This window comes from Triticum aestivum, chromosome 2D (genome assembly GCF_018294505.1).
Source record: "Triticum aestivum cultivar Chinese Spring chromosome 2D, IWGSC CS RefSeq v2.1, whole genome shotgun sequence".
Lineage (NCBI taxonomy): Eukaryota > Viridiplantae > Streptophyta > Magnoliopsida > Poales > Poaceae > Triticum > Triticum aestivum.
In genome coordinates, this window is record NC_057799.1 from 425592593 (window position 1) to 425664681 (window position 72089).

At 46.9% G+C, this 72089-nt stretch overlaps 1 protein-coding gene across 1 annotated transcript; it reads right to left on the reverse strand.

Annotated features, from left to right (window-relative positions):
- Window positions 1-38941: 38941 nt before the first annotated feature.
- On the reverse strand, window positions 38942-42047 carry LOC123053589 (pentatricopeptide repeat-containing protein At3g63370, chloroplastic). Its single transcript, XM_044477063.1, has one exon. It carries the CDS (start codon window positions 41998-42000, stop codon window positions 39130-39132), a length of 2871 nt encoding a protein of 956 aa, XP_044332998.1. The 5' UTR covers window positions 42001-42047; the 3' UTR covers window positions 38942-39129.
- Window positions 42048-72089: the final 30042 nt, after the last annotated feature.

Consider the following 72089-nt stretch of genomic DNA (forward strand, 5'->3'; position numbering starts at 1 on the left):
GCACATCCGACTCGGATCGATTTGGCCGCTCATCTAACAGATCAGGTGATGGCGGCTTTGAAGCGGAAGCACCCGGCGCGCGACGAAGGCGGCCAGCAAGTCGGACCCAGTCAGGCCTTCCGACTGGATCATCACCCGAAGTCGGGCGACGGCCGCGGCTCCAGCCTGCGACAGTGTCACGGCCCAATAGGACCACTGGGGCCGCCTCCCAGCCGGCGGGCCGGCTACGTAAGCCGGCAAGTTGACGTAGTCGCCCTGCGGGGCGACGTTCTTCACGTAGAAATAAGACTTCTGCCAGAGCTTCACTGACTGGATCAGCATGATGACGGGGAAGGGGTTGTCGGCCGCCGGCCTCCGCATCGCAATGAAGGCGCCGCTCTGAGCCGGCACGCCCTGCATGCGGGTGCCCAGCTTAGATTGGAAGAACTCCCCCCAGAGCTCGAGGGTGGGGAGAACGCCAAGAAAGCCTTCGCACAGGGTGACGAAGGCGGACAGCAGCACCACCGTATTCGGAGTGAGGTGGTGCGGCTGGAGTTGATAGAAGTCGAGGAAGGAGTGGAAGAAAGCGCTCGCCGGCAAGCCGAGGCCGCGCAGGAAGTGCGAGAGGAAGACTACCCGCTCGCCTTCCTCCGGCGCCGGCGTGATCTCCTTCTCCGGCGCGAGATGGACCCGCACCTGGTCCTTGCCGGGCAACCGCCGCGTCTTGCGGAGAAACTCGATGTGGTCCATATGGACGAGGGAGCCGTCCCAATCCCCGCCGTACTGCATCGTGGCGAGAGGCTAGCAAGGAAGAGTGCGGCGGCGGAGAAAGCACGACCCTGCGGCGGCAAAGCTGCGGGGCGGAGTAGAGATCGGTGGGACGGCGCGGCGGCGAGGCGCTGTTGCGAGGGAAAGCAGGAGGAAGAAGATGACGGAGAGGAGAGGAGCGTGCGAGCGTATGCCGCTTCCCCTCCTCCCCCTACTTATAGCCTCGTGCGGCGAGGCCGAGGAGGCGAGACGTGGGGAGGACCGTGGGATTAACTGCGCCCACTCCCCCACGTCCCGCGATTATTACGCCCTAACGGTGTGCGGAAACCGCCGCCGGAAGACGTGCGGACAGCTCTGGGCCACAGAGGATCCGTGCCTGGGCCTAGGCGTAGGAATGGTGGGCCCCCGGCCTGCGGCGACGTCCTGTCGCGCGCGTGGGTTGGCAGGCTTTTTTCAGCCAAAAGATGCCACGTGGTTCGCAGGCGGTGAGCGGCCGGCCCGCGGCCCGGCGCACGCGCCAACATATTCCCGCCTTCCGACTTTTTAATTTCGCCAAGATGGCGCGCCCAACCGGAGCCGGCTCCTAGCTGCTGGCTCGTCAAGATAAGAAGCTAACCGAACTTCTCGACCTCCTCTCAGCCTTGAAGCCCAACCAGCTTCGGGGACTACTGTCGGAGTAAATGGCCACAGGTAGCCTAACCGACTCCCCCTGGCTCTTCGAAAAATTATCGGGCCATTCGAGCCTTCAAGCATACAAAGCATAGGGCCGCCTTCCCCCGGCCGGCTATCCCCAGGGCCGACTCCCAGAAGGCGACCCGGCCTCCGAAACCTTCCCAAGAAAGATACGAGATGGCCGACTCCCAGAAGCCGGCCATGAAGAAAGCCGACTCCCAGAAGCCGGCCAGGAAGAAAGCCGGCTCCCAGAAGCCGGCCAAGACTGCACCCACTAAGACTGTATCCACATAACGGCGATAGGATGGGGCGTGGCCGCAGTACAGCCCACTACCCCCGAATCCCGGAACAACCATGGCCACAGGGCGCCGTACGGGCCAGCCATCCCCCGTCCGGCGCGGCACTGTAGCCATGTTGGCCTCGATGTCACCCACGACAGGCGCCAGTACGGCCCGCGGGCGGCGGGCCCCTTTAGCCAGAGAGACACCCGAAGGCGGCCCGGCCTTCCCAAGTCGGCCCGGGGAGTGGCCGGCTCCCAATAGCCGGCTACCTCCCTCCCTCGAAACATGTGCCTCATTAAGGAGACAAGACGAGGTAAGGCTACAGTGAGAGCCCCCAAGGCGGCGGCACTGTAGCTACGCTTACCTCGACGAAGCCCTCGTCATCAGAGGCGAAGCAACAATAACTAGCCGCCGACAAAGCCCCCAAGCGGTGGGGCCGGCCTATCGGCCAAGAGGCCGGCAGCCAGCGGGACCCACCAGTCGGCGGGCCCCAATGACCGGCGGAGAAGCCGGCGAGCATAGACACTGACGGCTGGGACCCGTGCCCAGCCGGATTACCATTGTACCCCTGGGGGTAGGCCTATATAAACCCCCTGGGACACCCATGCAAAGGGTTAATCTCATAGAGTTTCACACACCACATAGAGAGAAAAGGAGAGCTGGCCTTGCCCTTCTTCTTCCTCTAGCCAAACAGCTCAAGGAGCACTTGTAGCTACTTGTATTGATCTAGTGATCATGCGGAGACCCCGCAGAGCAGGACTAGGGGTGTTATCTCCATGGAGAGCCCCGAACCTGGGTAAGATCCACCAGCGTGCATGTCTTCGCCTCATCCCGTTTCCAGGCACCGGCGATGTCTTACTGGCTCCCACAATGATAAGCCACCCGTTGGCATATGCCGCACCTACCACCCGACACTTTCCTTACAACTTCGAGTGAGTGTTACTGTCGTGTGCATATTCGGTTTTCCTTATTACTCGAGCGAGGTTATAGTAATGTAATTGATGAGTTATGCATGCGTGCGCAGCTTTCACTATATTCTCCTGGAGATTAAGCTTGAGCAGAGACTAGTAACCGTCTTAGACTCGAGACGAAAAGATTCCGAGACCTATGCGGACATGACTAAAATTCTCAACAAGTAAGTTCAATCGATCATTATCGCACCATATCGGCAACTTTTTGTTCATTTCCTGATATCTCAAGTAATAATTATTTTCTTTGTCTTGCAGGGTTTGGAAAATGTTCACCGCAGAAGCTTCGGGATGCCGAAGGAGCTGCGATATATATACCCGAAAGTAAGTACTACTAGCTAGCTAGTTGCGCGCATCTTTGGTTGATTCTAGCTATTTTCATCAATGCCATTTATAATGCTTCATTATCAGTTTGATTGACCTCTATTTCTCGTAAAGTGCTTGTGGCAGGAACAAGGGAATGATTACTGTGGATACTACGTGTGCGAGTTCATCTACAACGCGACTTGCGAAGATAAGCGGGGCTACTCTAAAAGACAATATGAAGTGCGTAAGCAATAATATCACAATTTCATTTTATTACACCATCATTTCTGTTGAGTTTCATTCATATATATGTATTAACCCCCTTCTTCAAATTAGACGTGGCAGATGCGGAATGAACTCCTACCACAAGATCGCATGAAAGCAATTCAAGAGGAATTGACGGGATTCTTTCTTGACCACGTCATCAATAAAGCCGGAGAATACCATGTGGAACTTGAGTTCAAATGCTAGGGGATTGTAAGAGATCTTACATATTGTATATGTATGTAGCCAGTAGCGTCGGATAGATAATACGAAAACTTGTTATTCGACCAATCTCTCGGAGAAGGAGAGGTCGATCACTTCTCTCGGTATGCATGATGAACTTATGTACTTAGTGGTTTCCTTCATTTTCTTACTAGCTAGCGTGTCGAGGGCCTCTCTATACGTATAGTATGTAGCATCGACCAAGCACGAAGATAAGAGAGGACACTTCTCTCTATTAATTAATTAGCTACCTAACAAAGTATATGAAACACCTTAATTAACCATACAAAACCCCCAAATCCACCCCCCTTTCAGAAAAAAAAACAAAAACCCTAGCCCCTGAACAGCTGACGCGTGGATGCCTATTGGTCCCAGTTGGTGCCACCAACCGGGACTAAAGGGCCTCCTGCCTGGGCTCGCAGCACCGGCCATCTGGAGGCTCATCTATCCCGGTTCGTGTAAGAACCAGGACTAAAGGCCTAGGCATTAGTAACGACCCTTTAGTCCCGGTTCCTCAACCGGGATAGATGGGCCTTATGAACCGAGACAAATTATCCTTTTTCTACTAGTGGACACTTGTATCCTAGGCACTGGCGGAGCTATGTGGTGTGCTGCAGGTGCCATGGCCTCCCCAGCTCATGAATATTTTGTGAAGAAATACTGTTTAGAATGACACAAATTAAGATAAGTACAGTATTTGGCCCCTCCACATAATTATATTTGGCTATTTGCCCCCTTAGTAATATCTTGCTAGCTCCGTCACTGATCCTAGGCGTCTGATATATAGTGGGGATAGACACACGATGTAACCTATGCCAATAGCACAGGCACGCGGGGGAGCCGGCAGCATGTGCCGGCGCCCGGGCGGCCGATGTGCGGTATTGTGACGGTGTCATGGAGAGGAGAGCTCGTAGTCATGCCCCAGGGATGTAGCCATATCGATAAACCTCGTTAACAAATCTCGGTGTCGTGCTGGTATGATTGCTTGGTCCTCGGTAGATCGACGGAGTATATCGGATTTATTTTAACAAGTGGTATGAAGGTTTGATTTGAGGCCGTGGTGTTGATCTAGAGAAAGGCGACGTAGCCAGGGCACCTGTAACTGGCCGTGGTTCCGCGTACGTGATCGCGAGTGGTCGGAAGAGTTTTCGACAAGCAGATGGTGGAAATCGTCGCGTGAAAAGCAATCGAAGGAGGCGAGGTAGCAGCCAGATAGAGGCAGCAGGCAGCCACGGACGTGCGGCGCGGCAGAGGCCGGGATCGATCGGCATGCTTGGTGGCAGATCAGATCGGCAGCGAGGCGGCGGCGCAGACGGGATTGGCTGAACGAGTCGGCACGCGTGGCTCGGCTAGCGCACCAGACAACGCCACAGGCCAGGCAGGGCGTGCGGCCCAGCAGAGGGCTACGGAGGCCCAGACTGCTGTGCGTGGAGGGGCTGGAGGCTTAGGCCATGGGCTGGATCGGCTAACGCTGGTAGAAGCTCGGACGTGTGGGACAAGGCACGTGAACGTGCGTGCTGATGTGTACTGCGGAAGTCTCAGGTGCGCTGCACGGAAACATGTGTTTGGTAAAAAAAAAGAGACCGGCACAAGGACCGAACCAGAGAGATAAGCCAGATCGTGATGCTATATAAGTGAGAGAAAGAAAATAAGAAAGGATGAGTCCAGAGACTAGTACTACGTGTGTTGGATTGGAGTTTGGCTGGATAGCTTTTCTCCTATTGCACATGCACGCAGGAAGGTTACACGGGTATTTATTCTTTGGTTTTCTTTGCTGGTACATATTTATGTATGGATGGCGATGGTCACGGTGTAGGCTTGAGGAGTCTGGAGCGTGTTGTGCAGGGTCATGCATACACAGGGCGTTAAGCAAGGCATGGAGATGTGCAGGGCAGACACGACGCATGGTGGAGTATGGTTGCAGTCGAATAACTTCGGCTGGGTCGGACTGGACTGTCTGACGGATCGACGAGCATGTGGGTCAAAGCAGAAGACGGTGGTGATTTCAGCAACGATGACATAGGAGCGTGATGCTGATGGTGGCCGACTTCTCGGGCGTGAAAACACGTGGTGCAGGCCTGAGGGCTTGTGCGGCTTCGACAAGACTATGGCGCAGGGTTGATTCAAGGCAGTGCACACATGAGAGAGCTTGAAGTCGACAGGGCGCAAGGTAGCACGGCCAGCTACATGGAGTCATGTTGAAGGTGGAGCTGGAGTCTAATGGAAGTTTTCACTCTGTGCCGATGAAGGGGCTACGGTGTAAGATGTCGGAGAATCGAAGCCTATTTCAGCGGAATAGCTAGAGACACGTGGATCGGAATGGGGCCCAATGGTCTGATGGAGACATGATACTCGGCATCGGTCGGTGATGATCGGTGGTTCTCTGCAGTGGGGGTTGAGACAGTGTGGGCAAGCTACCCGGGAGACTCGACCAGGACAACAGAGGCTCGACGCGGTGATAGCGGCGAGGCGTGCGGTAAGCACGGGACACAGTGACAGGCCAAAGCACTGGTGGTCAAACATGTGGTCAGATAAAGTGTGCAGGGGTGCTGAAGCAGTGTTGACAAGTACCAGATTCAAGTTGGTGACTGTGTCTATCGGTGCTAGTTGATGGACAGGAGTTGACCGTGGAGAATCTGAGAAAGTGACGAAAAGTATAAAATTGTCAAAATCTGGAAGAGTACATGGCCGTATATTCTGTGGTGTTCAGTGCACATGGCAAAGTGCGGATGACAAGACAGAAGGAGGCGGTGTGCTATAGCTGTGGGACATGCCAGAGACTATCCGGGAAAATGGTGAGACAACTGTGAATTTGACTCAAGGTGACACATGGCGACAGTGAAATTCCTTCAGGTTTCAGACATACAGTCAAGGAGAGCGATGACGTTGAGTTCGGGTAACTCTTATATGTGGCGTCCAAGATGTGAGTTGTTCATTTTCATACAGACAGTGAACGATGTGTGATGACGTTGAACGGATTCTCCGAAAGTTGGGAGCACAAAGTAGAGTAATGAGGAACTTAATTTTGCTCGAGTGTTGACTGTAAAGATGACGAGAAGGGACTACAATTGCAGGTGGAGTCACATGGAGTCTGGGAGTAGCAGCGGTGCTCATGGCGTATCTCAAGTCCAATGTACATGGAAGTTTGACGTATTGACGAATTCAAGATGGTGGAGAGTACTCGCCAAGGTGGAGTTTGTTGGAGTTGTGTCGAATATAGTGTACAAGGTAGGTTACAGTTGGACTTATAGTTGTATTGTGTTTAGATAGGATATGGAGTCGTGTCCAAGTAGGACACTTGTATCCTAGGCCTCTCATATATAGTGGGGGTAGACACACGATGTAACCTATGCCAACATAATAGCACATGCATGCGGGGGAGCCGGCGGCGTATGCCGGCGCCCGGGCGGCCGGTGTGCGGTATTGTGATGGTGTCATGGGAAGGAGTGCCCGTAGTCATGCCCCGGGGATGTAGCCATATTGGTGAACCTCGTTAACAAATCTCGGTGTCGTGCTGGTGTGATTGCTTGGTCCTCGGTAGATCGACGGAGTGCCTCGGATTTATTTTAATAATTACTACGTCTTTTATCTCCCTCCTGTAACATCTCCCTCTCGGTTATGAGTCCTACTAAAAGCATCTTGTAACTTTCGCGACCATATCAATATAAACTAATGCGGGCTCCCCTGTTGGGAGTTGAGGCGCTTTATCCATTTTAACATGGTATACAAAGCCTCCTTCTTCCATCACATCTAGCAAACCCCTCACCACAGCAGCGTTCACCTTCCACCTTGAGCCACCATGTCCTCCTCCACCCAACTCTCTTCCCTTGTGAAAGAGCAATCATGCCCTTACATCATATTTTGATGTTGATGACAATATACATGTAGGGGAATAACAATGGTTGTCAAGTTAATTTCAGGTGTTAGTTCTCGGATCATCGAAGTGTGTGGATCAAGAGCATACAAGTGATTTTACTCAACGATGAAGCATAAAAATTGATTCCATATTTGTTTTCTTGAGTATAGGATCCCGCACTATTAAGAGGGGATCTGTTGAGGATATAGACCTTAGAGTCACCCGCCAGGAGGGGCCGGGTTACTCATAATGGTCATTGCCAGAAGCCCGGCGCCAAGTTTGAAGACGGTGGGCCAAAGATGGGTTTAAGACCCGGATATGGCTTAAGGCCCGTAGTTACAATCATTGTTATGGTAGAACTTATAGTGTAAGGCAAGAATAGTTGAGAGTCCGAGCCGGACACTCTTATGAGCCGGCCGGGACTCTGAGAGCTGCTGGGCGTCAGCCTCCCTATATAAAGGGACGACCCGGCGGCGGTTTAGGGACAAGAAAGATTTCATCGAAAGCCAGGCATAGCAGTTAAGCTCCCTGGTCATCGAAACCCTAAACAATACCACCTCAACTGGACGTAGGCTTTTACCTTCACCGTAAGGGGCCGAACCAGTATAAACCCTCGTGTTCCTTGTCCCGTTAACCCCTTCAAGCTTCCTAGCGGCGATGGCTCCACGACTAAGTCCTAGCTTGAGGACATCTGTCGTGACAATTCCACGACAGTTGGCGCCCACCGTGGGGCCAGCGCACGGTGGATTTGAGTTCTTGAAGGGCAGCTTCGAAGGGCTCAAGGGATACGCTGTGGGCCGGATGACCAAGAGTCGTCGCGGCAAGCTCTACATCGACGATGCAAACTGGGGCCCCGACGCCGGCTCAATTGAGTACGGGTACCGGGTCCCCTTCGGCGGAATTCATGTTTTCATTGGCAAGATTGGTGAGCCGGGCCCTGAGCCGGATCTCTGCGCCGATCTCATCGAGACGGCTCAGCGTGCACGACCCGCCCGGGCCCGGCCTGCCTTAAAGCATGCTTTTGTGGGATGTATCCATGGAGGGCTCTCTGATCGATCTGGATCTGGTGATGAGACGGCCGCCGGCTCTGACGGCGAGTCGTCCACCGATGAGTCAAACTCGTTGTATCAACTTCAAGATGGCAGGCTCATGGGTTGTTCCGATGGTGACAGCATTCCGGACCCGTTTGAGCCGCCAAGCCGGGTTGGAATCTTCATGGCCGGTGCGCAGCCTGTTCAGAACCCTGCTGCTGGAGCGGGAAACCCGGTGCCCTCGCCGGCTCAGGTGCTGATGGATCTCACGGACAAGATGACGGCCCTGCTAACCGCCACGGTTGACCCGGCGGATTAAGCTCAGCATGATGCGGAGGTGGCACTGTTAAAGTTAGATCTAGTGAAAGCTAAGGAGGATCTGGCAGCAGAAGGGATCAGGATGGCTGCGGAGAGGGCGGCTCTCGACGCCCAAACCCAGTTGATTCAGGCGCAGTCCTTCCGGCTCACGATGGATCAAAACGCGTCCAATGAGGTCCTGAGAAGGAGGCATCAAAAGGCCCAATCTCGACTCCCTCCGCTTTACGATCCACGAAACCTCTTCAACACGCCAGGCGCAGGGTCTAGTAACCCGCCAGGGGTCATAGTGCCCGGGTCTGGGACCCCTATTCAGCCACAAGTGATGGGGCCTCCCCAGGTGCCCCCTGCCCCGCCTCAGTACGTGCCAATACCACCGGGTCATTATGCCAACCCGCTGGAGAACATGGTCGCCGCGGCAGCACGGCTGGCGGCTCTCCCAATTGACGGCGACTCTCCGACGGCTATTGAAACCCGCCGGGTCAGGGAACTCCTTCAGACAGCACTGGCGCAGCAAGAGGCGTACTCCTACAGCCGGGACAGGATCCACTCGACCCCTCGTCCAGGCCGGAGCCCGAGTTACAGCAGACACATGGTCTCAGCGACCGGCTCAAGTAACGTCCGACGCCATGACCCGCCCCCTGGCCATGGCCCGGCTCATAACGGAGCCTTTCACGCAGCAGACCAAGACAGAGCGCGGCAAGAGGCGGAGCAGGTGCCTCAGTTGACGGCTTACCAGACTCCCCCGGCTTATCCGACGACTTCCGTCGACGTGGGTATCCCTACCAGGACTGGGGGTGTCCCTTGTTTAGTGCCAGCTATCCGCAATGAACGTCTACCCAAGGACTTCAAAGGCCCTAGGAAGGTGCCTAATTACACGGCAGACTTACAACCCGCAGCCTGGATCGAGAGTTATGAGATGGCCATGGAACTGCTGGAGGTCAGTGAAGCGGCCATGGCTAAGTACTTCACCATGATGTTAGATGGGACTGCCCGCACTTGGTTGAAAGGGCTACCACCGAATTCCATTGGGTCTTGGGCTGAGCTGAAGGCCCGGTTCATCCAAAACTTCAAGGATACCTGTAGGCAGTCTATGTCAATTGTGGATTTGACTAACTGCAAGCAGCAGGAGGGTGAGTCTACGACACATTGGGTTCGCCGGGTTAAGGAGATAATACATTCCTCGGATAAGATGGATGCCGGCTCTGCAGTCTTAATGTTGGAGCAGAATTGTCGTTTTGTGCCCCTGAAGATGAAACTCGGGCGGCTTAAGCGCGACTGCAATGATATGGGTACACTGATGGCGGCTCTTGTCAAGTACGCCGATTCTGATGGTACCAAGGACCCCGCTTCAGATGATGAAAGGACAGGGAAGGGAAAGAAGAACGGCAATGGCAAGGGTCCTCAGCATAACCCGGGAAACCAAGGAGGAGGCAAGCGCAAGGCCGATGGCAGCCTAGAGTTTGTAGCCAACGCCAGCTCACAAGGTAATAACCAGCGACGCAAGGGGAGGCCCCCTCCCCGAGCCGGCGGGTCAGGCCCGACGCTGGAGCAGCTGTTGAATGAGCCTTGTCCAAGGCATGGCTCTAGAGAGAAGCCAGCTACCCATCTATGGAAGGATTGTGCAATCATGAAGGCCTTTAAGAATTACAATGGCCCGGGCGGCGGCTCAGGCGCCGGCGGCTTTCATGGCCCGGGCGGCGGCTCAAATTCTAATCCTCAGAACGGTCAAGGGGGCTTTAATCAGCAGTCTGGCCAGGGTCATCAACAGCAGCAGGGGGTTATCAGACCAATCCAAAGCAGCTTAGCGGTGGACAGTATCATGTGTTTACCACCAGTCTGTGTAAGCGAGATCAGAAGCTTCATAAGAGGGCTGTGAATGCTGTTGAGCCGGCGGTTCCACGCTACTTGCGGTGGTCTGAGCAGCCTATAGTGTGGAGTAGGGAGGATCACCCTCCCCGGGTGGATAATCCGGGTCACTTGGCCTTGGTGGTGGCTCCTCAGGTGGGAGGATATAAGTTCACTAAGGTGCTCATGGATGGAGGCAGCAGCATCAACATCCTCTATTATGAGACGTTCCGTCGTATGGGGTTGATTGATAAGAACCTCAGCCAGTCAAACACTATTTTCCACGGTGTGGTACCTGGTAAGTCGGCTTATCCAGTCGGCAAGATCGAGTTGGAAGTGGCCTTTGGAGATGAGCACAACTACAGGGTGGAAAAATTGACCTTTGAGGTGGTCAAGATAAGAAGTCCGTACCATGCCATATTTGGGCGGCCGGCTTACGCCAAGTTCATGGCACGGCCGTGTTACGTGTATTTACAGCTCAAGATGCCGGGTCATAATGGGACCATTACGGTTCACGGCAGCCGGAAGGTGGCCCTGGAGTGTGAGGAAGGCGATGCAGCTTATGCAGAATCTGTTTGTGCAACAGAGGAGTTAAAGTTTTATAAAGACAACGTTGACCCAACAGATATGACCTCTCTGAAAAAGCCGACTACAGAGCATGAGCCGGCAATGAAATTTAAGTCGGCCGATGAGACTAAACTTGTTGATTTTGTTCCAGGAGATTCATCTCAGCAGTTTAGCATCAGTGCCAATCTGGATCCAAAATAGGAAAGCGCGCTCATCGAGTTCATCCGTGAGAATAGGGACATTTTTGCATGGAAGCCGTCTGACATGCCAGGTGTACCTAGAGAACTCGCTGAGCACACTCTCAATGTTGATCCGAAATTTAAGCCGGTCAGGCAGTTCCTTCGGCGGTTTAATGAAGAGAGGCGGAAAGCTATTGGTGAAGAGGTGGCCCGGCTCTTGGCGGCCGGGTTTATTGTTGAAGTTTTTCACCCAGAATGGTTAGCTAACCCGGTGCTCGTACTCAAGAAGAACGGCACTTGGCGGATGTGTGTGGACTACACGGACTTAAACAAGGCGTGTCCGGCTGATCCTTTTGCCCTTCCCCGTATTGATCAAATTATTGATGCTACGGCAGGTTGTGCGCGCTTAAGTTTCTTGGATGCTTATTCCGGATATCATCAGATTAAAATGGCAGTTAAGGACCAGGAGAAGACGGCATTCATCACTCCCTTTGGAGCCTTCTGCTATGTGTCTATGCCCTTTGGACTCAAGTGTGCACAGGCGACTTATCAGCGTCGCGTGCAGAACTGTCTTCATAACCAGATTGGGCGCAATGTTCATGCTTATGTGGACGATATTGTGGTTAAGTCCATAAAGGAGGAAACCCTGATAGATGATTTAAGGGAAACCTTTGATAATCTCCGGGTTTACAAGATGATGCTTAACCCGGCCAAGTGTGTTTTTGGTGTTCCTGCAGGCAAACTCTTGGGTTTCTTGGTTTCTGACAGAGGCATTGAAGCTAACCCGGAGAAGATCAAGGCCATCACCTCCCTGGCTAAGCCGGCGTGTATAAATGACGTTCAGCGCTTGGCGGGTCGCATCGCTGCTTTAAGCCGGTTTATAAGCCGTTTGGGTGAGAAGGCCATGCCATTATATCAGTTGATGAAGAAAACTGATAACTTTGTCTGGAATGATGCAGCTAATACTGCTTTTGAGGATTTGAAGAAGCAGCTGGCAGAGCCCCCAGTCCTTGCTGCTCCGGTTGACAAGGAGCCCTTATTACTGTATGTGGCTGCTAACACACGAGCCGTCAGTGTGGCCGTGGTGGTGGAGCGCAAGGAAGAGGGTAAGGAGCATCCGGTTCAGCGGCCGGTTTATTATGTCAGCGAAGTGCTCATCGAGTCCACACAGTGGTATCCACATTGGCAGAAGCTTGTTTATGGTGTGTTCATGGCGAGCCGGAAGCTTAAGCATTATTTCCAGGGTCATCCCATCACTGTGGTCAGTTCTGCCCCTCTTGGTGATATCATTCAAAACAGAGAGGCCACAGGGAGAGTGGCTAAGTGGGCTATAGAGCTTGGACCTCATGGTCTGAAATACGTGCCACACACTGCTGTTAAATCTCAGGCCTTGGTGGATTTCATCAATGATTGGACAGAGTCACAAGTGCCCGAGCAAAAGCCGGATAACACATACTGGACTATTCACTTTAATGGGTCCAGGCAGTTGGAGGGCTCGGGGGCTGGAGTCGTGTTGGCTTCCCCTAAAGGTGACAAGTTCCATTATGTGCTACAGTTGATGTTTCCTTGCACTAACAATGCGGTTGAGTACGAGGCCTTGCTCCACGGTCTTCGGATGGCTAAGGAGATGAGCTTGAGCCGGGTAAGGTGTTCGGCGACTCAGACTTGGTGGCTCAACAAGTATCAGGAAAGTGGGACTCCAAGGACCCTCTCATGGCGGCTTATCGCCGCGAAGTTGATGCCATTGCTGGGCACTTTCAGGGTTACCAAGTAGAGCACATCGATCGCAGGAAGAACGAGGCGGCTGATGCTTTAAGCCGGCTGGGCTCTCAGCGAAAGCCGGTGCCGCCTAATACTTTCCTGGACGTCCTGTATAACCCTTCTGTTAAGTTGCCTACAGAGGAAGACTTGGCTGTCCCTGACCCGGAGGCACGACTGGTGGCGGCTCTCCATATCATACCGGACTGGACAGTGCCCTATTTGGCTTACATGACCCGGGGAGAGTTGCCTGAGGATGAAACGTTGGCCAGACAAATAACCCGGCGGTCTAAGTCAATGGTGGTCATCAATGGTGAGTTGCATCGCCGCAGTGTTACGGGAGCGTTCCAGCGTTGTGTCTCCCCTGAGGAGGGTCAAGAGATCTTGCGCGAGATTCATGAAGGGGATTGTGGCCATCACGCCGGCTCAAAGTCTCTTGTGGCCAAGGCTTTTCGTCATGGTTTTTATTGGCTGACGGCTCATGCTGATGCGGAGGACTTGGTCAGTAAATGTGATGGTTGCCAAAGGTTCTCGCGACGGGCTCATGTGCCGGCTCAGGAGCTGAGGATGATCCCAATTACTTGGCCCTTTGCGGTCTGGGGGCTTGATATGGTTGGGCCTTTTAAAAGGTCCAAGGATAAGAAGACCCACCTCTTGGTGGCAGTTGACAAATTTACCAAGTGGGTTGAGGCGGAGCCAGTTAGCAAGTGTGATGCAGCCACGGCGGTTAAATTTATGAAAAAGGTGATTTTTCGCTTTGGCTTTCCGCCCAGCATTATAACTGACAATGGCACCAATCTATCCAAAGGCGCCATGGAAGAGTTTTGTCAACGAGAGCATATCCGACTTGATGTTTCCTCAGTGGCTCATCCTCAATCCAATGGTCAAGCTGAGAGAGCTAATCAGGAGATTCTGAAGGGCATCAAACCCCGGCTTTTGGTCCCTTTGCAACGGACGCCGGGTTGTTGGGTGGAGGAGTTGCCCTCCGTGTTATGGAGCATCAACACTACTCCTAACAGGTCTACAGGTTTCACGCCTTTCTTCATGGTTTATGGGGCAGAAGCAGTCCTCCCCAGTGACATCCGTCATGACTCGCCTCGAGTGGCGGCTTATGTTGAGGCGGATAATGAACAGGCGCGCCAAGATGCTCTTGACTTGTTGGACGAACAGCGTGATGTGGCAGCAGCTCGCTCAGCGATTTACCAACAAGACCTGCGCCGTTATCATAGTCGCCGGGTTAAATCCCGGGTCTTCCAGGAAGGCGATCTGGTGCTCCGGCTCATCCAAGATCAAACAGATGCGCACAAGCTATCCCCGCCTTGGGAAGGGCCCTTTGTGGTCAGCAAGAATTTGCACAACGGGTCATATTACCTCATTGACATTCGGGAGCACAAAGATTCACGTAAGTCGGAGGAAGAGACCCGTCGGCCGTGGAACATAGCTCAGCTTCGGCCTTACTACACTTGAGCCACCGGCTCTCATAATGTACATATTTCTCTAAGCCATGTATATATTATGATAAGCAATAAAGCAGGACCTCTGTCCTTTTTTCTCCTCCAAATGTGCACGTGTTGTTTTCATTGCAAGATTACATGATAACTTGAAGGAGGATCCGGCTTATGATCGTATTCGAATCTAGCCGTAGGCAATAAGGTCACTTGGGGGCTTCCTGTTCAAACATAGGTCGTATTCGAACCAAAGAGAACATAGCTGTCGATACCCATTTGATTGGCAAAGTGCCGAGCTCATTGGGGAGTTTTTCGTTGATCATATTTGAATCTTAGTTTAAACCCTTTGGGAACCGACGTGGATCGTATTCGAATCAGCGTCGTTAAACAATTCTTAAAGTCATTTGGGGGCTTCCTGTTCAAACATGGGTCGTATTCGAACCAAAGAGAACATAGCTGTCGGTACCCTCTTGATTGGCATCGCCACACCCACTGGGGGCTATATGATCGTATTCGAATCCTAGCATAACCCCTTTGGGCCGGGTCTCTGGTCGTATTCGAACCGGAAGCCCCTAAGTTCTTCTGCTTTATAGCAAGTTTCTTCTGATTATTTCAAAGTGTGTACGGCCGGGTCTCACTTTGCCGGCTTAACTTTGATTTACAGTGTTAGTTGAACACAATGGGCGTTATTAAGACAGGTAAACCGGAATTGAGGTACCAACCTTATTACCCGGGTTATTTAAACCGGAAGTATGCTTGCAGGCCGCTAAGTGTGTTATTACGGCTGTATTAAGGACATAATTGAGGACCAGTCTTTTTTGATTCATATTCCGGGTTATATATCTAAAACCTATGATTCTCAGTGCGGTAAGCCGCCTAGAGACTTGTGATTTGTCTTTCTATGCAGGATAGTCGAAGGCAATTATTTTGAGCTTAAGGAAAATAAATGATTGATTACGACCCGGAGAAATATAAAGGAGACAACTTCAATAGACTTCAGCATTCAATGCGTGCACGACGGCACGTCAAAGATAAAGTGTTGGTCCTACTCTATTACAAGACTCATTGAGTCCAAAAGGGTGAGGCATTGTTTGATAAGCCGCCAGCAGAGTTACGATGCTTGCTGGGTTGAAGTCTCCGGCTCATCCCTCTCTTCTCCTCCGGCTGTTCCCAAGACCTGGAAAGTTGACGACTTCCAGTCGATGCCGCTCAGAGCTTCAAATTGAGCTTCCTCGTCAATCAACCCCGCCGGGTCAATCTCCGGGGCGAAGGTGTGCTTGCGAGTCGGCGGGATTAAGCTGAGGGCTTCATAGCGCGGAGTGGGGATCCTCTGATTCTCTGCATCGTAACCCGGCTGATACTTAGTCAGATCTGTATCATTGCCAATCAGAGTGGCCACCGGGCGTACGATCTTCACGCAAGCTGCGAAGTCCTTCTGGTCGAAGGCGGTGCCGTCTTCCTTCAAACTGGGGTAGCCCAGAGCGATGTCCCCGGGTCTAGCTCTGGAAGGAACGCCTTAGCCCGGCTTAGAGCCGCTATGGCTCCGGCTCTTGCAGAGGCCCGTCGCAGCTCTTGGATGCGTTGAGGAAGAACGGCGAGCCGGCGAAGAACTTCCGCCAGGTGAGTCGGCACCTCGTTGGATAGGGCCACCACAGCCAGAGCACGCTGTGACCCGGTGTAGAGTTGCTCCACCAGGGTGTACACGGCCTTCAGCTTGGTTACCACACTTTGGTTGAGGTTGGCGCTTCTGGGACCTGTTTAACAGAATACGATAAGCCGCCAACAAGGATGAGTTATGAGATATACAGATTCTAAACTTGATGAAAGCCGGTGAGATGACTTACCGAAGATTGCGGCAACCATCTGGGACACTTGGCGCTTTAAGCCGGAGAGTTCAGCGGTCTTCTCTGAGAGAGCCTTCTCCGCCTGTTCGGCCCGGTTCACCAGAGTGGCCTTCTCTTCGGCCCAGGCTCTCCGTTCAGCATCAAAGTCTGTCTTCAGCTTTTCTTGCGCAGCAATACTGGACACAAATTTAGCATTTGCTTTCCGGGTCTCAGTTTCTTGCGTCTTCAGCCGGGTCTTGAGATCAGAGATGTCAGCTTCAAACTTCTTGCCAGCGGCCTGCATAATTTCCGGGTTATAGCATGAACAGTTACTATGCAAATTTAAAAGTCCCAAGCGTTTTCCAAGCAAAGACACTTGGCACTTGGGGGCTAATGCATATCGAACGTTCCTATCTACAAATCACCGATTCATGGAAGTAAGCCGGAACTTAAGTCTACAACATATTCAATTATAAGTCGTCGACTTGGGGGCTAGCATGGTAAAGGTAACTATGCAGTAAGTAAGAAGACAGAAGAGTGATACCTCTGACTTCTGCTGAATCTGGTTCACCATGTCGATCTCTGCATCCCGGCTCTTGTGCACTTGGCTGACGTAGCCGGAGACGAGCTCTCCGATGTTTAGGTCGGCGTAGTCGGTGAGGTCCAGATTAACCCGGCGGGGCTGTAGCAACTCCCCCTTGGCAGAACACTTGGCCAACGCAGCAGGTCTCCCCGGCTCAACAAATTCCGTCCGGGTGATTACCACATCCGGGTCATCCGCTGGTTGGGCCGAGCTGGAGGCCTCCGGGTTAACAGAAGCTTCTGCTATGGGCTTGTTGGTTGGAGCAGCGGCCTCAGGAGCAGAGGCAGCTGGCGGTTCTTGAGCGGCTACCTCTGGCTCAGGCAAGTCCGGCTCATCGACCGGCTTGTTCTTCTTCGCCCTTTTGCTGAGTTTTGCTTGGGCACTGAAAAGACAGAAAGGTTAAGCACAATAGTGTAAGTAAAGACAAAGTACAACATGAGATGATTATCATTACCCGGGCACGGTCTTGAAAGCCGGCAGATTTGACTGCATAGAGTCGCCAGAAGAGGGGGAAGTTTCCTGATAATTTGAGTCAGAAGAGTTGAGCGGTTGACGTATAACACCTGCCAAAGGATGAAAAGGGTACAACTTTGAGATCACCTCGGTCCGGCGTTTCCTCGATGCGTCAGGTAACCCGGAGGAGAGGTCAGTGTCTTTGTTGGTCCGGGTGTGCCGCCGGCTTTCATGAACCTGTCGCTTCAAAATAAATTGAGGATCTTGATAAGCTAAAGGATGTGAAAAGCTTACTTTCCGGGTTACCCTTCGGACTTTCAGCCTTGGCAAGGGCTCCGAGTCGGAGGAAAGTGACATTACCTCTTCAACCACCGGGTTACTTGCTCCGGTGTCATCCTGTTGATAAATAGAATTGATAAGGTGGACAGAAATAAATAACAGATATAGCAAGAGCTTACAGGTTCAGGGGTTACCTCTGACTCGAAGCTGTCGCTTAATTGCATCAGCTCTGAAGCAGTAGGCCTACTTCCCTTCTTACGGGGAGCGGCTTTCTTGGCGGCTTTCTTCGCTTTCCTGGCCTTCTTGGCCGCCTCATGGTCATATTTGACCTTCCAGAACTTGTCATCAGCCTGAAAAATACAAGGATGATTTCTTAAAGATTCAGATGACGGTTATCTACAGAAGATAAAATGTTCAGATCAGCGGCTTACCGCTGGGGCTGGGTTGGTCTTGCAAAAGGGGGCTAACCCGGTCCTCCCGCAGTCTGCCAGGCTCTCGTTCAAAAGAGCCTTGGTCATATCCTCAGCAACATCTTCAGGGAGATCATTGCGGCTGTGTCTCTGGGGGTCATCCTTTCGGCCCGTGTACTCGCACATTAAGCCGGGGCGGCGGCTCAATGGGATCACCCGCCACGAGATCCACACCCGGACCAGATCGATTCCGTTGAGACCATTGCCCAGGAGAGCCTTGATCTTGTTGATGGTGGGGAGCAGAGGTTGGCGTTCCGCCTGAGTTAACTTGTCAGACAGCGGGTGAGTTGGCTCCAGACGTGAAGGGCGAAAGCCGGGCAGCGGGCTCTCGTCAGCCGGTGACGTGTCTTGGCAATAGAACCATGTCTGGTTCCAGTCCTTTGGGTGACTCGGCGGCTCGGCGTAAGGGAAGAGGCAGTCTCTCCGTCGCTGAATGGAGATTCCGCCGAGTTCCAAACTTGGCCCATTGGCGCACTCGTTCTGGCGGTTCAGGTAGAAGAGCTCTCTGAAGAGCAGCTGGTTGGGCTCTTCTCCAAGATAAACCTCGCAGAACACTTGGAAATTGCATATGTTGGACACCGAGTTGGGTCCTATATCTTGTGGTCGCAGGTCAAAGAAGTTCAGCACGTCTCTGAAAAACTTTGAGCCGGGCGGTGCGAAGCCCCGGCTCATATGATCCGCAAAAATCACTACCTCCCAATCCTTTGGCTGTGGTCTCTCTTCTGACGGGTCAGGGGCACGGTAAGACATGACGTCTTTCTTAGGCAGGTAGCCTGACTTGACAAAATCTGCTAAAGTCTCGTTGGTGACATTGGACTTCATCCAATTGCAAGTGATGGAGGCTTTAGGAGCTTTGGGAGGCATGGTGAAAGTCGGCAGCCTGTGATAAAAGGAAACATCCGGTTTAATTATAAGCCGGAGGAAATTTATAGTTCAATGTTAAAGTGGCGGCTTATGGAGGGGACTAATGACATATATCTAGGTGCATCAGGTTATTTAAGCCGCCCAAGGTATTGAGAGTAATTCGATTGTCTACGGCCTTATCACAGATGAGCCAGAAAATTCTATGGCGCATGGTCTCCTTTGAGCCGGAAGGTCCTACGGCGCGTGGTTTCTTTAAACCGGAATTGTAAACCGCCATGACTCAACAAGTGTAGTTTTTTACTAAGTGTGGTGAAAACAGGTTTCACACATGGCAGTAAATAATTTGGATCAAAATGGTCGGTCAAAAGGAAAGTTTCTAGACCTAAAAACAGACGCAGGAGAAGTTCTTGGGCTCGAACGAGGCCTTTATGCAGTAAAAAGAGGTCTACTTGCATTTGAAATGAGTGCTAAACAGCCGCCGCAGTGGTTCTATACAAGGCTAAGATCAAAAAAGGGCAGTAAAAATGAAAACTACCGGAGCTTGCGGGCGACGGCGAAGAACACGGAAGAACAGGATGAACCCTACTGCAGATCTGTTCTACGGGTGGCCAGGACTTACAGGTGCTGGTGAGTCGCGGAGGTCGCCGCCGTTTTCTCTGGACACAACAGGTTGATGCAGCGGCCGGAGTTGCTGAGGAGGAGGAGACCCGCGGCGGCGACAGCAACGGAGCTCGAGCGGAGGAACAGTGGCGCGAGGAGGAAGACGAGTGGCTGAAGGCTCGTCGGGCCGGGCTATTTATAAGGGCGAGCTCATAAGTGGGCGCGAGAAACGAGGAGACCACGACGTGGTTATCTCCTCATGAAACGCCTCGATTTTTGGGATGGCGGTAAAGATAAGATCCGTTGCGGATCTGGTGGAGTAAAAAACGGACTTAATGGAAGATGACGTCACGGCGGATTACCCGGAGTCCAGAGGATGACGTCACGCCGGGTTATGGCCTTCACATAATTGTAAGCCGGAGATTTTTCTGTCAAAAGGATTGAAGATTGACATGAGCCGGCTCAAATCAATCTAGGGCCAAATGTTGAGGATATAGACCTTAGAGTCACCCGCCAGGAGGGGCCGGGTTACTCATAATGGTCATTGCCAGAAGCCCGGCGCCAAGTTTGAAGACGGTGGGCCAAAGACGGGTTTAAGACCCGGATATGGCTTAAGGCCCGTAGTTACAATCATTTTTATGGTAGAACTTATAGTGTAAGGCAAGAATAGTTGAGAGTCCGAGCCGGACACTCTTATGAGCCGGCCGGGACTCTGAGAGCTGCTGGGCGTCAGCCTCCCTATATAAAGGGACGACCCGGCGGCGGTTTAGGGACAAGAAAGATTTCATCGAAAGCCAGGCATAGCAGTTAAGCTCCCTGGTCATCGAGACCCTAATCAATACCACCTCAACTGGACGTAGGCTTTTACCTTCACCGTAAGGGGCTGAACTAGTATAAACCCTCGTCTTCCTTGTCCCGTTAACCCCTTCAAGCTTCCTAGCGGCGATGGCTCCACGACTAAGTCCTAGCTTGAGGACATCTGCCGTGACAATTCCACGACAGGATCGATAGGGTTAGTTAAAGGCGTGCTCTTGCCACAAACCTCCTTGCCACATACACATGCTTAAACCTTATTGTTTCTGTCTCCAGGCTGCCGGATGTCCGGGCTTTACCCCGGATGTCCGGGCCTTCCTATCATGCCGGATGTCCGGGCCCTATCCCGGATGTCCGGCCTATACTACCAGTGGAACTACTATGTTTCTGTATTCTGGTTGTGATAGCGCCGGATGTCCGGGATTTCCCCGGATGTCCGGGCCTTCCTGTTACGCCGGATGTCCGGGCCCCATTCCGGATATCCAGGCATAGATATCCAGAGAACGTTTTTATGATGGGCTGTGCGCCGGATGTCCGGCCACCTGCCGGATGTCCGGGCCTTCCTGTTTTGCCGGATGTCCGGGCTTGGCCCTGGATGTCCGGCCCCTCTGTTCTCAGCTCTGGTTCTGTTTTCTGTTCCTCATATCTTGCCAGGCCGGATGTCCGGCCCCTTGCCCGGATGTCCGGCCTGCTCGTTCTCTTACACTACAACAGCCATATTCATGCTCACGCTATATATACCCCTTCTTCTCCACGGGAGAGGGTTGACCATTCACTTTGAACAAACCCTAGAACACTTCTCACTCTCTCTCTCATTCCTCCACACCAAATCTTAGATCCCCAAGGGATTTGAGAGCTTTGGAAGAGAAGTTGTCCGATCAAGTGATAGATCCACCTCTTCCCCTTCTTTGCACCCAAGGAATTCGTGATTTGAGCAAGTCTTGAGCTTTTCCCCATCGATCTTGTTACTCTTGGAGGTTGGAGACTCCTAGGCGGTAGGAGTCTTTCGGAGAGGAATCGACCTTTGTGATTACCCCCGGAAAAGTTTGTGAGGGTTTGGAGACCACCCCAAGGTCTACCACTAGTGGTTGAGAAATGCCTTCGTGGTGTTGTCTCAAAGGGAGAATAGGGTGAGCCTTCGTGGCATTGGTGTGCCTTCGTGGTAACATCCACCTCTCTAACGGTGACGTAGCTTCCCTCCAAGGAAGTGAACATCGGCATACATCCTCGTCTCCCGGAGTTGCGGTTATTCCTAACCCTAACTCTCTACTTGTGGTTACTTGTCTCTTAGCACTTACTTATATCATATTGTGCTTGTTTACTTACATACTTGTGTTACTTGTTTATCTTGCTTAGCACTTAGTACTACACTTGCAATTGTTAGGCTCACTCTCATATTCCGCATTAGTGCCTAAAATTGCTAAGTAACAATTAAAATTTGTAATTGTACCTATTCACCCCCCCTCTAGGTCCATCTCGATCCTTTTCAATTGGTATCAGAGCCTCGTGCTCTATTCTTGTGGCTTAACCGCCCTAGAGCGAGATGAACCCCGATGGGACTCCCCGTGTTGCAGATCCGAAGGATAAAGGCGAGGCTTCTTCTGAAGTCAAGTCCTTTACTTCTGAGGATCTGGAACGGGCCCTTGCTAAGCAAAAAGAGGAGCATGATGCTTCTGTCGAGGCCTTGGTCCAAATGAGGATAGCCACATTGTCCACGGTGCTTGCACCACTTTCGGGTGGTGCGGCTTCGAGGCCAACTATGCCTACTCCGTCACTTGGTCAACAACCTCCTAGCAATGAACACTCTAGTGTTCCTTGGCTTTATGCAAGACCCCAAGTTGAGAAACCAAAATATAACCCTCAAGGCAAACCTCCTAAACTTGATGCCACTTCCGATTTTGCCTTGTGGAGAGTTGCTATGCAGGATCATCTTCGATATGGAAACGATGAGATGCTAGAGATCTTGGAGTATGGTTACCATGTGGTTGATCCAAAGAATCCTACACCAAGAGAAATTTATGACAAGAATCTCAATGACACTGCAATCATGTGTATAAGGAGAGGTATGGTTGAAAAGCAAAGGAGACCTTTCATACACATCACAAGTGCCAAGGAACTATGGGAAAGTATTATAAGATCCAAGACCGGTACCTCCACCCTCCGGAGTGCTCAATATGAAATTGCCAAGGGGCAATTGCAAAACTTTTGTATGGAGAAAGGTGAAACTCCAAATCAACTCCTTGAGCGTCTCATGACTCTCACCGCTGATATTGAGTCGTGTGAGTGTGACAAGACACAAGATGGATTCAACATGACTAAGCGATTCCTTGTGGACAAGTTGCTCCATGCTCTTGCTCCATATCACCATCAGATGGTATGGGACATAAGACAACACCATGCCTTCAAGGAAATGACTACAGATGACATCATATCCACTTTCCAACTATTTGAAGAGTCAAAGGCAAATGCTACAAAACATCTTGCCATGCATGGTACTCCATCGTCGAAGATCAATCTTGCATTGAAGGCCAAGCATGTATGTGAAGACGAGCAAAGTGAAGAAGAAGAAGATGATGATGATGATGAAGATGGTGATGAGGTTGAATCCGATGAGGGCCCTTCATATGAAGACATGGCTCTCTTTGTCAAGAAGTTTAGCGCGGGAAAATTCAAGGGAAGGTTTCAAAAGAAGAAAGTAAGAAAATGCTACAACTGTGAAGAAACCAACCACTTCTCCAACGAGTGCCCTTATGAGAAGAGAAAAGATAAACCTAGGTTTCCCAAGACCTTTCCCAAGAAGAAGTTGCCAAATCCTTTGAACTCCAAGATCAAGAAGAGAGATGGGAAAGCAATGGTTTCTCAAGAAGAATCCGATCCGGATGATGTTAGTGGCGTTGCCGGAGTTGCTCAAGATTCTCAAAACACATTGAGGCTAGTCAACAAGAGTGGTGAAGTTGTCACCTACAACTACATGAAGGATTACAAGGGCAACGCTCACAAGTGTCTCATGGCGAAGGCCGTGGTAGAAGATGGAGAGGACCAACACTCTCCTGACAAGGTCAAGGTAACCCCGCGATCAAACCCTCCTCTTTTCACTCCTCCTACTCCTAGTGATGAGTATCTTGATGCGGAGGATAGTTGTGAGGATGATGATATAAATGATCCTATGCTTGCTAAACTAAATAAGTTCATGTGCTCCCTTAAAGGAAAGAAGCTCACTATGTTTCGTATGCTTATGGAGATGGTGAGTAAGCACACCATTTCCATTAAGGAACTCGAAACCCTCGTCACCGAGGAAAAGGAAAAATATGAAATCCTTGAGCGGAAAGTCCAATATGAGGAAGCACGCAATGATGAACTATGCTTAAAAATTGGTGCAAACATTGATGTTCATACTAGAGATCTTGCCTCCTTGAAAAAGGCTATTGACTCTTGCGAAGAGTTGATGAATGATAGAAGTAAGCTTGTAAAGTCTAATGCTTCTCTCTCTAAGGATTGTGAGCTCCTATCCGTGTCCCTCAAGACCAAGGAAGAAGAGCTCACCCTTCTTACAAAGAGTTTTGAGACACTCAAGCTTACTTATCTTGAAACTCTAGCCAAGGCTTACTCTTCTCCTATTATCAATGTTGATGCTTGTACTACTAACTCTAGTAGTGATCTAGCATCTATTCTTGAGGAGAATCGCTTTCTCAAAGCTCAAATCGAGAAAGGGCTCATGACATGTGCTCAAGGGCAAAAGAACCTTAATGAGGTGTTGAGCCAACACAATGAGGTGTTTGCCAAAGAGGGACTCGGGTTTGACCCGAGCACAAGCAAGAAGAAGACATCCTCTCAAAAGTGCACCACCCCTCTAAAAGAAACTTTTGTACGAGAAGGGCACAAGGAGAAAGGTAAGGTTGTTAGTGGGAAGGCCACAAGGGGCATGCCCACTCTCAACAAGCCAAAAGAGTTCATGCCTCCATCCTATGTACTTCGTAAGACTAAGGATGGAGAAGTTTATGCAAAGTTTGTTGGTCCTCGAAATGCATTTCGGTTTTATGCTATTTGGGTCCCTAAGACCCTTGTGACTAACTTGAGAGGTCCCATTGCAAAATGGGTGCCTCTAACCAAGTAATAATTGTGTGTAGGTTGCCTTCTCCGGTGGAGTAAAATGGGTGATTGATAGTGGATGTACCAATCATATGACCGGAGATAGCAAATTGCTCTACGATTTCATGGAAGCTATTCAACCATTTATGAGCATTATGTTTGGTGGAGGATCAAAAGGACAGGTACTCGGTTTGGGTAAGGTGGCTATCACAAATGACATGTCTCTTGCAAATGTCATGCTTGTCCAATCCCTTAAATATCATTTGCTTTCTGTTCGCCAATTGGCTTCTGTTGGTTATGATACACTATTTGGACTAACGGATGTGAAAGTCTTTAAGAGAGATACTCTCGAAGTGGCCTTTGTTGGAGAGTTGGATGGCAACCTTTACACGGTTGATTTCTCGAAAGAGAGCACATTCCATGCAACTTGTCTAATGGCCAAGGCCGACAAGGGGTGGCTATGGCATCGCCGGCTAGCCCATGTCGGCATGAGAAATCTTCAAGATCTCTTAAAGGGAAATCACATCCTTGGACTAACAAATGTCTCTTTTGAGAAAGATCGTGTGTGTAGTGCATGCATAGCCGGGAAGCAACATCAATCAAAGCACCCACCCAAGAATATTGTGTCTACTTCAAGGCCTTTGGAGCTCCTTCATGTGGATCTTTTTGGGCCTCCTTCATGGGATAGTCTTGGTGGGAAAAAGTATGGGCTTGTCATTGTGGATGATTACTCAAGGTATACATGGGTCTTCTTCCTCAAATCCAAGGACGAGACGAAGATCACCTTCATTGATTTTGCCAAGCAAGCACAACGCAAGTTTGACAAAGAAATTCTGGCAATAAGAAGTGATAATGGATCTGAGTTCAAGAACTACACCTTGGAAGAGTTCCTTAGTGATGAAGGGATTGAGCATCAATATTCAGCTCCATACACTCCCCAGCAAAATGGTGTAGCAGAAAGGAAGAACCGCACACTTGTGGAGATGGCAAGGTCCATGTTGGATGAATACAAGTCGCCACATAGTTTTTGGGCCGAGGCCGTCAACACTGCATGTCATGCATCAAACCGGCTCTTCCTCCGCACGATGTTGGAAAAGACTCCATATGAGCTCCTAACCGGGAACAAGCCAAATGTCAAGTACTTTCGTGTATTTGGGTGCAAATGCTTCATCCTCAACAAAAGAGAACGGTTAGGAAAATTTCAATCTAAAACAACTGAGGGTATATTTGTTGGCTATGGATCAAACTCTCACGCCTATAGAGTCTACAACAAATCCAATGGATGTGTTGTAGAAACTTGTGACGTGGTGTTTGATGAATTTAATGGCTCCCATGGGGAGCAAGTTAATCCAAGTGATGTAGGTGAAGACGATTCTTCTCAAGATATCTTGACCATGGGTGTTGGCGCACTTCTCCCAATGGAACAAGAACCTCATGATGATGAAGAAGAAGATGGAAGCTTCGCACATCATCAAACTACGTCAACACCCATACCACCACAAGCTCCTATTGTTCAACCAATGCCCGTAGACCAAATACAAGATGATGATCAAGCTCCTCTTCATAGTGATCATCAAGAGCAAGATCATCCTCAAGGGCAAGAACAAGAAAGTGCAATCATTGACAATGAACCTCAACAAATGCAAGATGAAGAAGAAGATCTTCCACCACACATTAATGATCCATATGTTGAGGACGTGGATGATGGACATGAAGTTGAACCTCGTGAAACACTTACCTCCATCATGCCTCGAGTGGCCGGTCGTGTTGATATTGATAAAATCCTCACCGGCATATCGGAAGGTAGAGTCACTCGTAAACAATTGACAAACTTTTGTGCTCACTTCTCGTTTGTGTCTAGTGTTGAACCTCTTAAGGTACAAGAAGCTTTGATGGACAATGATTGGCTCATTGCTATGCAAGAAGAGTTGAATAGTTTTGAGCGCAATCAAGTGTGGTCATTAGTCAAAGGCCAACTACGGAACACAATGTCATTGGAACAAATGGGTTTTCAAGAACAAGCAAGATGAGAATGGGTTAATCATCCGCAACAAGGCAAGGTTAGTGGCACAAGGGTACTCACAAGTTGAAGGTTTGGACTTTGGTGAGACCTTTGCCCCCGTTGCCCGTCTTGAATCCATTCGCATCTTACTTGCTTATGCTGCTTTCAATGGCTTTACATTACATCAAATGGATGTGAAGAGTGCTTTCCTTAACGGTCCTCTGCAAGAAGAAGTATATGTATCACAACCACCTGGGTTCGTTGATCCCGATCACAAAGACTATGTGTATAAACTTCATAAGGCTTTGTATGGCCTCAAACAAGCACCTCGTGCTTGGTATGATCATCTTAAGAAGTTTTTACTCGATGATGGTTTTGTGAGAGGGGTGATCGATCCCACTCTTTTTACTAAGAGGGACAAAGGTGATTTGATCTTATGCCAAATCTATGTAGATGATATCATTTTTGGTTCTCCTAACATTCATTTGTGCAAGAAGTTTGCGGCTTCAATGACCAAGAATTTTGAAATGTCACTCAATACGGATTTGAAGTTCTTCCTCGGATTTCAAATTCAACAATTTCAAGAAGGAATTTTCTTGTCTCAAGCAAAATACCTCAAGGATATCCTAGCGAAATTTGGCATGACTAATGCTAGCCCATGTAAGACACCCATGCCAACCAAAATTGTACTCACTGAAGACTCAAACGGTACCCCCTTCGACCCATCTAAATACCGCTCTATGATTGGTTCGTTGCTTTATCTTTGTGCATCTAGACCAGACATCATGTTTAGTGTATGCATGTGTGCTAGATTTCAAGCTTTCCCTATGGAAAGCCATCATAAGGCGGTTAAGCATATTCTTAGATACCTTGTTCACACCCCAAAGTTAGGACTATGGTACCCCAAGGATGCTAAGTTTGATCTCATTGGGTACACGGATGCGGATTGGGCCGGAGACAAGGTGGATCGTAAGTCCACCTCCGGTGCATGTCAATTTCTTGGACGCTCCTTGGTAAGTTGGTCCTCGAAGAAACAAAATTGTGTTGCCCTCTCCACCGCAGAAGCTGAATACATTGCGACCGCCAGTTGTGCAACTCAATTACTATGGATGAGGCAAACTTTGAAGGATTACGGTATCACCTATAGACATGTGCCTCTTCTATGTGATAATGAAAGTGCCATCAATATTGCTGAGAACCCCAAAGATCATACCCGCACCAAGCATATTGATATCAGGTATCACTTCTTGAGAGATCATGTGGAGAAGGGTGATATTGACATTGCTCATGTTGGCACAGATAAGCAACTTGCAGATATTTTCACCAAGCCATTGGACGAAGCAAGGTTTTGTCAACTTAGGCGTGAACTTGGTATCTTGGAGCTTGACAACATTATGTGAAATCTAGTACCCATTCATGCATGAACTTAATGTCTTGTCTTGATGTAGGCATATATTTAGGGGGAGACATTCAATTCATGAATATTCTCACTCTACATAATGCATAAATAGAACAAACACTCTCAAAGTATCATGGTTCTCGAACTATGGGCTTTAATATGATGGAGTCATGACCATGTGCCCAAAGTCTACATCTTTGCGGTCCTATGGTCCATATGCTCAAACATGGTGACCTCGGTCACCGCTTGTACCTTGCTTGTGTGGACCTTTCATTACTTATTTAGGTTGGGTGGTTATTTTATCTTAGTATGACCATAGATGACTCAGATTTCTACCCATATAAATCTCTAAAAACTCCTTGGCGGAGTCTATATTCAATTCTATGTGTTGACCCCTTGAAAATCCTTCCCCATCCTGTTTCTCTGTCCAGTGGCCGGACATCCGGCTCCGCTGCCGGACATCCGGGCCCTGAAGAAAAAAAAAACCCTTCTGCTGCGCAAGTCACCATCGTGCACCTCCAGTGGCCGGATTTCCGGGCTGGTCCCCGGATGTCCGACCCATTGGCCCTGTTTCTTCTGCTCCCTGACCTCCAAGCGCCGAATATCCGGGCCATGCCCCGGATGTCCGGCCTGTCACCGCACCATATAACAGAGGAGGGGCTCGGGCTTTAGGGGGAGTTACTCATTCGCTCCCGTTTCCTCTCCCCATCTCACCACACAGCCGCCGCCGCCGGGGTGTGCTCCGGCGCTGCCCCGGCCAGTCTCCGTCGATCTCCGGCCCCGATCTCCTGCCCACGGACTCTCCTCCTCCCGATCTACGTTTCTCTCCAATCCATTTCTTGGGTTGTGGCTTGAGTCTCTCGGGAGGGGCCGGTGTTCGTGGGATTCACCGCCGGAGTTCTTCATGGCTCGTACCAAGAACTGCGGTCCCAAGCGTCCCGAGGTGTCTTCTCGGGGTAAGAGTGCTATCTCTCTTCATCTTCCTCTTGCTCGTGACCAAATCTTATTAGGGTTGCATTATTCCCATGTACATCTTGCCATATCTATCGCTCTCGCGTTTTGGTACTGTATACCTAAGCCTACAAACACCTCTATATGTACTCGGCTACTCAACTTAACCATGGGAATGTACAATTTTTGATTTACCCTTTGGACTTGTCCTATGGCCATAATCGAAAAATGTTCATCCCACGGTTTAATTTGGCTTATCCTTGTTCATATTCTTTGGCTTATTCTTATCGGAACCTATTCATTATCCTTTCCAGTTGATCGCCGGCAAGGCTCAACCGACTCCGATGAGCATGCTCGGCCTAAGAAGAAGAAGACCACCACCAAGAAGAAGAAGCGGGCACCATCCACCAGTCCGTCGGCCTCGGATCCATATGATGCGGACTATGTTGGGGAGGAAGAGGATGACAGTGCACCAAGACAGTCTGTTGGACAGTCCAAGCCCGGTACTAGGAGGGCGTCGGTGCCTCAAGTTCGTGGTTCTGCAATGCCCATTGTCCATGGTCGTCGCATCTCCATGGAGCTTCCTGACACCGGAGGTCGCCCCACTCACGACTTCACAACTGTGGGGGCGGGGCAATACCTTCAGTTCCGTCGGGATGTCAATCAATATGAGATGGTGGCTGATGCCGAAGATCCTCGGTTCCGGACTCGTATGCAGCAGAATCTCTATTCCAGTTTCGTCCATGGGCGTGGACTTGCTCCTCACTCATACTTGGATCTCAACTTTCTGCTTGACAATCCTGCCTTTTCCCTAACAATCCGGTCAAGATCATTGATGATATGACTCTTGGTCCTGCAATGACCTTCAGGTGTGACTGGAATGAAGCTGCCATTCTACAGTTCTATGCCACCTGTTTCTTTGGTCCGGACAACACTCTCACCTGGAGGACCGATGACACTACACTGACGATCACCTATGACAGGTTTGTTCAGATTTTGGGTCTCTCCGGTGTTGGCCATTGCATCCACAGTATGGATCCAGAGTACAAACCCAAAGGGATTGATGCTTGCTTGCCACTTGTTAAACCTCCCTCTCAGCTCACTAAGGAAGAGCTTGAATATCCAGTCAATGAGGTATCCATCTTCCGTGCTCCTTACTACATCCTCTACCAGTGTGTGCTTCGCACTCTCTACCCTAAGAAGGGAGATCGCTCGAGGGCTCGCAACTATTGCATTGACTTGATGGTTCGTATGCATGACCAACCCACTGAGCCTCTGGACACAGCAAATTTTATTTGGCATGAGATCCGTCTTTGCAGTTTCATTCAGACACGCCAGTTCCCTCATGCTCCATTTATTCAGGCTCTGATTGATCACACTGCTCCCTTTGAGGTGGTTAAGACTGCTGTGCATTCCATTTGGAAGCCTCCTCCTCATATGCGCGTGGTGGTTTCTGCTCCTACTCAGCCTGGGAGGTCTGCCGGTGGGAAGATAGCTGCCCCTACTCAGCCCAGTGGTTCCTCTGTTCCATCTTCCTCGTCTGCTCCTCATGGACGCCTTGCCTCGTTCTTCGGCAAGGCTCAGTCTGCTATCATGAAAGCAATCACCTTCAGCTGTCAGCAGAATCATGATGTTCAGAAGCGCCTCATCATCTCCAAGAATCAGCTCAAGCAGCGTCTTCGTGATCGTGGGAGCCCCGTGAGTGATGATGATCCTATTCCCATGGCCCCATCCACTTCCACCTTCGGTTTCCCGTCTCATGACGAGTATCCAGAGTTCTTTGTTGATGATGATGACATCCGCCAGGAGTGACCGAGTCCGTTTAGTTCTTCGCCCCTTTTTACTTGTTGTTGTCAAAGGGGGAGAAGTAGTATCTTAGTAAGGTCATGCTATGATGTGTTGGGGCTATTTGTACTAGCTAATATTATTCGGTCTTGTTAATGTTGCTACCTATGGTATTTGATCTTGATCATGTGGAACTATGGTATTTGATCTTGATCATGTGGAGCTATGTTATTATCTTATGGCTATGGAATGTCTTTAAGTCTATGGGTTATTATCGTCTCATATGTGCATGTCTCCCACATTTATATCTAGTTACATATGCGATCTTACGGCGATTGTGTTGAACATCCTAACACATTCATCCCATGCACACATTGAGGGGGAGCTAAAAGTAAATAGAAACATAAACTTATTATGTATTTGTGCCCTCATGATTGTCAATCTACTGCATCTATGATACTACATGTATGGTTGTCATCAACAAACAAAAAGGGGGAGATTGAAAGAGCAATCATGCCCTTACATCATATTTTGATGTTGATGACAATATACATGTAGGGGAATAACAATGGTTGTCAAGTTAATTTCAGGTGTTAGTTCTCGGATCATCGAAGTGTGTGGATCAAGAGCATACAAGTGATTTTACTCAAGGATGAAACATAAAAATTGATTCCATATTTGTTTTCTTGAGTATAGGATCCCGCACTATTAAGAGGGGATCGATAGGGTTAGTTAAAGGCTTGCTCTTGCCACAAACCTCCTTGCCACATACACATGCTTAAACCTTACTGTTTCTGTCTCCTGGCTGCCGGATGTCCGGGCTTTACCCCGGATGTCCGGGCCCTATCCCGGATGTCCGGCCTATACTACCCGTGGAACTACTATGTTTCAGTATTCTGGTTGTGATAGCGCCGGATGTCCGGGATTTCCCCGAATGTCCGGGCCTTCCTGTTACGCCGGATGTCCGGGCCCCATTCCGGATATCCGAGCATAGATATCCAGAGAACGTTTTTATGCTGGGCTGTGCGCCGGATGTCCGGCCACCTGCCGGATGTCCGGGCCTTCCTGTTTTGCCGGATGTCCGGGCTTGGCCCCGGATGTCCGGCCCCTCTGTTCTCAGCTCTGGTTCTGTTTTCTGTTCCTCATATCTTGCCAGGCCGGATGTCCAGCCCCTTGCCCGGATATCCGGCCTGCTCGTTCTCTTACACTACAACGGCCATATTCATGCTCACGCTATATATACCCCTTGTTCTCCACAGGAGAGGGTTGACCATTCACTTTGAACAAACCCTAGAACACTTCTCACTCTCTCTCTCATTCCTCCACACCAAATCTTAGATCCCCAAGGGATTTGAGAGCTTTGAAGAGAAGTTGTCCGATCAAGTGATAGATCCACCTCTTCCCCTTCTTTGCACCCAAGGAATTCGTGATTTGAGAAAGTCTTGAGCTTTTCCCCATCGATCTTGTTACTCTTGGAGGTTGGAGACTCCTAGGCGGTAGGAGTCTTTCGGAGAGGAATCGACCTTTGTGATTACCCCCGGAAAAGTTTGTGAGGGTTTGGAGACCACCCCAAGGTCTACCACTAGTGGTTGAGAAACGCCTTCGTGGTGTTGTCTCAAAGGGAGAATAGGGTGAGCCTTCGTGGCGTTGGTGTGCCTTCGTGGTAACATCCACCTCTCTAACGGTGACGTAGCTTCCCTCCAAGAAAGTGAACATCGGCATACATCCTCGTCTCCCGGAGTTGTGGTTATTCCTAACCCTAACTCTCTACTTGTGGTTACTTGTCTCTTAGCACTTACTTATATCATATTGTGCTTGTTTACTTACATACTTGTGTTACTTGTTTATCTTGCTTAGCACTTAGTACTACACTTGCAATTGTTAGGCTCACTCTAATATTCCGCATTAGTGCCTAAAATTGCTAAGTAATAATTAAAATTTGTAATTGTACCTATTCACCCCCCCTCTAGGTCCATCTCGATCCTTTCACCTTGGCCTCAACTGCACCACATCTGAGCCTCTCAACCGAACCAACTATGTCTTCTGGAAAGCCCAAGCTCGCTCCCAAATCATGGGGGCTGGGCTATATGGGTACATCGATCAATCCATACCTGAACCCACCAAGACCATCGTGACCAAGAACTCCGATGGGAAATAAGAGACCGTTCCCAACCCTGCCTACAACCCCTGGCTCGTCCAAGACCAGCAAATCGTGGCCTATCTCCTCCGGAACCTCTCCAAGGAAGTTCTCGTTCAGGTTGCATCCCTAAAAAAATCCCATGCGATCTGGTCAGCACTCGCTAACATGTTCGCCGCCCAATCCCGCTCCCACGCCAACAATTGCCGCATCGCCCTCTCAAACGCCCAAAAAGGCTCACAGAGTGCAACTACTTACTTCAATCACATGCGAGCCCTCTCTGATGAGCTCGCTGCAGCTGGCAAAACCATCAAGGACTAGGAGCTTCTCTCCTTCATCATCGGGGGGGGGCTTGATATGGATTATCAGCCCCTCATCTCGGCGCTGGATGTCCGCGCGGAGCCCCTGACCGTGGATGATCTCTTCGGCATGGTCTCGAATTTCGACCAACGAGTCAAGATGTTCCAAGGAACAGGGGCAGGTGTCTTCAAATCCTCTGCCAATATCACTGCTAGAGGCCGTGACGGATCTCCCAAGGGCTACCGCAAGGTTGGTGGTCGTGGCGGCGGCTATGGTGGTAAAAACACTAGCAGCAACTACAACACCGGCGGCGGCAACAACAACAACAACACCGCTGCCCGCGGCGGCCACTACCACAATAACAACTACTACTCTAGCAATAACCGCCGCCCCTCCTACAACAATAATAGGGGTCGTCCGTTTCAAGGATATGATGATTATGAAAATAAATGTCAAATTTGCAAAAAAAATAACCACATTGCAAAGGATTGTGATTGGCACTACGTCAAGAACAATTCCGAACGCAAGAAAGTTGCAGCAGCTGCAGATACATCTTATGATTGGTACGTTGACTCTGGAGCCACAAATCACATCACCAATGAGCTGACCATGCACGAGAAGTATCGTGGCCATGATCAAGTCCACAACGCAGATGGTGAAGGTATGAAGATAGATCATGTTGATCATGCAATTGTCAATACCCCTAACCGGAATATTCATCTTAGAAATATCTTACATGTCCCACAAACTGAGAAAAAACTTCTTTCTGTTCATCGTATTGCCATAGATAACAAAGTTTTTCTCGAGTTTCACCCCTACTTCTTTTTGATTCGTGATCAGGCCATGAGGAAAATTCTCTACCACGGTAGATGTGTGCATGGGCTCTACCCTTTAATTCCTCGGTTTCAAAGCTTCAATAAACAAGTGTTTGGTTTCATCAAAATTTCATCAGAATGGTGGCATGCACGATTAGGATTTCCTTCTTTTGTTATTGTTCAGCAAGTGCTTAAAAATAATCAGCTCCCATGTGTTGGTGAGCGTAGTCTTGAAACTATTTGTGATTCTTGTCAAAAAGAGAAAGCTCATCAATTACCATATCCTGCTTCCACTAGTATTTCTACCAAGCCATTGCAACTTGTTTTTTCTGATATATGGGATCCAGCTCCCTCTTCCGTTGGTAGACATACTTAGTATGTTAGTTTCATAGACGACTACAGTAAATTCACTTGGATCTACCTTAAAAAAATGTTCTGATGTTTTTCACGTTTTTCATAATTTTCAAGCACTTGTTGAACGCCAATTTGACACTAAAATCCTTGTTGTCCAATCTGATTGGGGTGGTGAATACGAGAAGTTAAACTCGTTTGTCCAAAAGTTGGGTGTTTTACATCATGTTTCATGCCCTCATGCCCACCAACAAAATGGATCTGCCGAGCGCAAGCATATGCATATAGTTGAGGTAGGACTTGCTCTTCTAGCAGGTGCCTCCATGCCTCTCAAATTTTGGGATGAGGCATTTCCTACTGCAGTTCATCTCATAAATATGCTACTCAGTCGTGTCATCAACAATGAAACACCCATGCAACGACTCCTTCATACTCGACCAAACTATAATTCTCTTCGTGTCTTTGGATGCGCTTGTTGGCCTAACCTTCGTCCCTACAATACTCGCAAACTCATGTTTCGCTCAAAACAATGTCTTTTTTTTGGGTTATAGTGCGCAACACAAAGGTGTCAAGTGCCTTGATATTCCTACAGGTGGAGTATATATTGAAGGAAATATGCCCTAGAGGCAATAATAAAGTTGTTATTTATATTTCCTTATATCATGATAGATGTTTATTTTTCATGTTAGAAATGTATTAACCGGAAACTTAGTACATGTGTGAATACATAGACAAAACTAAGTGTCCCTAGTGTGCCTCTACTTGACTAGCTCGTTAATCAAAGATGGTTAAGTTTCCTGACCATAGACATGTGTTGTCATTTGATGAACGGGATCACATGATGTGATGGACAAGACCCATCCGTTAGCTTAGCATAATGATCATTAAGTTTTATTTCTATTGCTTTCTTCATGACTTATACATATTCCTCTGACTATGAGATTATGCAAGTCCCGAATACCGGAGGAACACCTTGTGTGCTATCAAACGTCACAACGTAACTGGGTGATTATAAAGATGCTCTGCAGGTGTCTCCAAAGGTGTTTGTTGAGTTGGCATAGATCAAGATTAGGGTTTGTCACTCCGAGTATCGGAGAGGTATCTCTGGGCCCTCTCGGTAATGCACATCATTATAAGCCTTGCAAACAATGTGACTAATGAGTTAGTTACAGGATGATACATTACAGAACGAGTAAAGAGACTTGCCGGTAACGAGATTGAACTAGGTATGATGATACCGACGATCGAATCTCGGGCAAGTAACATACCGATGACAAAGGAAATAACGTATGTTGTTATTGAGGTTTGACCGATAAAGATCTTCGTAGAATATGTAGGAACCAATATGAGCATCCAGGTTCCACTGTTGGTTATTGACCGGAGATGTGTCTCGGTCATGTCTACATAGTTCTCGAACCCGTAGGGTCTGCACGCTTAACGTTCGATGATGATTTGTATTATGAGTTATGTGTTTTGGTGACCAAAGTTTGTTCGGAGTCCCGGATGAGATCACGGACATGACGAGGAGTCTCGAAATGGTCAAGAGGTAAAGATTGATATATTGGACGATGATATTCGGACACCGGAATGGTTTCGGAAAGGTTCAGATATATTTCATTGTACTGAGGGGTTACCGGAACCCCCCGGGGAAATATTGGGCCTACATGGGCCTTAGTGGAGAGAGAGGGGAGCCCGCAAGGGGTGGCCGCACGCCCCCCATGTGAGTCCGAATTGGACTAGGGGAGGGGGCGGCTCCCCCCTTTCCCTCTCCCTCTCCTTCCTTTTCCCCTCCGATGAGAAAGGAAAAAGGGGGGTGGGGCGAATCCTACTAGGAGTGGAGTCCTAGTAGGACTCCCCCCCATGGCGCGCCCCTTGGTGGCTGGACTCCTCCTCCCCTCCTTTATATACGGGGGCAGGGGGCACCCCATAGCACATCAATTGTTCTCTTAGCCTTGTGCGGTGCCTCCCTCCATAGTTTACTCCTCCCGTCATAGCGTCGTAGTGCTTAGGCGAAGCCCTACGCGGATCACATCACCATCACCGTCACCATGCCGTCGTGCTGACGGAACTCTCCCTCGACCCTCTGCTGGATCAAGAGTTCGAGGGACGTCATCGAGCTGAACGTGTGCTGAACTCGAAGGTGCCATACGTTTGGTACTAGATCGGTTGGATCGTGAAGACGTTCGACTACATCAACCGCGTTAACCTAACGCTTCCGCTTTTGGTCTACGAGGGTACGTGGACACACTCTCACCCTCTCGTTGCTATGCATCTCATAGATAGATCTTGCGTGATCGTAGGAAATTTTTTGAAATTCCATGCTACGTTCCCCAACATATATTCCTCGTGATGTGGTCTTCGATGAAACTATCTTCCCTTTTGCTCATCTACATCCTAACGCCGGTGCCCTACTCCGCTAAGAAATCATTCTACTACCACCTCATTTGTCTGATTTTCATCAAGGGGACGGCAATTGTACTGACCACTTGACTAACTCTTCTAACCGTGAAAATGAGATTTGTGATGACACTGGCTCAAATGGTGAAGAAAATGACCAAAGCGGCCCATATTTCATGCGTCCCCTGCAACATGACAGGGCTACTCCCGAATCTGCCTCGGGATCGGCAGTGTCAGCTCAGGCGCGATCCGCCCCGGTATCGGAGCACCGCAGCACCGGATCCACGCCAGGAGCGGCTACTCGCCAACCCCCATCTGCCACGTCCTCGCCTGGGGGCCCGTCATCCACGTGTGCGTCGCCACCAGGGGACCGGCCGACCATGCGGTTTAGCCCGGACCCACGGGTCTACGTCAGGCGGACGGTGCGCCAGCCCACTGCAGACGCGAGATTCCAGCATGATCCCGCTGGCCCACCTGGATTTTCTTCGCCATCCACTGAGGCTTCATCCACATATATGGCCACAGAAGATCTGACAACAGCATATGTCACAGCAGCAGCCTCGGGATTGCCTGAATCCTCTGTCCAGGAGCGGCCTGCGGGATTTTCTGCGACTGCGCCTTGATCATCTACAACAGTCCAGCAACAAACTACACCGCCATGTACAAGACTTCGAACAGGGGTAATTCAACCTGTAAATTATAAAGTTAAATATGCCTTGGCGTGTTCAACAGGAGAACCTAGTACTTTTCAAGAAGCAAGTGTGGATCCCAAGTGGAGAAAAGCTATGGAGGAAGAGTTCCAAGCACTTAAGAAAAATAAGACGTGGCACCTAGTTCCTTCACATCGAGATAAAAATTTAATTGACTGCAAATGGGTGTTCGGGATAAAGAGAAAGTCAGATGATACAATAGATAGTTATAAGGCTAGACTTGTTGTTAAAGGATTCAAACTGAGGTATGGCATAGATTATGAGGATACATTTAGTCATGTTGTTAAAGCTGCCAGTATTCACCTTGTTTTGACTATTGCCATATCCAGAGGCTGGAGTCTCAGACAGCTAGATGTGCAGAACGCGTTTCTTCATGGTGTTCTAGAAGAGGAAGTGTACATGAAACAACCTCCTGGGTTTGAAGATAAGAATAAACCTTTTCATGTGTGCAAGCTTGATAAATCTCTTTATGGGTTGAAGCAAGCCCCTAGAGCATGGTACTCACGTCTGAGTTCAAAGTTGCAAACACTTGGTTTTATTCCTTCTAAATCGACACATCACTATTTATTTACAACAAGTTCAAAACATATATATTTGTACTTATATATGTTGATGATATCATTGTCACAAGCTCATCAAATGAGGCAGTAACTGCATTATTAAGGGTTTTGAATTCGGAATTTGCCCTCAAGGATCTAGGTGACCTGCATTACTTCCTTGGTATTGAAGTCAAGAAAAACAAGGAAGGTGGTTTTCACCTTTCCCAAGAAAAATATGCAACTAATCTTTTGAATAGAGTTGGATTGCAAGATTGTAAACCATCACCAACACCATTGTCCAGTTCAGAAAAACTCTCTCTTGCTGAAGGAGAACTCTTGAGTCAAGAGGATGGTACTAAGTACAGAAGTTTTGTGGGTGCGCTTCAGTGTTTGACTCTCACCAGGCCTGATATTTCCTTTGCTGTAAATAAGGTTTGTTAATTTTTGCATGCACCAACTACAGCTCATTGGACTGCTGCCAAACGTATACTGAGATATGTGAAAAATACTTTGAGTATTGGCCTAATATTTAGCAAGTCGTCATCCACACTTGTTAGTGCGTTTTCTGACTTTGACTGGACAGGTTGCATAGATGATAGAAGATCAACAGGTAGCTTTGCAGCCTTTTCTAGACCTAATTTGATCTCATGGTGTGCAAAGAAACAGGTCACAGTTTTCAGGTCAAGTACCTTAAGGAACTTGGCATATATCACACACCAACCCCATGTCTATAGTGTGACAATCTTGGCGCTACATACCTATCTGCTAATCCTATCTTTCATGCAAGAACCAAACACATAAAGATTGACCATCATTTTGTGAGGGAAAGAGTTGCTAATAAAGAGTTGCAGATTCGGTTTGTTCATTCAAAGGATCAAGTTGCTGATGGTTTTACAAAAGCCTTGGCCACACGACCGTTTGAGGAATTCAAGCGTAATCTTAACTTAGGAAGTTCGGATTAAGGGAGAGTGTTAAAGATATATTATGGCGGCTGTTATGGCGCATGGCTTGGGTTACACGCCCTGATATATAGGATCCTTTATTGTTATGCCGTTACTATGTCTTTTATCTCCCTCCTGTAACATTTCTCTCTCGGTTAGGAGTCCTACTAAAAGCATCTTGTAACTCTCACGACCAGATCAATATAAATTCATGCGGGCTCCCCTGTTGGAAGTTGAGACGCTTTATCCATCTTAACATGTACCCTAACCTAACCCTTCTCCCCGATACACTGATCTTGTAAATCTCACGTGTTTACGAACAAGAGCAAACAATCCGTCTATTAAATTTCATGAAGGGAGAACCATTCACCAGAAGTCGCCACAAGAACAAGACCCGCCTCTGAAATGGTGGAATCTGTTAGCGTCACGGACCACGATTTCCCTCTCGAACAGCTTCGACACTAGCTTGGTGAACTCATGGCAGTCGCCGCAAACTCTGAGGTTCTTGGCTATCCTTAGAGGCGTGCCTGGACGTGTGCTGATCAGACCAAATGCGATCGCGAGCCTCTCACTGTGCATGTGCAGAACATCCACCTTCTCTTCTTCACTAACGTCATGCAGAACAAACCTTGTATCCTCAATGTACCCACCTTCTTTTCTCAGTTTTTCTGTTATTTCGGCGAGTTTGAGATGGATTCTCTCCGCGTCTCTGTGTGTATGATCTCTTGCGGTGAAGGTGTGGACATTGTTTCCAATCTCAATCCAGCTGCAGGCCGGGTCTTTCCTCAACCCACGTTCTGAAATCCTGGCTCTGACCTCCTTGGCATTCTTCCACTTGCCCATCTCAGCGAAAACGTTTGATACAAGGACATAATTACCTGGGTTATCTGGTTCCAACTCAAGAAGCTTATCGGCTGCAACCATAGCGAGCTCATGGTTCTTGTGTATACGGCATGCTCCAAGGAGTGCGCACCACACCACCGATTTTGGTTCCAAAGGCATAGACTTGATGAACTCGTACGCATCCTCGGTCTTGCCTGAGCGGCCAAGAAGATCAACCACACAAGCATAGTGTTCCTGCCATGGTTCTAACCTGTACATGGTCTCCATCATATCTACATAACATTTTCCCTCATCGACAAGCTTTGAATGACTACAAGCATATAGAAGAGCGAGAAATGAAACATGATCAGGAGCAACACCAGTTTCTACCATTCTCTTGAAAAGATCTATAGCTTGCTTGCCATGACCATGCATCCCAGCTGCATTAATCATCGCTGTCCAGAGAACTACGTCTTTACATTTCGCTCCATTAAATACTTTGAGAGCATTGCTCATGCTTCCGCAACCAGAATACATGTCTACCAGGGAACTAACCGCGGCACCTTCCATAAGAAAATTCCTTCTGATGAGAAAGCCATGAACCTCCTTCCCTTTTGCCAAGGATGACAAATCAGCTATAGCCCCGAGAATACTTACTAGTGCTACAGAATCAGGTTGAACATCTGTATTTTGCATCTCTGCAAACAAGGCAACAGCTTCATTTAACAGCCCGCTGTTTGCGTAACAGTTTATCATACTAGTCCATGTGACAATGTCTTTTTCCTCTACTGTTTCAAACATTCTAAGTGAATGGTAAACCTCTCCACACTGCCCATATATATCTAGGATTCTGTTCTTCAGTACCAAATCAAGCAAACCATTTCTAATAGCATATGAATGCAGTTGCTTTGCCAGTAAACTAGTTTTCAAACCACTGCATGCTTCTAAAATACTTCCGATCATCATGGGATCTACCTTAATGCCCTCTTTCCGCGCTTCTCTAAACTTTTCCAGTGCCTCAAAATGCCAAGAACTCCGAGCATAACAAGTAATAATTGTTGTCCATGATATGTGGTCTTTAATCCTCATCCTTTCAAATACATGGGTAGAGTACTCCGTGTACTGACACTTCATGTACATGTCCATCAATGTATTTCCAACCTGTGTGTCTGTATCTAGCCTCTGTTTTATAGCATATGCATGAACCTCTCTGCCATTGAGTAACCAGCCCAATTGGCCGACTGCAGAACACAAGCTCACAATACAGGCATGGTCAGGCTGAAAACCACCTTGAAGCATTTCACCAATAAATTTGATGGCCTCGGCATATAAACCATTTTGGACATAACAGGACAGCATCGAGTTCCATGAAATGTAGTCTTTCTCATTAATCTCACGGAATACTCTATGAGCGCTGTACACATGGCCACATTTTGTGTACATAACAAGCAAAGCATTGCGCTGGATATTAACCTGACTGCCACACTTCAAAATTGCTGCATGTAGCTCCCTGCCAAGATTCAGCTGGGCTAACTCTGTACAGATCTGCAGCACCCCAACAGTTGTGTAAGAATTCATACTTAAACCAGCCCTCTGCATCCCTCGAAACAAGTCCAGAGCTTTCAAGAACATGCCGTTCTGCATACAGCCCGATATCACTGAATTCCACGACGCGGCATCCCTCCCGCCTTGCAGCCGCTCAAACACCTGCAACGCAGAATCTAGAACACCGCACTTGGCATACATCGCAATGAGCGCATTGGCCACAAGGGTGCTGCTATCAAGCCTGTGCTTAACCGCCAACCCGTGCACCTCCCGCCCGCAACGACCATGCCCCTCCACCCCACACGCCTTGAGCACGGAGGCGAGCGTGCATCCATCAGGCGCCACCCCCGTCGCCCCAGACCACCGCAGCGCCCTGTACACGCCCAAGGCTTCACTGGCGCTCCCGGCCGACAGGTACGCCCCGATAAGGGCGTTCCAGGAGAAGACTGTCCGGGCAGACATTCCGTCGAACAGGCGGCGTGCGTCCTCGACGCGCCCGCACTTGCCATACATGAAGAGCAGCTTGGTCGCGAGGAACCCGTCGTCGCCATCCAAAGAACCGGTGGCCACGGCATGCGCATGGACCTGGGCGCCCTGCGCGGTCGCCTTCTTGGCCGCGACGAGGTCAAGGACCAGGCCGTAGTGGTCCTGGGAAGGGGGGCGGCCCGGCGCTCCGGCGGTGAGCAGTCGGAGGGCTTGCCGCAGGTTGCCTTCCTTGCATAGCTGCTTCAAGGAGGTGTGGTCTGGAGACGAGATGGCGGGTAGAGCGGGAGAGAATTTTCTGTAGGGGATTGGATTTAGTGGGAGGGAGAGTACGGTGGTGGCCATGGCAGCGGTGGGCTTAGAGGCTCTTTGGAGCCGAACGCTCATGTCAGTGTCATCACGAAACACTGGTGTGGATTACAATTTCGATTTAACCTTCAAAAGGGAGCGGATAAAAGTGCGGGTGCTAGAATTTTTTAGATGCTTTTGTACTAAATTTTTCGTAGCAAAAATGCACTTCTAGATGTAGACGATGAAGTAAAGAAGCACAGAACCACCATTATGACGCAATTAGCAGAAAACCATCACTTTAGAAATCGGTGCACTTCTCATGGCATCGAAAAAAATTTGCACCGGCAAAAAAACACTGACGGTCTAACTGTTCAGGCCCACCTGTCAGGCTGAGTTGGAAAAAAAACTACCACATAGGCATATTGACTAGTTCTTTTTGTTCCTCCTCCATTCTTTTTTCTTTCTTTCTTTGTAGCCTTTTATCAAACATGTTATGTGCAGTCTCGGCGTGGACATGTGCATCACGGTGCATGAGGTCGAAGGCGTCGTCCGGTAAGGGGAGCCGCTTCATGCCCATCACGGTGGAGATGGTTGGGATCCCACGCTCAAGCGTGAACTGGATAGCAGTGGAGACGTCGGGGGACTAGGGCACCTCATAGAGGAGTCGAACGGGAGGCCCTAGCCAAGCCGTGCGGGTGGCCGAGGAGCTGGGCAAGAGGTCCCGCCGCCCTGTGCGAGAGAGCTCTTCTAACTAATGCCATTAGTTCCTTTCAAGCTCAACGTTGTATGGTTCTTCCCAGTAGCTCACGCACCGGACTCTTTCTGCTCGTCTCCCGGCCCTCCTTCTCTTCCCTCGTCTCCCTCCCGAGCGAGAGAGAGAGAGACACAGGAGTGCCGTTGTCCCCCCGCGATCCCGCGCCCCATGCAGACCTGCTTTCCCCCATCTCCTCCAGACCTTCAGTGGCTGCCCCACTCGCCTTAGTCGCCTCAGCTGCCCAAGCTCGCGTACAAGGCGCCCACCTCTCGCCTCTGCTGCCTGTGGAGGAAGAAAAAGACAGGTTAACCTACCTACATGGCAGCTTTTTGTTTGCCAATTCAACCTACAGGCGGGGCGGACAAATTTGTGACATCATCAAAGTCACTAGAACATATCATTAGTGTTTCTTGAGAATGACAATTTTTCGGCGCGGTGAAAGTGCATAAGTGGTGGTTTTTCTGTTAATGGCGTCACAAATGTGACGGTTTTGTGCTTTTTACTCGTACACGATGAGATATAAATGAACTTGTTTTTCAACCTCCATGGTATTCCTTTTGACAAGATTCACATTCAAATATTCGATCAACCCTTGAGACTTTTGGTATACTTATAAAACATGTACCACCGTGTGTTCCATTTCATAGGGCGTCTGGAGTTTCTCTTGAGGTTATTATGGTCTCCTTTCATTCATAGAATACAAATATCATAGGAATAGAAAAGTTGTATAAATGAGATGTCATGTATCTCGGATTCTATTGAAAATGGATGTCACTACAGAAAAATTTTCATCGGGTCTCAGCTAATGTTGTTTTCATTAAAATATGAAAGGTAAGAACCAATTTTATATAGGAATCTACTATTTACTATATATCACTAAGCTCCCTAGGATTGGAGGTCTCTCATTTACTTAAGGGCATTGGCTTTTTAATTTTGACTTGGTCAATAGTTTTCCAAGAAAACTGTCATTAAAGTGAGGTATTTAATCTTAAATTTGATTCACAATTTTGAATGGTAATGATTTCTCAAATCAACCGCAACAATCAGCTTATAAAAATATATCAGTCTCGCGCACGGTCTCGTCACCTAATAAAATTAAATGCCAACATGTAACACTCTAGCACCAATATGATTATGAGTTCCCAATTTTTGACTTGTCAACAATTTTTCAAGGAGCTCTCTCATTCAATTAGGCGTTCAATTTTGAATTTGGTTCATGATTTTGAATGATCAATGATTTCTCGAATCAATTGACAACAACCAACTCATAGATATATCGCTGCTTGTACCCACTTTTCTCCCCTAGGGTTTTCCTAGGGTTCCACCCAGTCCCGCGATGGCGCCGCCGGTGTCCTGAAGAGAGGAGGGTGCAGTTGACGACTGCGGGGCGGCATGGCGGCAACAACTGGTTTAGGATCAGAGATGGGAAGGGGGAGGGGGAAGATCAAGCAGAGAAGGCAAAGGAAAGTGTGGCGGCGGCAGGAAGTGGTTCGGGTACTGCGAGGCAGGATGGCGCGTCGCCGGATCCTGTCATGGATGATCGAGAAGAGGAAGAAGAGGGCGACTGGGATCACTTTGGTCCGGATCCGTCGCTGGAAGATGTGTTTGAAGGTCTCAAGTTGCATGGTGAAGAGGAAGAGGACCTCGATCTATCGGGGGAGGTAGAAGATTTAATCAGGGATGTGCGCTGGTTGGCCCTGTTTAGGGTTCATACCCTGAGGCCGTTTAGCCACTCCGCGTTGTTGAACTCGATGAGGAACGTGCGGGCTTGTGCACAAGGGATTACTTTCAATATCAAAGGACCTAATCTATTCTTGGCTCAGTGCCATTGTTTGGGAGATTGGAAGCGGGTGCTGGAAGGTGGCCCATGGCAATTCCGTAGGGATCCAGTTGTGTTAGTTGAGTACGATGGATTCACAAATGTTGCTGAGTATTCGCTGAATATGTACCCATTATGGGCAAGGATAAAAGGGCTACCTGATGGACTGACGAGGAAGAAAGAGATGGCGGAAAAAGTCGCAAAGAAAGTGGGTGAGCCACCATTTACTGTGATGGTTAACAAAGGGAAGATAAATCCCTCTAGTTATCTAAGGGTGCGTGTGTTTGTGAATGTCAACAATCCCCTGGTAAGGTTTGTTCCCATTACCTTGAAGGAGAGGAAGAAGTACCCGGCCTGCTATGAAAAATTACCTGACTTCTGCTTTGTCTGCGGTTGTATGGGGCATGTGGTGGAAGAATGTGGCGATGGTGTGCATGATCCCAACTCTTACGAGTGGGGTGATTTTCTTCACTGGAATAATGAAACGGGAGGGGGAGGAGGTGGAGTAGGTAGAGGAGGAAGATCAGGTGGTAGAGGAGGTGGTGGTGGCGCCGGCAGTCGAGGTAGGGGAGGTAATGAACCGGGAGGGGGAGGATGTCGAGCAGGTAGAGGAGGAAGGTCAGGTGGTAGAGGAGGTGGTGGTGGCGCCGGCAGTCGAGGTAGGGGAGGTAGAAGATGGGGAGGTAATGGTAGAGGTGATTGTTTCAGCGAGATGCCTAACACAAGTAATCTTGAGATGAGGTATGGTTCTGGTTTTCATGAGAACGAGATGGGTCGTGATAAAGGGGTGTTGCCTGAGGATGAGGGTAACAGGACTCGAAAGAGATTAGTATCTGAAAATGGCACTCTGAATGTGAGAGGGCAAGTTGTTCCTAATATGCTTGGCAAGGTTTCAAACACTGTCTTGTTGCTTGAACATGGAGGTACATCCGTTACTATAGAAGGGGTGGAGAAGGGGAATAGCACACCAGGCAAAGTGCCAATTGTGAAGAGGAGGAAGCAGGGAGAGGATGGAAGAAAATTGGATACTGACATGATCACAGAGGCGGCCTACAAGAGGGAGGACTGCCGGGCCCAATGAATTGCATTAGTTGGAACTGCCGGGGAGGGGGAATTCCCGAACAGTTCGAGAAATAGCGACATTGTCTCAGTCGCATTCCCCCACTTTTATTTTCCTATGTGAGACAAGACAAAAAGCAAGTAAGATGAGGCGAATTCGGGGCCGGCTGGGCCTTAAAGGTTTTGAAGGGGTAGACAGTAACGGAATGAGCGGTGGTCTTGCATTGTACTGGCATGAAGCTTGTTGTGTGGAGATCTTGGACAAGGATGAAAGGTACATTGATGCTCGGCCTAGTCAGATTAACGGAGGGGGGTGAACAGTGGAGATTGACATGTGTTTATGGTGAACCTTGAATGGAGAATCGTCACCTTATGTGGGTAAAGCTTCAGAATCTTAAGAATACGAATGATCTCCCGTGGCTTATGATTAGTGATTTCAATTAAGCTCTCTGGAGTTTCGAGCATATGTCTGCGGTCTCTAGATCTGAACCGCAAATGACCGCTTTCAGGGACACTTTGGAGGTGTGTGGATATTGACCTGGGATTTATAGGTGTTCCTTTCACATATGACAATTTGCTTGGTGGACAAAGTAATGCATGTGTCAGATTGGACAGCGCTGTAGCAACTAATACTTGGAGAAACATGTTTGCATTTTCTTCAGTCCGGCATGTGCCGTCGCCATGTTTGGACCATGTTTGTCGTGGAATTGTCACGGCAGATGTCCTAGTGTGAGGACTTAGTCGTGAGGCCAATGCATCTATGTGGTAGCTTGAGAGGGGTTGATCGGAATCGAGAGACGCAACACAAGACAAGGGTTTAGACAGCTTCGGGCCCCGGGAAACATCATCCGGTAACAACCCTACATGTTGTTTGTGGCTAGGTCTCATTATCATCACGAGGGAGTCGTCGGCTCTCCAGCTCTCCTAGTTGTGTCTAGTCTTAAAGATTATTTTGCTTCTTACTTGTCCCTCTTTGGGTGCCCTGCCCCTCCTTATATAAGTTGAAGGGGTGGGTTACATGACTAGTCCTAGTAGGATTAGGATTACTCTATTACAAGTAGAGTCCTAGTCTTGCTTCCTTTATAAGGGAAATATTCCTTATGCCTTTCCTCTTAAGCCGGCCCACCAGAACATAAGCCGGCCTACTGGGCCTTGGGCCTTGTCGTCCGTCTGACCCGCCCGCCAGGTCACCAGTGAGTCGCAATGTTCAGGCGGGTTGCCCGTAAACCGCCAGGTGCGGGCGGGTCGCCAGTGAGTCACCAAGATCCAGCCGGGTCATACATCCAGCCGGGTTACACCGCGGGGTATATCCCCGACATTAGCCCCCAGTTTAATTTGGATTTATCCATGTTAAACTAATCTGCAACATAAACACAAGAACAAATTTGACAAGTTGTGCTCCAGGTTAAATATTCTTGTAAGTCGGCACCTGATCATCCTTAAGTCCTTGTCATTTCCTCCTTCTAGAAAATGCGGGTCAATAGGCCGGCTTCATAATCAACTTGCTTGTAGAAGAAATATTGTAAATAAAGAATCCATTTGAGTCGGTCTTCAATGCTCTGACTTGACAATATATTGGTCTTCAGATATCCAACTGATATTTAGCCGGCTTAAAGATGTAGAGCTTGCCGGTTTATCATTGCCAAAATTGCCGGTTTATAAAAACTGATGATTCCGGGTCATGACTGTTATAGATACCGTGTCATGATTGTTGCCAACGCCGGGTCACACAATTGATCTTCCTGATTTGCTGAAAACTGATATTTTGAAGACGTACCTTCTTTATATGCATATTACCTGTAGCCCCCAAATCTTAAGAAGGGAGCGTAGTAACAACTTAAGACTTGCTTCAATATAAATGTTGCAACCTTGAAGAAATCCAGGTTGTTCATCTCAATCACTAGTCAAAACTGAATATTCCACATATATAGCCCCCAAGTGTCAGGTTGTCATGCTTGCAGCAACCTGGGACTTGTAATTGCCTTATGCTCATAAAAACTTCAACCAGTGTAGCCCCCAAGGGCCGGCTCATTACGATGTGATGAGTCAGTTCTACAATAAGGCAAGTAAAAATGACTTTACATTAGCCCCCAAGTGCCATGGTGCATGCTGGCAGTGACATGGGACTTGCGTATTTTGATGTAATCTCAATTTGAATAATGTAGCCCCCAAGTGCCGGGTCGTTAGCCTGCAGCGACTCGAGACTATTCCTTCCATTGTAGCATAAATCGTATCCATTGATAAAATAATAGCAATTGCACTGAAGCGACTTTGAAAACCTCAATCATAATACTGGTTATTGATAACCATAAAAATCCAGCCATGTTGGCTATTCCATATTTGAATAATAATCCGATATGAAAACCTCAATCATTCAATATCATCATGAAAATCCAGCCAATTTTGGCTATGAAAGATGTGAATACCTTATCAGTTGACAAGTAAATTTGGAGTTTAAATACTCGGCGGCTCTTGGCCGATGTCGACTTCATGTGCATTCATTGTAAGCCGGAATTTTTATAACCCGGCGGCTTATAGCCTTTGAGAAAATCCAGAATGGATAACCCTTTTGAAACATCAATTTTGATGATGAGCTTGAATTTATATGACATAGTTCTGCAAACCCTGCACAGAGTTTAAACAACATATACCCTTGCGACTTAACGTCCAAAGCCAGGGCGGGTAACAACCCAAACATAATATAGTCTTATGCAATTATGGAAAAGACTAGCATTAAGGCCATTCAAGCCTAAACATATTGGCAACTTAAAGTTTAAAAGCCAGGCCGGTTTATCAAACCTCGCATAACAAAAATAAATATCATACCTGTGATATGCGATTAAAAAACTGTCGGCTTACCATACCAATGCAGTAAGGGTGATAACCCAAAAACTTAGAAGATGATACTTCCAAGTACTTAATATCATCATATGATGCCGGTTCACCATATACCTATGTTTGAGCTGTGTTGTGCAACAGACTCTCTTTGGTCTTTGTAACCCGGTCATTAACCCTCCAAGTAGGTCAGAGCTATGCTCAGATGAAGTTATAATACTGGCTTGATAACCGAAATCCCAAGGTAATCAGAGTTGTGCTCTTATGAGATTATCATATTGGCTTGATAGCCGAATTACCAAGGTAATCAGAGCTGTGCTCTTATGAAATTATCATATTGGCTTGATAGCCGAATTACCAAGGTAATCAGAGCCGTGCTCTTATGAAATTATCATATTGGCTTGATAGCCGAAATACCAAGATAATCAGAGCTGTGCTCTCATGAAATTTTCATATTGGCTTGATAGCCGAATTACCAAGATAATCAGAACTGTGCTCTCATGAAATTTTCATATTGGCTTGATAACCGAATTACAATTTTCATATTGGCTTGATAGCCGGATCAAGAGGGTAGTAACGCTATGTTCTCTTTGGCGAATACACCTATGTTTGAACAGGAAGCCCCCAAGTGATTTGTAAGAACGGCGTTGCGCCGGATCAAGAGGGTAAGCACAACTATGCTCATTGAGCAGGAAGCCCCCAAGTGACCAATAAGATAAGCCAATAAGGCAGGATACCCATGTTTGAACCGCGCATCATGGCACCAAGTTCTCTTTGGCAACCTTTTAATTTTTTCCTAGAACTCGAACTTTACGAGAAATGGACTCTTTTTGAACCGGAATTTTAAACCGGATATTGAGAGCTTCAAAGCTTCGTGAAAAACCCTTGAACCGGATTTTGAACCGGAATTTCTCCATCTTAAGCCGGAAATTTTCTGACGGCCTTTAAATTTTCATCAATATAACAGTAATCCCCGGGGCCAGTTTATTTTTCCCTCCAATGACCCGGAGTTCTTGATTCACTGATACTGGCCAATTTTGCCGAGTCATGTCGTTGTAGCCCCCGAGTCTTCAGACGACTCGAGGAGTTATCTTGAGATTCTCCATATTATACCGTGATAAAAACCGGTATGAGTCATTAAACAGCTCAGTGATATAAAAATCCACTTTGCATTTAGACAACTTGTCCTGCATTGGAATACTTGCAAGCCAGAGTAATTGCTCTTTTGAAGAAAGTAATATGTAACATAAAAATATGCTGGATGGATTTCACCTCATATGTCAGGCCGAAAATTATCCACCGCGGAGTTGATGATCACCACGGTGAAGCTGAAATCAATCACAGCTGAGTCGGCCGTGGGAGCAGACAGATGAGCCGGCCGCAACGTTGTAAGTCGGCACGGGCGCGAGCGAGTCGGCCGCAGGCACGGACGACGAGTCAGTCGCGTGTGTTGATGAAGCGGGGGACGGCGACTTACTCACGTATCCGTCCAGCAGCACGGCACGGACAAGCGCTAGTGCAAAAATAATATTTGTGCATGCCTCTTGCGACACCTTTGTAACAAATAACGGTCCTGCGAAAAAATACCACAGACCAGAGTAATTGTTCTCAAACAATTTAATATGTGCTGATAAAATACACAGAAAGGATAGCACCTGCTATTTTTCGTCGGATGAACGTGGACAGTGGAGTAGCAGTGGTCGGCTCACAGTGAGGCCACAGAGGAGCAGGCCGCGAGGGCGGCTCAGAGCGAGGCCGAGCAGCGGTGGCTTCGAGGTGGGGCGATTCCAGCGAAGCCCGGTGGCTCAGGCGAGTTTTTAAGACCGAGAGACCGGGCGAGGCCGTAGTGGCAGGCGGAACGGGCGGCTCATGGTGGCACCAGCGGCTCAAGACGACTCGGAGGCGAGAGCCATGGCAGGAGCGGCGGGTCGAGGCCGGCGGCTCAAGGGCGCGTCCGAGGAAACAGACGGCGGGGCCGTGGAAACCGTGATGAGCGGTGGGGCACCGCGTGTGCGGCGTAGTCGGAGGCGGCTCAAAGCAATGGAGGCGCAACCGGCAACAGTGGCGAGGGCGTTGCGGAGGCAGTAACCGCGACGGCGGGTCGATGGAATAAGGGTCCAGCTGTGACGAGCCGGCAAGTAGTGGCCGGCAACAAAGCAGCCGGGGGCGAGGCCAGCGGAGGCAATTCGACGCCGGGTTGCAGAGGCGGGTCAATGTGCATCGGAGGCAGAGGCGGAGACCCGGAGTTCTTGAATGCAGCTCTGTAGAGGCCGGTATGTCAAACTTTTCCAGCTGAACAAAACTCCATAGCAAGCACAGGTTCGTTTGACTACAATAATGGCTTATTCATTCAGCACCGTAGGAGCAACTCTTGAGCACAATCAAGGGAACAGAAAAACTCATTGTCACCACGACCCGTCGTCCTGCAGCTGCTGTGTCTGGGGGTTTTCTCCAACGAGTATTAGCGAGCAGGCAGTGTGCTTCACGATGGACTGACGAGGTATCGTCTCGCAGTAGAGGGAGAGGCGAGTTGATTTTATGGGGCAGCTCTTGAACAACAGAACAGCAAGGCGGCTCGTGGCAGCGGGGCCGCACCAGCGACTCGGACGAGGCCGGTGGCTCGCAGACGAGGCCACAGCGGCGCGGGCAGGTCAAAACTAGGCGGTTTAAAAGGCGCTGTGGCAGAGGCGGGCGCGGCGACTCGCCATTGGCGGCAGCTCAATGACCAGGTAGTAAAGGCGACGACGAACTGATGTCGGTTTGCAAGCATCGTCTCAATAGTATGGAGGCGAGGTCGTAGGTAGTAGAAGAAATGAACCGGCAAGGTGGCTTGAGACAGGCCTGATATGTCTCCGTCGTATCTATAATTTTTTATTGTTCCATGCCAATATTCTACAACTTTTATATACTTTTGGCAACTTTTTATACTATTTTTGGGACTAACATATTGATCCAGTGCCCAGTGCCAGTTCCTGTTTGTTGGATGTTTTTTAGTTTGCAGAAAATCCATATCAAACGGAGTCCAAACGGGATAAAAACTGACGGAGATTTTTTTTGAATATATGTGATTTTTGGGAAGAAGAATCAACGCGAGACGATGCCCGAGGGGGCCATGAGGCAGGGGGCGCGCACTAGGGAGGGTGGGCGCGCCCCTGACCCTCGTGGACACCATGTAAGGCGGTTGGTACCCTTCTTTCTCCGCAAGAAAGCCAATATCCGGATAAAAATCGTGTCCAAATTTCAGCCCAATCGGAGTTACGGATCTCTGGGAATATAAGAAACGGTGAAAGGCCAGAATCGGGAGCGCAGAAACAGAGAGCGACAGAGAAACAGATCCAATCTCGGAGGGGCTCTTGCCCCTCCCATGCCATGGAAGCCAAGGACCAGAGGGGAAACCCTTCTCCCATCTAGGGAGAAGGTCAAGTAAGAAGAAGAAGAAGGGGGGCCTCTCCCCTTTCTTCCGGTGGCGCCGGAACGCCGTCGGGGCCATCATCATCACCGCAATCTACGCCAACACCTCCGTCATCTTCACCAACATCTCCATCACCTTCCCCCATCTATCTACAGCGGTCCACTCTCCCGCAATCCGCTGTACCCTCTACTTGAACATGGTGCTTTATGCTTCATATTATTATCCAATGATGTGTTGCCATCCTATGATGTCTGAGTAGATTTTCTTTGTCCTATCGGTAATTGGTGAATTGCTATGATTGGTTTAATTTGCTTGTAGTTATGTTGCTGTCCTTTGGTGCCCATCATATGAGTGCGCGCGTGGATCACACCATAGGGTTAGTTGTATGTTGATAGGACTATGTATTGGAGGGCAAGAGTGACAGAAGCTTCAACCTAGCATAGAAATTGATGCATACGGGATTGAAGGGGGACCAATATATCTTAATGCTATGGTTGGGTTTTACCTTAATGAACGTTAGTAGTTGCGGACGCTTGCTAATAGTTCCAATCATAAGTGCATAGAATTCCAAGTCAGGGATGACATGCTAGCAGTGGCCTCTCCCACATAAAACTTGCTATCGGTCTAGTAAAGTAGTCAATTGCTTAGGGACAATTTCGCAACTCCTACCACCACTTTTCCACACTCGCTATACTAACTTTATTGCTTCTTTATCTAAACAGCCCCTAGTTTTTATTTACGTGCTCTTTATATTATTGCAAACCTATCCAACAACACCTACAAAGTACTTCTAGTTTCATACTTGTTTTAGGTAAAGCGAACGTCAAGCGTGCGTAGAGTTGTATCGGTGGTCGATAGAACTTGAGGGAATATTTGTTCTACCTTTAGCTCCTCGTTGGGTTCGACACTCTTACTTATCGAAAGAGGCTACAATTGATCCCCTATACTTGTGGGTTATCAAGACCTTTTTCTGGCGCCGTTGCCGGGGAGTTATAGCGTGGGGTGAATATTCTCGTGTGTGCTTGTTTGCTTTATCACTAAGTATTTTTTATTTTGTGCTCTTGTTTTGTATCTTTAGTTATGGGTAGGAAACGCAAAATAGCAAAAAAAATAGTTGTACCTACGACACCAATGGTTGAAGAACCACTCAAAATCTATCACACTCCTGAAGCTTTTTTACTTGGATCATCTTCGATCCCTATGTGCTCATGCTGAAACCCCAACTAGCTTAGTTGAGGGCAAATCATTAGATGAGCATGCTTGTTATGTGCGACACCGCATATCTAAAAAAGGGAAACTTTTACTGGATCAAATTTATCGTTTGCAATGCTATGCTTGGAATTTATGTGAAATATCTGATTTTACTTGTTGTTCTGAAGACCCTAAGAAACACCTTCCCTGCCAATGTGAGTTTAGTGATAATGTAATCGTATCTTCGTATGCTAAGGGTGTTTACAATTACTATGGTGTTCAACAAATTTAAGAATTTGTTGCTTTTAAGGGTGCTAATGAAATTGCTTCTTTGATTGAAACGTATGATGCTACTCTTTACAAATCTAATTTTTTTGCCATACTTAAATATTGTTATGATAACTATGCTTCTAATGCCTATGTTAAACCATATATTGAGGACTCGTCCGCTGTCCAAGAAGGGACTAATATTTTGCAAGAGTCTATGGAAGAAGGAATTGATGAAACTGTGGGCTCATTGGATGAAAAAGATGATGAAGAGAGCGAAGAACAAAAGGAGGAAGAGCGGATTAGCTACCCGTGCCCACCTTCTAATGAGAGTAACTCTTAAACTCATACATTGTTTAATTTCCCTTCGTGCTTACCGACGGATGATTGTTATGATCCCGTCGATTCTTTTGAAATATCCCTTTTTGATGATGCTTGCTATGCTTGTGGCCAAGATGCCAATATGAATTATGCTTATGAAAATGAACTTGCTATAGTTCCTGATGTTAAACATTAAATTGTTGCTATTGCACCCACGCATGATAGTCCTATTATCTTTTTGAATTCTCCCGACTACACTATATCGGAGAAGTTTGCCCTTATTAAGGATTATATTGATGGGTTGCGTTTTACTACTACACATGATGATTTTGATAGATATAATATGCATGTGCTTGCTGCTCCTACTTGCAATTATTATGAGGGGAACTACATCTCCACCTCTCCATGTTTCCAATATGATAAAATTGCAAGAAACTGTTTATACTATGCATTGGCCTTTACTATGTGTGCATGAATTGTTCTTTTATGACATGCCGATGCATAGGAAGAGAGTTAGACTTCGTCGTTGCTTGATATATGTTGCTTTATGCTCAATACTAAATGCCAAATTATTGTTAATTAAAATTGGCTTTGATATACCTTGGGATCCGGGTGGGTCCATTACTTGAGCACTATATGCCTAGCTTAATGGCTTTCTTAAAGAAAGCACTGTCAGGGAGACAACCAGGAAGTTTTAGAGAGTCATTTATTTCTGTTGTGTGCTTTTATAAAGTTTAAAAATAAAATAATGTGCCAAGATTTGCCTTTAGGATGTTTACATTGCTTGTTGGTTTGGGCGGTGCAAGACAGAAACTTTGGCTGTAGTGCGCGATTTTAATTTTTTTACTGGAACGTCAACGAATCTGAAACTTTTTGCACTGTCTTGCTATACAAATTTTTTATTTTTCCTAATTTTTTCAGAATTTTTGGAGTACCGGAAGTATGGTGAATGTTCAGATTACTACAGACTGTCCTGTTTAAGACAGATTCTGTTTTTGATGCATAGTTTGATTGTTTTGATGAAACTATCGATTTCTATCAGTGGATTAAGCCATGGAAAAGTTATATTACAGTAGCTACAATTAAAAAACAAAATATGAATTGGTTTGCAACAGTAACTTAGAGTAGTGATTTGCTTTATTATACTAACGGATCTTACCGAGCTTTCTTTTGAGTTTTGTGTGGATGAAGTGTTCGAAGATCGAGGAGGTCTCGATGTGAGGAGAAGGAGGAGAGGCAATAGCTCAAGCTTGGGGATGCCCAAGGCACCCCAAGTAAATATTCAAGGAGACTCAAGCGTATAAGCTTGGGGATGCCCCGGAAGGCATCCCATCTTTCTTCAACAAGTATCGGTATGTTTTCGGATTCGTTTCGTTCATGTGATATGTGCAAATCTTGGATCGTCTTTTGCATTTAGTTTTCACTTTTCTTTGATGCACCATGCTAGTATGAGATATTCCATGGTTTATTTATAGAATGCTCATTGCACTTCACTTATATCTTTTGAGTATGGCTTTGTAGAATGCTTCATGTGCTTCACCTATATCATTTGAAGTATGGATTGCGTGTTTCCCTACACATAGAAAACCGCCATTTGTAGAATGCTCTTTTGCTTCACTTATATTTGTTAGAGTGTGGGCATATCTTTTGTAGAAAGAATTAAACTCCCTTGCTTCACTTATATCTATTTTGAGAGTTGACAGGAATTGGTCATTCACATGGTTAGTCATAAAATCCTACATAAAACTTGTAGATCACTAAATATGATATGTTTGATTCCTTGCAATAGTTTTGCGATATAAAGATGGTGATATTAGAGTCATGCTAGTGGGTAGTTGTGGATTGTAGAAATACTTGTGTTGAAGTTTGTGATTCCCGTAGCATGCACATATGGTGAACCGTTATGTAACGAAGTTGGAGCATGAGGTATTTATTGATTGTCTTCCTTATGAGTGGTGGTCGGGGACGAGCGATGGTCTTTTCCTACCAATCTATCCCCTAGGAGCATGCGTGTAGTACTTTGTTTTGATGACTAATAGATTTTTTCAATAAGTATGTGAGTTCTTTAGGACTAATGTTGAGTCCATGGATTATACGCACTCTCACCCTTCCATCATTGCTAGCCTCTTCGGTGTCGTGCATTGCCCTTTCTCACCTCGAGAGTTGGTGCAAACTTCGCCGGTGCATCCAAACCCCGTGATACGATACGCTCTATCACACATAAACCTCCTTATATCTTCCTCAAAACAGCCACCAAACCTACCTATTATGGCATTTTCATAGCCATTCCGAGATATATTGTCATGCAACTTCCATCATTATCATATACATGACTTGAGCATTTATTGTCATATTGCTTTGCATGATCATAAGATAGCTAGCATGATGTTTTCATGGCTTGTCCGTTTTTGATGTCATTGCTACGCTCGATCATTGCACATCCCGGTACACCGCTGGAGGCATTCATATAGAGTCATACTTTGTTCTAGTATCGAGTTGTAATCATTGAGTTGTAAATAAATAGAAGTGTGATGATCATCATTATTAGAGAATTGTCCCAAATAAAAATAAAAATAAAAGAGAAAGGCCAAATAAAAAAGGAAGGCCAAATAAAAAAAGAAGAAAAAAAAGAAAAAAGAAAAAAAAGAAGGGACAATGCTACTATCCTTTTTCCACACTTGTGCTTCAAAGTAGCACCATGATCTTCATGATAGAGAGTCTCTTATTTTGTCACTTTCATATACTAGTGGGAATTTTTCATTATAGAACTTGGCTTGTATATTCCAACAATGGGCTTCCTCAAATGCCCTAGGTCTTCGTGAGCAAGCAAGTTGGATGCACACCCACTTAGTTTCTTTTGTTGAGCTTTCATACATTTATAGCTCTAGTGCATCCGTTGCATGGCAATCCCTACTCCTCACATTGACATCAATTGATGGGCATCTCCATAGCCCGTTGATTAGCCGCGTCGATGTGAGACTTTCTCCTTTTTGTCTTCTCCACACAACCTCCATCATCATATTCTATTCCACCTATAGTGCTATATCCATGGCTCACGCTCATGTATTGCGTGAAAGTTGAAAAGGTTTGAGAACATCAAAAGTATGAAACAATTGCTTGGCTTGTCATCGGGGTTGTGCATGATTTGAACATTTTGTGTGGTGAAGATGGAGCATAGCCAGACCTTATGATTTTGTAGGGATAACTTCTTTGGCCATGTTATTTTGAAAAGACATGATTGCTTTATTATTATGCTTGAAGTATTATTGTCTTAATGTCAAATGATAGACTATTGCTTTGAGTCACTCATGTCTTAATATTCATGACATGATTAGATTACATGATCAAGATTATGCTAGGTAGCATTCCACATCAAAAATTATCTTTTTATCATTTACCTACTCGTGGACGAGCAGGAATTAAGCTTGGGGATGCTGATACGTCTCCGTCGTATCTATAATTTTTTATTGTTCCATGCCAATATTCTACAACTCTTATATACTTTTGGCAACTTTTTATACTATTTTTGGGACTAACATATTGATCCAATGCCCAGTGTCAGTTCCTGTTTGTTGCATGTTTTTTGTTTCGCAGAAAATCCATATCAAACGGAGTCCAAACGGGATAAATACTGACGGAGATTTTTTTTGGAATATATGTGATTTTTGGGAAGAAGAATCAACACGAGACGATGCCCAAGGGGGCCACGAGGCAGGGGGCGCGCCCTTGGGGGGTGGGCACGCCCCTGACCCTCGTGGGCACCACGTAAGGCGGTTGGTGTCCTTCTTTCACCGCAAGAAAGCCAATATCTGGATAAAAATCGTGTCCAAATTTCAGCCCAATCGGAGTTACGGATCTCCGGGAATATAAGAAACGGTGAAAGGCCAGAACCGGGAGCGCAGAAACAGAGAGAGACAGAGAGACAAATCCAATCTAGGAGGGGCTCTCGCCCCTCCCATGCCATGGAAGCCAAGGACCAGAGGGTAAACCCTTCTCCCATCTAGGGAGAAGGTCAAGTAAGAAGAAGAAGAAGAAGAAGAAGAAGAAGAAGAAGGGGGGCCCTCTCCCCCTCTCTTCCGGTGGCGCCGGAACGCCGCCGGGGCCATCATCATCACCGCAATCTACGCCAACACCTCTGTCATCTTCACCAACATCTCCATCACCTTCCCCCATCTATCTACAGCGGTCCACTCTCCCGCAAACCGCTGTACCCTCTACTTGAACATGGTGCTTTATGCTTCATATTATTATCCAATGATGTGTTTCCATCCTATGATGTCTGAGTAGATTTTCGTTGTCCTATCGGTAATTGGTGAATTGTTATGATTCGTTTAATTTGCTTGTGGTTATGTTGCTGTCCTTTGGTGCCCATCATATGAGCGCGCGCATGGATCACACCATAGGGTTAGTTGTATGTTGATAGGACTATGTATTGGAGGGCAAGAGTGACAGAAGCTTCAACCTAGCATAGAAATTGATGCATACGGGATTGAAGGGGGACCAATATATCTTAATGCTATGGTTGGGTTTTACCTTGATGAACGTTAGTAGTTGCGGATGCTTGCTAATAGTTCCAATCATAAGTGCATAGAATTCCAAGTCAGGGATGACATGCTAGCAGTGGCCTCTCCCACATAAAACTTGCTATCGGTCTAGTAAAGTAGTCAATTGCTTAGGGACAATTTCGCAACTCCTACCACCACTTTTCCACACTCGCTATACTAACTTTATTGCTTCTTTATCTAAATAGCCCCTAGTTTTTATTTACGTGCTCTTTATATTATTGCAAACCTATCCAACAACACCTACAAAGTACTTCTAGTTTCATACTTGTTTTAGGTAAAGCGAACGTCAAGCATGCGTAGAGTTGTATCGGTGGTCGATAGAACTTGCGGGAATATTTGTTCTACCTTTAGCTCCTCGTTGGGTTCGACACTCTTACTTATCGAAAGAGGCTACAATTGATCCCCTATACTTGTGGGTTATCAAGGCCACGCGGCGAGTGGGTGAGCCTGTGGTTGAGCGGAGGCAGGCCGGGCAGCTCGGAGGCGGGGCCACGCACCACCGCGGCAGAGTAGTCTGGGTCGCAGTCATACCCGCTTCTGGATCGCGGGCGACCTGGTTGACCCACGTCCGCATCCATCTCCAAGCCGTGGCCTTCTTCTTTGGTAAAAAACCTTTGGTTGGTTTGACCTTTCGTTGGTTGTTCTCCACCAGTAGATCAGTGGCCATAACAAATGCCCTTTTTCCTCGTTGGAATTTGGTCCTGCTTGTAGTAATAGTAGCAAGGTGTCCTCTCAGACTATACACAATGGGAGTAACATAGGTAGTAACATCACTCATATCTAGATAAAATAAATGATGTGGCAAGCAATAAATGAAGAAAGAGAGGAAAGTGGTAACATAGCTAGTTACTAGTAGTATGAGTAACATCACACATATCAAGGCAAGATGTGTTTATAGCCTAATAAATGAAGTGTTGCATGTTACCGCACATATGTTACTCCCCACTATAAAGGTAGTAACATAGACTAGTAACATAGGCATGTTACTAGTCTATGTTACTACCCCATTGTGGCTAGTCTCAACGGATCGTGTGGAGCGGCAACACTAGCAACCGATCACATCAGCCCGTGGCCGATCAGTAGGCGGGTCAATTTTACCTTCCCATGAAAAGTAGGAACGACGAGACGCCTTCGGTTTGGCCTTCCGCCGCCCTGTGGAATTTCCTTGGGACTTGTAGTGCCACAGGAAAAAAATTCTTCTATCTCGGTCCCGGCGAATCTTCATGGTGCGTGCATGATGGACATCTAGTCCGTTCCAGCGACACGCGTCATCGTTCCAAAAAATATTTGATCTGGCTTTGAACTGGATCGCCTATCGGTCATATCAACTTGGCAACTTTGCGGCGGCGTATCCGACACAATTCTAGTTTCTCTTGGACCAAAACCTCGTCGTACATCGAGCTCCAAGGTTACTCATGATTCTGAGCATAGCATGGTGAATTAGCCGGCTCTGACCAAATTTCATCCCGTGCCGGTTTATCTTGCGTGATTGTTCCTACCGGCTCTTCTTTCCTCCGACACATCACGAGCTTCTCGATCCCTAAAGAAATCCCTCCAAGCACTCAACACCACCGTGCGCAGGCCCCATGGTGGGCGCCAACTGTCGTGGAATTGTCACGGCAGATGTCCTAGTGTGAGGACTTAGTCGTGAAACCATCGCACTAGGTTAGCTTAAAGGGGTTAAATGGGACAAAGGACACAGGAGTTTATACTGGTTCGGCCCCTTGCGGTGAAGGTAAAGGCCTAGTCCAGTTTGAGGTGGTATTACTTATGCTTCGATTACCAGGGAGCGAATACGCTTGACCCAGCTTTCGATCTGTTCTCTCCTTCCCTAAACCGCCGTCGGGTCGTCCCTTTATATACACAGGTTGACACCCGGCGGCTCACGGAGTCCCGGCCGGCTCATAAACAACGTGTCCGGCTCGGTGACTAATTACCCTTGCCTTACAACACAAGTCATACATATATGGCGGTTTATACCTATGGGCCTTAAAACACCTCCTGGGCATCGGGCCCTTAGTAAGTCTGCTTCATGAACCACCATCTTCAATATCTTCATGGGCTTGTCTTGATGAACCGCCATAGGTATAACCCGGACCCTCCTGGGCGGGTCATACCTAATAGTCATATCCCCAACAATGTTGCCTTGGTCTTGAAAGGGGAGGCTGAACAACAAAAGGTTACAGGAGGTTGTCGATGTTATGAGCTATTTTGGGAGAGAGATCCCGCATTACCAGAAGTTGTAAAGGAGGCCTGGGAATCCGTTGGTGCAATTGGAAACATGGCGGAACTACAACTCGCACTAGGTAAAACTATGTCAGCCCTAAGATCTTGGGGCAAAAAGTTTGGTAATGTAACAAGGGAGCTTGCAAAGTCTCGTTCACAATTGGAGGAATTGATGAATATGAATGCTGACCGACAAGAAATTAGGAAAATAACTGACGAGATGAATGAATTGCTCTACAAGGAGGAGATGATGTGGCTCCAGAGATCAAGAATCGCTTGGCTTAAGGAAGGTGACAGAAATACAAAATATTTTCAGAGCAAAGCAATCTAGAGGGCAAGGAAGAACAAAATCCGTGAGTTAACGGACAGTATAGGAGTGGTGCACTCAGATTTCTCAGCCATGGGTAAAATTGCCAATGAATACTTTCATAATATTTTTATGGCAGATCCTAATATTGACCCAAGCCAGGTCGTCAATCTTGTTGCTCCTGTGATTTCAAAAGAGGATAACATAAAGCTCTGTGCACCATTTAGCGAAAAAGAGATTTCAGATGCTTTGTTTCAAATAGGCCCCATGAAGGCCCCAGGCCCGGACGGGTTTCCGGCCCGGTTTTTCCAGCGAAATTGGAGTGTTCTAAAAGACAGTGTGATCACGGCGGTTAGTGAGTTTTTTCGCACGGGGATTAGGCCGGAAGGTGTGAACTCTACTTCCATTACTCTTATTCCCAAGGTCTCTAACCCTGTGAGTATGTCTGACTACATGCCAATAAGCTTATGTAACGTAATGTATAAGGTGATCTCCAAGTGCTTAGTGAATAGGCTTCGGCCTTTGTTGGATGATATCATATCATCGGAGCAGAGTGCCTTCATTCCAGGGAGGATGATAACGGAGAATGCTTTAGTAGCTTTTGAGTGCATTCACTATATAAAGCAAGAGAAAGATCCTTCGAAGAGCTTTTGTGCTTATAAGCTAGACCTCTCCAAAGCTTATGATAGGGTAGACTGGGTTTTCTTGAAGCAGGTGATGCAAAAGATGGGCTTCTCAGACCGATGGGTAGACTGGATAATGTCATGTGTCACATCGGTTAGATACTCTGTTAACTTAAATGGAACCCTCTTGGATTCGTTTGCACCGACGCGTGGGCTTCGGCAAGGTGACCCGTTATCACCGTTCTTATTCTTGTTTGTGGCTGATGGTCTCTCTTCAATCTTAAGGCAGCAAGTTATGGCTAATGCAATAACTCCAGTCAAAATCTGTCGGAGAGCTCTGGGCATCTCACACTTACTCTTCACAGATAACACTCTTCTATTTTTTAAAGCATCACAGGAACAAGCTTTGGAAGTAAAGAAGGCGTTGGATCTGTACAATACAGCCACGGGCCAAAGCTTCAACTACAACAAATGCTCGTTGTTTTTTGGTACGTCATGTCCGGAATCAGTTCAAGCTGAAATTAGGTTGACTCTTCAGGTTACTAGTACTTCTTTTGAGGAGAGATATCTGGGGCTGCCAACCCTAGAGGGCCGCATGTCGAAGGGTCAATTCCAGAGCTTGCAAACCAGCCTGACAAAGAGATTAATTCAGTGGGGGGATGGACATTTAGCTCAACCAGGCAGGGAGACCTTGATCAAGTCGGTGGCTCTATCGCTGCCAACATATATTATGGGTGTATTCAGACTACCCTACTCGCTATGTGATGATCTTACTAGAATGATTCGAAACTTCTATTGGGGTTCTGCAAAGGGCAAGAGGAAAGTGCATTCGAAAGGATGGGATCATCTACTGCAGCCAAAATCAAAGGGAGGGGTGGGATTCCAAGATCTTCGCCTTTTTAACCAGGCCTTGTTATCAAGGCAAGCTTGGAGATTGATCACTAGACCGGAAAGTCTGTGTGCTCGAGTCCTGAAAGCGAAATATTACCCAAACGGGAAACTAGAAGATACTGTGTTCACGGGTAACTCGTCATCTTCGTGGCAAGCTATTACTCATGGACTGGACCTTTCGAAGAAGGGATTGCTTTGGAGGGTCGGTAATGGTACAAGTATAAGGATTTGGCGAGATAATTGGATACCGAGACCTTTTTCTTACAAACCCATCTCAGCACAAGGGAGGTGTCGAATCCGGTTCGTGGCAGACTTGCTAAACGAGAATGGTTCATGGAAGTATGATCAAGTGTCAAAGTATTTCGCTGCAACTGATGTGTCTGAAATTCTGAAGATAAGGGCCTCCCCAAGGCAGGAAGAGGATGTGGTGGCTTGGGGACCCGGTTGGTTTGGTCCGGGTCGATTCTCTGTCAAGAGCGCATATGATATGGCGTTTGAAGAAGCACATAGGAGTAGAGCGGTAGCTAGCAGCACAAATCCCAGTGAAAACAGATCCTTATGGTGGTTAATCTGGTCAACGGAGGTACCTCCCACTGTCCGGAATTTTGCATGGAGATTAGTATCAAATAGTTTGCCCACTTGGCGGAACAAGAACAATATAGGACTAGAAGTGTCCTCACTATGCCCAGTATGTGCCTTGTAGCCGGGGGATAATTTTCATCCAATGGTGAGATGTCCACTAGCTCGGCATTTGTATGGTGCCATGGCCGAGGTCGGGAGATTAGCGCCAATTGAAGCAATTAAGAATTAAGGCAAGGAATGGTTGTTCCAGGTCCTAGAAACACTTGATGAATCACAGCGAAGCATGATCTTATTCACCTTTTGGAGATGTTGGTATGTGCGGAATGAAGCGGTGCACCAAAAACCGGCCCCCCTATGGATGCCTCATGTAGATTTCTCCAAAGTTATTTGGATTCCATCATTGCAACCAGATCAAACTCAACTGCTGACCCCAGGAAAGGGAAGGTGAGCTTATCGTATGAGAAAAGGGAGCCGGTGTCCATGTCTGTGTTGAAGGCTGTAAGGTGGAATCCACCTGCTCAGGGGTGGTTCAAGCTTAATACAGATGGATCGTATAATGTGGATGGCACAGCGGGTGCCGGAATGATCCTACGTAATGAAGTTAGCGACGTTATTTTCTCGGCATGCAGACAACTGTTTTCGTGCCGGGATGCGTTGGAAGCTGAGCTTTGTGGTTGCATGGAAGGACTTTCGCTGGCTCTTCAGCGAAGCACTGCTCCCATTATCATTGAAATGGATTCGCTCTCTGCGGTTTCCATGATTCAAGGAAAGGAGGTGGATAGATCGGTATATCCTGCACTCATAAGGAGATCAAATTTCTGAGAGGTCTTAGAGAAACGTTTGTTATTCATGTAAGCCGTAGTCAAAATAATGCTAGTGACTATCTTGCTAGAATTGAGCAGAGAACTATGACCTAGCTAGGCTCAGGCCCGCCCAGGGTTTTAGAAGTGGTACAAGCTGATTGTAAGGATCTTATGAATGAGTAATACAAGTGTTCATACCGCAAAAAAAAAACGCATAGATATATCAGTCTCGCACCCTCATCGCCTATACAACCATGCTCCCACCGAGTACTATCACGTGAAGCACATTTGTGCACTGCTTGAAGCACACATGTGCTCCACGCGGGAGCATACTTACGGTCCATGAAAACAAAAACAAAACACAAAAGAATACAAAAAATCCAAAAGGAAAACTATAAAGTAAAATAAATAGCAAATAAATCATTCCTATGAAAGAAACATCCAACACGTGACACGTGATAGCGCGGCATGTGGAGTGCTGAAGCACTCGCTAGGGAAAGTGCCCTCTGTAGGGGGCACTTCTGGGTTGGTTGCCGCAAAACATCGGCTAGCTCATGGAGAGAGACGCTTTTAAATCATTTTATGATTATTTTTTGGGATACAAAAGTCCTGGATACTTACCGATTAGCATTAAAAACTTTTGTAGACAGTAGGTGGTACTCCCTCTGCATGCATCTTTCGAATGCAAAGGCCGGGGTAAGCCTCCTTTTCAAAAAAGGTGGTACTCCCATTGATATATATTACTTTTTGCTTAAATGAATGTATCTAGACATATTTCAGTGCAAGATACATCCGTTTGAGCAACAACTAATATAGAACGTAGGGAGTAGAGCCAATAGGATTCTACCATGTAAACCGACTCAGGCTCATATAACCCTACCCCTTGTCCATCTATACAAGGAGAGTAGCGGTATGCCAAGTCGGCTTGCTCTGTAGGCTCAACATGCCTCTCTCATACGAGACAACCACCATCAATACAATAAGACATGTATGAGCAATGTATTACCTCGCCTTGGGAGCTAAACCTGGGTAATCCTATGTCTCATGTGCACCCAATCTAATACTCTATGGGGAGTCTACCCCATAATGATTATTATCGGAAATTACACCGACATTGCCCCTTGTGCAAATCTCTAACAACTTGAGGCAGCGAGGGTCGGGAACTCCTAGTCACCGCCTTTAACACGTGGGAACACGCGACTGTGCAGACCCATTTGGTTTAGCAAGTCGGCCCTTCGCACCACTTCAGCCATACTGAAACTGGATAGCTCTAGTACAACAGAAAAAAGGCTTCGCTTACTTTTCTCCCCTTGGGAGAAATTATCCCCAATTTCTTTAATAATTTTTAAAATGTTCATGTATTTTCTTAAACTTCATGAATTAAAGAAATGTTCACAAATTTTCATGAATATTCATAAAAGTCTTCATGTATTTTACAAATTTATAAATTTACAATTATTCACAAGTTAGAAAAACGTCAATGGATACAAAAAATGTGAACTCTAAAAATGTTCACGTACACAAATATAAAATTTTGAAACAACATTCATCAATTTGAAGAAAGGGCACCAAATTAAAAAGAAAGTAAAATGGAGAAAAATATCCAAAGGCAAAGAAATAAGAAGTGAAAAGAAAATAAGAAAATGGAGAAAGTAAAATTTCCACAGTAAACTAGTGACTCGGAGAGAACTACTAAAAAGAAAAAAAAATTGTTTTTTTGTAACACAGTACAGAAGCAGACACTCATACATACGTACATACACTCACCCCCCTATGAACACACGCACACCTTACCTCTATGAGCACCTCTAATAAACTAAGTCAGCACATCATCTTAAGATTGACGAAGTCGCCGCCGACACCTTCGTAGTTGATGGGAACGTCTCCTCTCACTGAACGCACACCGCCGGAAGGCCTGGAAGAAATCCATAAAAATACGAGCACCAGTGGGCAGGAGATACCACTATCCTCCTGACCATCAAACCACAGGTTAGTTCCAAAACCGACGAAGGGGCCTCCATGGGCCGGCCCATTGGAAGCAACGCCACTGTCGCGGGTGAGTATTTTATACGGATAAGTTGTATGTCCCGCAACAAGCGGGAAATAGGATATTCTGCGAGCGTCATATAAGTTATCACAATCACGCCATGTCTCGCTAGCTGTGAGATGGTAGCTCGCCTCACCTCTAGGGACCTTATTATAGTGGGTCGGCCTTCTAGGAGTTGGTTTTTTGTTCCGTTCATTTCTTCTGATTGTCTTTCGCTTTTGTTTTTCCCTTTTTGTTTGTATTTGTAAAAGTTATAAATATATATTATGCAAGTTACTTTACTCAATTTTGAACAGCTCATCATGGATTGAAAAATGTTCATGTAAAGTAAAAAAATTGTTCACATAATTATTAGAATATATTCATATCATTCAAAAATTGTTCATCTATTTAAAGCATGTTCATGCATTTAAAAAATATGTTTGGTAATATTTAAACAATGTTTACATGATCTTAATTTTTGTTCGCATAATTTTGGAAAACAATTGTACCATTCAAGAGAAAGTTGATGGCACTCAAAAAATATATTATTAACACGTTAAAAATGTTCACATGTCTACAAAATATTTATGTCCTTTATAAAAAATACTGAAATTGTTTCCAAGAACTGTTCACCGTGAATTTTAAAAAATATATTGAATCTGCATTTACAAATGTTCAAAACGTATTTGGGGAAGTGTTTAACATGTATTTGGAAACATCTAACATGTGTAATAAAAATGTTCAAACTATTTAATAAATATGGTCAATGTGCATTTAAAGAAATTCAACATGTATTTGAAAAATGGAAAATATATCATGGCATTTCTGAAAATATTCAATTTCTGTTTTAAGAAATGTTTGGTGTGCATTTTAAAAATATTCAATATAATTTTCAAAAATCTTGAAAATGTATTTGGCAAAATATACAAACAAGTATTTGGAAAATGCCTAACATGTATTTGAAAAATGTTCAGCATGTATACCAAGAATGTTCAACGTGGATTTAAATAAAGTTGACAAGAATAAAATGACAAAAATATGGGAAACTCTGGAATAAACCCAATATAATAGTAATAAAAACCAACAAAGAAAACACTCAGAAAACAAAAAAAAGATAAAGAAATTAGGGAGGAAAAAATTGCATGGAAGTTCCTAAAACCAGCCTTACCGGTTTGTAAAACCTTCCCAAGACCACTCTATTGGGTCAGCTACCAAGACGAGCGCAAAGCCGTGAGCAGAGGCGAGATGGTGCTACATCTTGCAATAAGTAAGATATAACACTGGCGCGGTTATCATCGTGTTTCCTATTTTCTACTCCCTGTGGTGAATGGTCATTGATTAGAACAACAGGGATACACCCAACAAGTACCTGGCAGGACATTTAGGGGTTGTTTGGTTTAAGCCCCAACTAGTCCTACCAAAATTTTGGTATGACCAATGCAAGGGCATGACCAAATTTTTGGCAAGTCATTGTTGTTTGGTTTGTAGCAATTGTACCATCCCCAAAAACTGACAAAATAGCCCTTTGTTTGGTTTGCAACCAATTATATCTTGATGGTAAAAACATATTTTTTTGCAAAATTAATAATTTATATATAGTTCAAAATTAAGATGTAGTCTCCTATAATTTTTAAGAGGCATCCAACAGGAAAAAAACCAAAAAAAACACGTGATTGTTGTAGTCTGCACTAGAAAGTTTGTATGCGAAGACAGCTGCGTGCGTTTGCTAATCGCCGGAGGACCCACCGATTAATTACCAGCTAATGCAATCATAACAGCAGCGCGCGTTCTTTCCTCCTCCACAAGAAAAGCTCTTGTCGTTCCGTCGGCGCCGCTGCTGGTCCGTCCCATCTTCGATGGCCTCTAGGCCATGGAGGTGCGGAGGATCCACCCCCCCCCCCCCCCCCCCCCCCCCCCGCCCGCCCCCGGCAGTGGGAGGGACCCCGTTGTCGTTCTTGTTAAAGTCAGCGTCGTCTTGGTTGGGGCTGTGTGGCGGCAACGACGTCCCTTAATAGAAATAATGTCTCCCACATTTTATCCCCGTCCCGATGGTGCGTCTAGCATCACCGGAGGGCGTGTGGAGGTTTGTCTCCGTCGGATCTTGTGTGATACGGCTAGTTTTGGTCTTCGATGGATCTATTTGGATCCATTCTTCGTTCGTCTTCGTTTAGGTGTTTACAGGTTTGGTTCTTCTGATCTACGATTTTCTTCATCGGCGATGGTTGCTACTCTGATGCACTAGTCTTGTGGGGCCTTAGTACGACGACTTCTCGACTGTCTACTACAACAAGGTTTGCCCGACTTTGATGAGGGAGGGGCGATGACGGCGGCGCGCCTTCGGATCGCTCCAGTGCTTGTAGTCGTCGCTAGATGGTCCACGGGCATGGTTGTAATTTTTATTACCTCTGTTGTTCTTTGTATTGACATGATTGAAGATGAATATATTAGAAATTTCTCAAAAAAAAACAGCTACGTGCATTTGCTAATCGGCGAAGGTTTTCCGCGTCGTGAGCTCGCCCACGCGCTGGCGAAAATTACACGGGCGGACCGCGGGTGCTCGTGGCGAGCCAATTTTTTGGTAGCGATCCAAACAATCACCAAATATTGTGTTTTAGGGAAAAGCATAGCTTTATAACTTAACCGTGCCTAGGCAAATCACTCATAGCACAAGCAGCCACATTGGCTGGTACTAGGGATGAAAACGGAGTGGAAACTTTTCGTTTTTCCGGTGGAAAAATGGAAACAAAGAGAAAATATGAAAACGGAAACGGAATTTTATAAAACGGAAGTGGAAATGGAATTTCTATGCGAAAACGGAAACAAAAACGGAACGGTGTTTTCTAGTGGAACAGGCGTGGAAACAGAACTTTCAGTTTCTGTGAATATGGAATTTCCGTTTTTACTATAGACCTATGGCTGCTTTGTAGTTCAACCACCAAACAACACACAATTATACAATGAGTAGAATGGATCATTTGAGCACAAATTCTACTACCACATATGTACTCAGCTTGACCCTATACGCAATTGTCCAGTACTACTACAATACTACACTAAGTTGCTAACATAATGATATTATTTTGAAGCTATGTTAACAATTCATTAATTTTCTTTGTATTTTGCGTGTATTTCTCTATGATTCAAGGGTTTTTTAAGTTCCGGTAAATGCCCACTTCTGTTTCCGTGTCCGCTTTGTATTCGCTCTGTGTTCGTTTCCGATAGTATTTGTTTCCGTATTCATTTTCGGGGTTTGTGTATTCATTTCCGCTTCTGCAAAAATATATGAAAACAAATATGATAGCACTCAGTTCCGTCCGTTTCCGTTCCGTTTTCGTCCCTAGCTGGTACATCAGAATCCCACCATACAGACTGGTTTGGTTCACACCATAAGACCCATACTAGCCAGTTCATGTGCAACAGTGTTTGCATCACGCCTACAAAAAGAAATTACATGACGCAAAAACCAGAGCTTAAGCCGGAGTTTAATGTCCTCGATGACAGCCGAATACGCGGATGAGTCGGCCTTCCACAAGTCCAGGGCATCGGTTAGCAGCTGTGAGTCCGTCTCAAATGCCACTCGGATCATACCCATATCGGCAGTTATAGCGATTGCATGTGCCATCATAGCATGGACCTCCGCGGCGAAAGCATCCCGAACATTCTCCTGCCTCCCAGCACGGGCAAAAGTAACTTCTCCTTCCACCGATCTTGCCACCACACCCCAACCTGCGTGTGTCTCTCCCGGAACAAAGGATCCGTCCACGTTAATTTTGATCATGTCATCAGTCGGTGGCCGCCACTGCCCGTTGGTTAGCTTGACTGATGGATAGCTGAATATTCGTTGTCACTCTAAATACTGTTGGCTAGTCAATATTTTGGTAGGGTCAACATTGGTTGTAATCCAAACAGGCCCTTAGCGCTAGGAAGACCTTGTGGGTTTGGGAATAGTTTGGACCGTTTCAACCTGCTTTTTTGTTTTGGAAAGCTTAAAGAAGGTTCCTGAACCTATTTTTATTTCGTTGTTGTTTTTTGTATTGTTTTACCAGAGCTCTCCTCGGTCATTTATTTTATTTTATTTTTTATTTATTTTATTAAATATTCTAAATTTCATAAAATGTTCAATATCTTAAAAATTGTTAGAATGTCAAAAAGATGCTTTCTAAAAAATAATGCTTGGAGTTGCCAAATTTGATCTTGTTTATCCAAAACAAATTATGTGCACAAAAAGGGTAAAAATTTCAAAAAAAAGAGAATATTTTCCAACATATTGCATTGTCAAAAAATATTCACAAATACAAACGTTTGCCTTTAAAAAAATTGTTGTTCTAAAAATGTTCAGGATTTCAAAAATTGTTGTCGTTTTCCAGAAAATGCTCACATTTTGAAAAAGTGTTTATTATTTCATAAGATGACTGTTTTGAAAATTTATTTGTGTTTTCTAATTGCTCAGAATTTTTTAAAATGTCCTTTTTATGAAATTCATTCACAAATTTCAAAATAGTGCTGGTATTTTCAAAATATTGTTCATGTGCCAAAAAATCTGGATGTTTTCTAAAAATGTTCAAATATTTGAAAAAATGTTGTTCGCAAAAAATGCTCATGTTTTTTGAAAAGGTTCACGGTTTCATTTTTTTTAGAATTATAGTTTTTGTCAACTGACATAAAAAAACCATGTGCTACAGAGTATCGGTCACTGTAGTATTTTCCCGGTTTGTTCTAGACCGCTACAGTCTTAATGGGACAGGCCAATTCTAGCACTCCTGTGCAAATTGGAGGCAATTTGACGCTTAATGCACTCAATAAGGCCTCCCGGTTATCATGTTTCCGTGCTTTGTTATGGGCTTGCCTAATCCTCCCAATCCTCTCCAAGGGCCACTTCGCATCCGCGCTACACGGAGCTTTCTACAACCGTTGGCTGAGCCCACATGCCGTCATAGCCTTGTTACGAGATTTTCCTTTTTAGGAAGTACAATTGTGTTTCTAGTGAAAGCAAATCTGTGCTTTTATCTTATTCTGAAAGCACAACTTATGCCTCTTGTGGAAAAGAATGCTTAAAAAAACTTTTTTTTTCGTCCCAAACCTAGGGAAAACTAGGAAAACCTGAAAACACGTAAAAAATGATTATAAAGGTAATCCACCAGAAACACCCAGTATGCGACACGTGGCAGCAACTGGATGCATCACTTGGGGCGCACTCATGCCAAAAAAAAAGAGCCTTGCGGGAGCTCCCAAGGGATGACAAACCATTGCAACATGCTGTACTGGACGTGCTGATTACAAAACAGGGGAAATCACTACTTAAGGAGTACCCATTACAAAGGTCACTCCCATCTTTTCAGATTGCGACAAGTGGTGCACATTTCCTTTTTCTGTAAATTCATTCAAAATGTTTTGTCTCTTAGATCTTGCGTTCAAATCGTGGACTGTTTACATTGTTGGATTTCTCGCGCTGAGATCTTCGAAACTAGAACCCATGTTAATAGGTTTCAAAGATTTTTTCTTCACAAAAATATCCGGAAGAAAAAAACGAGCCGGAAAAATATGCAAATTTGTGCTTCCATGAGAAGCAATATGTGTCTCTCGTGGAAGAGAAAAACTAGTTCCGAGAGGCACACTCGTGGAAGCAAAAGTGTGCCTCTCGCGGAAGGATTTTTTTTCTCTTTTCTGGGTGGCTGAAAGCACAAGTGCTCCCTGGGTGATTTTGGTAATTAATGTCAACATATCTCTTGTTGGACTAATACCTTTATCTAGTATATTTCAGATGAGTTCAACAATGGCGTGACATGGACAAGAGTATGTGGAACCCCTTCAAAATGCTAAGGACAAAGATTGACAAAGGCTCAAGACCCTTCTTTTTCATTTTAGTGATCCAAGCTCACATTGAGTCCATAGAAAAGCCAATACTATTAAAAGGGGATGAGGTGTTGCTTAAGGATCTACTTGCTCAAAGTGCTTAGTGATATTGCTCCAAAACCGTCAGCCACTTTCTCATTTCCACATTTGTCCAAAACCTAAAGTCAAACTTGGACCCACCGATTTGATCTATCCGGCGCCACCGAGTTCTTTTGACATAGCCACTGCCAGAAACCCTAGACAATTCGGTCTCACCGATACGGATCTCGGTATCACCGAGATGGCCTTACAAACTCTCTGTTGCCTGTTGTAATTATTTCTGTCTCACTGAAACATGCAATCGGTCCCACCGAGTTTGCCTGACCAACTCTCTGTTAGCTCATTGCTGAAATCTGTCTCACCGAGTTCATGCAATCGGTCACACTGAGATGAGGTTTTGCCCTAGCCCTAGCACATCGGTCCCACCGAGATTCCTAACGTTCACATTTTGAACTGAATCGGTCTCACCGAGTTCTTCTATTTAGTCTGACCGAGTTGGGTCAAATGTGTGTAACGGTTGGATTTTGTGTGGAGGCTATATATACCCCTCCACCCCCTTCTCTATTCAAGAGAGAGCCATCAGAACGTGCCTACACTTCCACTACTCAT

What these genes read in the sequence shown, in the direction of transcription:
- LOC123053589 (XM_044477063.1), bottom strand. Translation starts at nt 42,000, where the DNA reads ATGAGCGTTCGGCTCCAAAGAGCCTCTAAGCCCACCGCTGCCATGGCC.